At 34.8% G+C, this 72,089-nt stretch overlaps 3 protein-coding genes and 2 long non-coding RNA genes across 9 annotated transcripts; 3 read left to right on the plus strand and 2 right to left on the minus strand.

The window, feature by feature from the left end:
* Window positions 1–9,965: 9,965 nt before the first annotated feature.
* On the plus strand, window positions 9,966–15,646 carry LOC104213440 (type I inositol polyphosphate 5-phosphatase 2-like). The gene is made up of 11 exons (XM_009762941.2): window positions 9,966–10,210; window positions 10,285–10,390; window positions 10,484–10,570; window positions 11,502–11,589; window positions 11,696–11,800; window positions 12,555–13,347; window positions 13,811–14,001; window positions 14,112–14,220; window positions 14,435–14,583; window positions 14,866–15,063; window positions 15,151–15,646. Exons 1-11 carry the CDS (start codon window positions 10,181–10,183, stop codon window positions 15,152–15,154), a joined length of 1,860 nt encoding a protein of 619 aa, XP_009761243.1. The 5' UTR covers window positions 9,966–10,180; the 3' UTR covers window positions 15,155–15,646.
* A 1,158-nt stretch (window positions 15,647–16,804) lies between these two features.
* LOC138884155 (uncharacterized) lies at window positions 16,805–20,246 on the plus strand. 5 transcript variants are annotated; one of them, XR_011404317.1, is made up of 4 exons: window positions 16,805–17,108; window positions 18,385–18,647; window positions 18,748–18,846; window positions 19,906–20,246. It is a non-coding gene; the product is annotated as an uncharacterized lncRNA (long non-coding RNA). The 5 variants fall into 5 exon arrangements; XR_011404316.1 differs by having other exon boundaries at window positions 18,385–18,624; XR_011404318.1 differs by having other exon boundaries at window positions 18,385–18,624; window positions 18,748–18,841.
* On the minus strand, window positions 20,136–25,924 carry LOC104213439 (protein NRT1/ PTR FAMILY 7.3-like). Its single transcript, XM_009762940.2, has 5 exons — window positions 25,720–25,924; window positions 25,018–25,135; window positions 22,134–22,351; window positions 21,158–21,717; window positions 20,136–21,006 (listed from the first exon to the last, which is right to left on the minus strand). The coding sequence occupies exons 1-5, from the start codon at window positions 25,747–25,749 to the stop codon at window positions 20,136–20,138; spliced, it is 1,797 nt and encodes a 598-aa protein (XP_009761242.2). The 5' UTR covers window positions 25,750–25,924.
* A 6,991-nt stretch (window positions 25,925–32,915) lies between these two features.
* Window positions 32,916–38,971, minus strand: LOC104213438 (protein NRT1/ PTR FAMILY 7.3-like). Its single transcript, XM_009762939.2, has 5 exons — window positions 38,855–38,971; window positions 38,196–38,310; window positions 35,592–35,809; window positions 34,245–34,801; window positions 32,916–34,104 (listed from the first exon to the last, which is right to left on the minus strand). The coding sequence occupies exons 1-5, from the start codon at window positions 38,879–38,881 to the stop codon at window positions 33,234–33,236; spliced, it is 1,788 nt and encodes a 595-aa protein (XP_009761241.1). The 5' UTR covers window positions 38,882–38,971; the 3' UTR covers window positions 32,916–33,233.
* Window positions 38,972–62,178: 23,207 nt separating this feature from the next.
* LOC138884370 (uncharacterized) lies at window positions 62,179–65,433 on the plus strand. The gene is made up of 2 exons (XR_011404557.1): window positions 62,179–62,286; window positions 64,882–65,433. It is a non-coding gene; the product is annotated as an uncharacterized lncRNA (long non-coding RNA).
* The last annotated feature ends 6,656 nt before the right edge of the window (window positions 65,434–72,089 follow it).

Below are 72,089 nucleotides of genomic sequence, written 5' to 3' on the forward strand. Positions count from 1 at the left end.
GGTTGACATGGAGACTTAGGAGAACTGCATTTCTCGAGGCGACCCACAGCTAGTACAGTCTCTTTCAGTGTTTTGTATTTACTTTCCGTCCAATTTGTATTCCGGACGGTTATTGTGCTTTGTTCGATTCCTTAGTAATTGCTCATGTACTTGTGACACCGGGTTCTGGGATGCATTTGGGTTTCTTCAGAATTTAAAGGTTGTTAAATGTTTCTTGATTTAATCGGAGGAATTTACTATGTATGGTTTTAAGCGGATAAAAGAAGTGTTTTAGGAAATATTTAAACGAGAATTTAATTTAGTATTTGGTTGGCTTGCCTGACGGCGGTGTCTGGCGCCATCACGACCCTTAGTGGATTTTGGGTCGTGACAAAAACCTTTGATTTTGAGTTGAAATCATGAGAAAATATGTTAAAGATTAATGAAAACGAGTTAGAAATGACTTACAATCGATTTGGAAAAGTACTTGTCTTTGAAAAATCGCCCAAAGGTGTTTAGGTTTTGAAAGAGTTTGAAAAATAAAAGATTTTCGGCTAAGTTATGAATTTGCAGGTCGCAAATATCGCAATTGTGAACCCCTTCAGGTATCTGCTATCTTCGCAAATGCGAAGAATATGTCGCATTTCCGACCATGAAGCATTCCGGTCACCTTCGCATTTGCAAGGGACCTGTCGTATTTGCGAAAGAGGGGGCTTCGCAATTCCCACAAATGTTTCGTATTTGCTAAAGGGGCCTGCCCAGGCTTGGTTCGCATTTGCGAAGCCTGGGTCGCAATTACCAAGCTCGAGAACTTCGCAATTGCGAAGCCTGATCTTGCAATTGCGAGATCAGAGGCCTGGGAAAAAATACCAGATACTAGCACTTGATTCTAAGTCCAACTTCACTCCGTGGCGTATCCAAAACTCACCCGAGCCCTCGGGGCTCCAAACAAAACATGCACACCAACCTAAAAACATCATACGAACTTGCTCGTGCAATCAAATACTCAAAATAACATCAACAACTATGAATTAAACCCCAAATTCATGAAATCATTCAAGAACACCAAAATTTCAAATTTCTCAACTTTAAGTCCGTTTTATACCAGACCAATTCCAATCTTTACCAAATTTTACAGATTCAACCTTATTATTATTTCAAACTTGTATCGGGTTCCGGAACCAAAATACGGGCCCGATACCATCAATTTCAAACACCTTTCATTTCCAAAAACTCTTATAAATTTCTAGAGAATAATTTTCTTTTAAAATTCATTTCTCGGGCTTGGGACCTCGGAATTCAATTCCAGGCATATGCCCAAGTCCCATATTTTCCCACGGACCCTCCGGTACCGTCAAATCACGGGTCCGGGTCCGTTTACCCAAAATGTTGACCAAAGTCAACCTAAATTCATTTTAAATGCAAAATTCATCTTTTTTCACAGATTTTCACATAATAGCTTTCCGAATACATGCCCGGACTGCGCATGCAAATCGAGGTGAGACAAAAAAGAGGTTTTAAGGCCTCGAAACACGGAATTCATTTCTAAAACAAGTGATGACCTTTTGGGTCATCACATCTTTATATTTTCACTAATATTTAATCAATAATAAATCTGAATGGCTATTTTAGGTATAACTCGATCAATTTTCTTTAAGAATTGTTTTGGAAAAGTTCTAATTTTTTAATTCGAAATATGCTACTGAGTTTTCTAACCTAATCTAAGACAATATAGATGTTATACATCAATCACTGCCTAAATGAATTCTTTGAATTTGCTGTTTTTAGCTTCAATCTATTAAGAAACAGTAAGCTATAGAACCTTTGATGTATGAGCAACAAAAAACAAAAAATGTGCCAAAGAAATACAGTCAAAAACTTTAAATCTTTAATCATAAGGGGTCGCGCAGTCCGATATTATAATTCTGGGATTATAATTTCGCGAGTAATTTATTCCACGTGAGAGGTGGGATAAGGTGAGATGAAATAGAAAATCCTGGATTAAGTCTGGGATTAAATTTATACCATATTTGGTTGACGGTATAAATAAGATAAAATTATACCGCCAACCAAATACGATATAAATTTAATCCCACATCTTATCCCACATTATCCCTCGTACCAAAAGACCCTAAGAATATGTAGTGTACAAACAATTAGAAAGTTTTGCCAAATGCATGCATAATATACATATTAATCATTATACCTACTTATAAGCAAATAGTAGTAATTAGGTAACTAGCCCAAAAAATCTTAATAAACTTAATAATGGTAAGCTTAAGTAATACTAGGTAATTAGGTAACTAGCCCAAAAAAGTATCAATCATAATCTTGCAATTATCTCGTGTCTCATTAGATGAATCTCAATTATTGTTCAGTCTGAAGTATGTAAAAGATTTTTTTTCTACTTGTCTTGTTTTGTACTCAATCCTAGTGACGTGTAAGAGCAGCTTGATGAATTAAATTAGTGATTTAAAGTCAAATTTTAATATTAAGTTTATACAATAATATATATATATATATATATATATATATATATATATATATATATTTAAATAAATTTATTTATAGTGGTGTTGTTCAAGCAGTCTTGAAACCATCTTCACATAGACTAATATACTAATATTTTAAGAAACATTCAAGATTAACACTAAATTGTTTCAAATTATTATTGCCTAGTAATCTCAAATTTTTACTATTAAGTAGAATTCAAAAATAGTTCCGTACTTCCATAAATTTTAAATAAGTCAAATTTATTTTGAAAAAAGAAAAGATTGACTTAGTACATGTTTTTCACATTTTCATTGTCTAGTATATTTCAATTTTTAATCACGATATAGAATTTCAAAAGTTTCATATAAACAGTTCAAACTATAATAGGGGAAAGGCTGGCCAAAGAGAGAATTAATTAACATGAACAATATATGAGCCAGTTCAAACAATTAAATATATATCGAACTACTATAATAGCCGGAAAGAATTATCAATTAAAACATTTTGAAGTGAAAATAACACGGGTTAGTCAGTTTTAGGACTTGTAATTAAAAAAATAGCCAGTTTTTGTAAAGTCACTAAAAATAGCCACTATTTTTTTGCAACACGAAAAGTTCTAGCATAATATACTGGAGATTGGTGCACCTCTGTATGAACTTCCAGTATATTATGCTGGAACTCCGGCACACGGAAAGTTCTAGCATAATATACTAGAGATTGATGCACCCATATATGAACTTCCAGCATATTATGCTGGAACTCCAACACACGAAAGTTCCAGCAAAATATACTGGAGATTGGAGCACCTGTGTATGAACTTCCAGCATATTATGCTGGGCCAGGATATTATGCTGGAACTCCAGTATATTATGCTAGAAGTTCATATGTAAAAAAATTCGAACTCCAGTATACTATACTGGAATATTTTTCGGATTTTGAATAGTGTTTTCGTTCAAATTAATCTTTGCATGAAAAGTAGCTAAGCTAAATTTCGATTACTTTTAAAACTGTCACTATTTTTCAATTACCACATGTAAATTTGACTATTTTTGAATTTTAAGGATATACCAAGGCCAGCTCAAGCCTAAGCTTTTTGGTTCAGAACAATACCACAGTATAAAAGAAGATGAAATTAATAAATAGTTGACAAAAAATGTTACTATGGTTTTTATTATTCTTCTCATTTTTGTGTATAAGTTGAGTAAGTGTTACCTATAATATCTTGCAATTACCTTCCAAGGTCGGTGGCATGAGAAAGTTGAATAATGATTAGAGAGTATCGTTTCTATGCTAGTGATTATTTATAATAGAGGTTTATTTATAATTACTTTATAATTAACGATTTGATCGTACTAAATATCCTTTAAACTATCGATGTGAATAACTTAAAATTATTTTTAGAATATCCTTAGCATAGTTTTATTGTGGTTAATTAATAACCATATGTCGAGTTCGATTAATCTTGTTTCCAGTCGATAATATTGGGCAAGTTACACGTTTAACCGTTCATGAGCAAGCAGCCCTAGCTAGAACCGCTAATTAAAGCCGCATATGAAGACCAAGATGGAGAGAATTTGGTCAAAATTTTGACCTTGCATATACAGTATAATTTTCTGACGAAAAATATTTGGGATGACCTTATTGTATCCCCTTGCTTGGGGCATTTTTACAAATACCCACTTTTGGAGTTGTCATTAAAGTTATACCCGTATTATACAAAAATTTGTAAAATTTACACATGTAATTTCAGAATCAGATCTGGAGTTCTTCTATCTTTCTAATGCAATTTTCAGAAGATAGAATCTTAAGTAGTTCTATCGCTTCAGTGCAAGTTCAGAATTAGATATGAAGTTCTTATATATTTATATGATACAACTTCAGAAAAATCGGATCTTGAGTAGTTCTATCTCTTCAATGCAACTTCAGAAATCAGATCTTATGTTCTTCTATATTTTCAATGTAACTTCAGAAAATTCAGATCTTAAGTAGTTCTATCTCTTCAATGCAACTTCTGAAATTAGTTCTTAAGTTTTGAAACACAAATTCGTTCTTTGAATTTCAACAATCCAACAAATGATTCAACATTCAAATCTACTTCAAATGAGCTCAAATTTACAATATAACTTTCAAATTTCATAATAATAAACCTTGATCATCAAATTGTCAAAACAACAGTAAATCGAACGAGCCGATTTTGCAACTAAGACGAAGAAGAAGCAGCCGCCGCCGCCTAAGCACAACCACGATATAATGGCGTTTTGCAGCTAAGAAGAAGAAGTCGTTCCTGGATACATGAGACATGAGTATAGAGAAGAAGAAAGCAACAACGAAACTCCTGAATACATGGGGCATGAATATAGAGAAGAAGAAAACAACAACAAATAAGAAGAGAAAAGCGTATCTGATGTTACCTAAAAATTAAGTACTAATAAATTTTTGTAAAAAAAAGTAAATATAAGTTAAATGAAAATGACCAAATAACACGCCTTGTGAAACTTTTACCCCGGCTCCAAACCATGGGATAAACTATGCACAATCAACATGTATAATTTACATTATTTTTTATACAAAAAACTTGTTCGAGGTTGTCCTTTCAATGTGCATTCCTACATGCAGGATTACCAATCTTAGTTCTAAGGTTAATGTGTTGGGATTTGAAAGGTATATCTTTGATTAGGAGTGTACATCGAACTGGAAAACTGCACTAAACGGTTTAATTAATTCATAATAAGCTACTAGACGTTCATTGCATTTCATTTTCTTAATTTTGATTTTGCAATATTCCTTTTCTAATGAAATTCTATTTAAAATGACAAAATTAGTAAATTAATTTCTTTTATTCGTGCAAGCAATTTGTGTTATTCATGCACAAGTATTACATTTGGAAAGAAAAATATTTTCCGTGCATGATCGACAATCTAAACTATCAAATATTTTAGAACTTTTTTTTTCTTTTTCCATCAAAACTGAATTTTCTCACTTAAGATGAAATTTATTATTTATATAATTACATCACTTGTTCAAATCGACACTTAGACATTATTTTTAGTCATTAATACTCATAAATTTTATCAGGACACTATCTGATTTGTTAATATGTACTATTATTTTTAAAAATAGTTTTTATTCAATAAGCAAATATAAAAACTAAAAAATATTTGACTTTTATCATGACCACAAATTTCCTTCAAGGTTTAGACCTCTCAAGGGGTGACCACAGACACAAAGTCAGAAATGGCAACAAAAATTAGAGAAGGCAAAGTAGAATGGGCACAAGTCAAACACATTATTCTTTGCAAACTCGTGTTAAAATACAGAATTAATTGCCGTACTAATAAGTGCAAAAATTGTGCAATATGGTTGTCCAACAATGATTGTTCTGGCAATTTTGTTCTTCAGGTAGCTTGGGGGAGTCGTATTTGTGTGATCTATTGGTTACGGGTTCGAGCTATGAAAATAGCCACTAATACTTGCATTACGGTAGGTTGTCTATATCACATCTCTTGAGGTGCAACGCTTTTCGAAACCCTACGTGAATGCGACATGCTTTGTGCACCGAGTTGCCCTTTAACTAAAGGCGAGTTGAAATAGTAGGCCGTGATTTGGATGAATTAAATAGTTTTTGCTTAGATCATATATTTGTGTTAGACAATTAATTTTGTAGATTTTATAACTTTTAAAATTTTAAAAAATTAATGTATCAAATTATTTTTAAATTTTCTTTTAGTATCATTACTACTATAATATAAGGCTATACATTTAAATATTATATACATTAATAATGTGAAAATTTATATTATAATGTAATTGGTCATAGTAAATTCTCCCTTTATTTATTTTTCGGATTACCTTATTAGGCTTTATATAAAAGCTACCTATTTAACTCAATTTTATCTATAATTAATATAAATAATTTATACATTATTGTTGTACAAAAATTATGTGTATCTAGTCGAATACCATGACAAGTACATTACCTTTCTAGCCACTTTCTAGTTTCCATGATAGTAATCAAAAGTCAACTATCCAAATCAACCTTGTATATATGTGTTCTTTTCCAAAGAAAATCTTCTCTATTTACCTCCACATTTAGTGCTCTATATTTGGTCCCACTACCCATACATGCATATCCTTCAATCCCACTCCATTTTTGTAATAATAATTGTGTCTTGATCATTTTGTATGCATCTCTATTTTATTGATTATAGCCACGCCTCTTTATAACTGTATTATTATATAACAACCATTCACTATAAAAGTTAAGTTTCTTTAGAACTAATTTTTATGTTATATTATAATATATGTTTTCTATAACAACACTTTGTTATAACAACCAAAAAATTCTGGAACAGATGAGGCTGTTATAGAGAATTTTAACTGCATTTGCTATTTTCATCAATTTAGGTATCAAATAACTTTGTCCATCAATATTTAAACAAATAAAAAAATTAAATAATAATTCTTTTTAAATTGAAGTTGCATTTTAAAAGTTTACACCAACATTTACTAAAAAATAGGAATTAGCGACAAATAAATTCTGTAGCTAAATAACAAAATCCGTCGCTAATCCTACTTAACGATCGATTAGCAATAAATTATTTTAAAAAAATTATTAACTACGAGCGATTTAGCAACAAATTAATGACAACGAAGTTCGTAGCTAATTCCAGATTATCGACGAAGTTAGATATTGACCGTCTAGCATGGGCGACTTTGTAGGAGAGATTATAGGGCATGTGAACCCATGGCCTCTCTGCAAAATTAGATATTATATGTGTATATTTTTTAAAATTGGTATAATATTAACGGTTGACAGTCCATGCCTCAAGAAAGTTAATTGAATGGTGCACTTGGTTGAAGGTTGAGTTATTTACCAAAAGGAATAAGGATCAATTCCTACTTAATATATTTTTTCTTTTTTTAATAGTACACCCATATATTAGAAATTCTAAATCCGCTTCGGGCACTGGCCACACATTTAGAGTATTCTTTTTAACATCCATTTGTTACTCAATAAAACCTGTTTTTGTGATGTAAATCCCACTTACAATTTTTAATCATATTTATGTGACTAACATTAATGCACGTATGCTTAGTTTTGTATTACGTCCGACCTATTAGTCTACAGCTGTTTCAATCCTATAAACTTTATTATTCAAATTCAAATTTTTAATCACCAATTTGACTTACTATTGTTTATTTTAATCCTTTTGTATTTTTGTTTCAATAAGGTCATCACATATTTCTTAGCTGTGGGGTCTTTAAAATCATGTCCATGAAGTCATGATTAACTAACTATCTTAAATTCTATCAATAAGTCGGTAACGTTTCTTACAAGTTGCAAGTTTTAATCCGTGTTTAGCTTATTCTTAATCAGAAATTATCAAATTGATTCAAGGATTTGAATTTTTTTAATATATCTTCTTATTAAGGCAAGAAAGAAGGTCCCATGGATAACATTTAGTGACGAAGCCAGGAATTTATATAAGAGGATTCAAGAAAATATTAGAATGTCATTGTTCGGATTCAACTTATATTTAAAGCATAGTTTAAAACACTAGAATTTTTCGGGGAAAAAAAATTTAAAAATAGCCTGATTTACAACTGGTAATTAATTAGTGATAGTTTCAAAAGTAATCAAAATTTAGCCACTTTTTTCATGTAAAAATAAAATCAGAATAAAAATATCATCAAAATTCGGAAAATTCCAGCATAAATATATTGGAGCGTGAATTTTTTTACATATGAGATTCCAGCATAATGTGCTGAAGTTCCAACAGAATATGCTGGAACTTTATACGCAGGAGCTATATAGTCCAACATATTATGCTGGAACTTTCCGTGTTTCAGCTACGGTGCTTTTGTCTAGATTTTATCTCCGCATAAAATAGTGGCTATTTTTCAATGACTTTGTAATTACTGACTATTTTCAATTATCAGTCAGAAAACTGGCTAGCTCATACTTCTTATGTCAAGGAGAATCAACAATATATATTTCTTAAAAAAATTTACTTTTACCCTATTTGCGCAACAACTGAACCCTTCTCTAGCTCTGGCTCTGGGTGCGTCCGTGGAATATGTGGCATATCGGTCAATGAAGTCGGTAAAAATCATGAAAAATTAGATTCTAGTCTTAGTAGAGACAAAAACACTAAACAAACCTCTTCATATTTGCCAAAATCTTATTGGTGAAAGAATTATAATTTGTGCTGGCGGAAGGTAATATACAACAACAACAACAACGACCCAGTATAATCTCACAAATGGGGTCTGGGGAGGGTAATATGTACGCAGACCTTACCCCTACCCCGAAGGGTAGAGAGGCTGTTTCCAGGAGACCCTCGGCTCAAAAAGCAACAGGAGCCGATATATTAGTACCATAAAAATGCATAATAAAATAACATCAATAGCAATACAAGAGATATGAAATACAGAATACGAAATACGAAAATACGAAAAAGATGGCTGGTATAGTAAAACTAGCAGGTAAAGCCCTGCATCAATAGACGACCAATGACATTCTTAGTCTAACTCTTAACTGGCTAGTCTCACTCTATTGTGCTGTAGAAATACTTACAACTCTCCCCTAACCTACAACCTTAATACTCGACCTCCATAATTCCCTGTCAAGGGCCATGTCCTCAGTAATCCTAAGTCGCGCCATGTCCTGTCTGATCACCTCTCCCCGGAAGGTAATATGTACCTAGTGAAAGAATCGGGGTGCATGCAACTTCTCGACATCTAAAAAGGTATTCCGGTGTACTAAGATTTCGCTATATATGCGCGGGGTTCGGGGAAGGGCTGTACCACAAGGTTCTATTGTACGCATCCTTACCCTGCATTTTTGCAAGAGGCTGTTACCACGGCTCAAAACCATTGTCATAAATTTTTTTTTTTTAAAAAAGAACAACAACAACAACCTAGTAAAATCTCACAAGTGGGGTCTGGGGAGGGTAGTGAAGAGGCTGTGGAGGTGGGGAAGAAGGGTTGGCACTTGCCAGCTAGCCAAGATTGTTCACCTAACAGTGAATGTTGGCCTTAATTAATCAAGTGATTAATTACTTTTACTAGATCCTAATCTTTCTGAATATTCCATTAATATGTAATTCTTGAACTTAGTCACCTTTTGTCTTTTTAGTTTAAATCATGCAATAACCAGCTTTTGCATGTGGATTTTTTTAAAATAAATTATTAGTACAAATGTACAAATCTTTCCTAACTATTGGTGTCAATAGCTTATGTTAGCCCACTAGGCATGAATCCATCAGTTGAATTTAGTACTAAAAAGTTGTTAAACATTGAATATGACTTGTCCTATTTTTATATGCTTTTTCTTTGTTGTATACTTGAAACTTCAGCAATATCACATCTTTTGTTTTTTCATATAAGGACCAAATTTTGGGACCATTAAAAAAAAATTCCCTCTTTTTTTTTTTTTTTTTTTTTTTTTTTTTTTACAAGTTGAGAAAATGGATGTCTGTTAAGCTTGGCCATAACTTTTTTCTGTCTTTTCCATTTGTTTTTTTAAGAATCTTCTTTGTAGTTAGCAACTTGTTTGCTTAAGGGGGTTTTATAAGACCCTTAAATACATATGAAAATCCAAGAAAACTGGCAAAAAGTCTTAAAACTTTTGTGAAAATTACTAGCATTTATTGTTTCTTGAACTTCATTAAGTTCTAAAGTTTACAACTTCTTTTGTTTTGTACAAATGAAAACCAGGAGAGGAAAAAGATCAGAGGTATGTTTTATTATATACTATAGTCATTAATTTGTTATTTAAGGAGACTGAAGAGGGATTTGTTTTGGTTGTAGGCATTTTGGCCTTCAATTGTGATGAAAAAATGGTTAAATATTCAGCCTAAGCTTTATGATTTTAGTGAAGATGAAGTTGACACTGAAACTGAGAGTGAGGATGATGGTATATTGAATTTTTGTTTATAAATTTAAATTTTTTGTTTCTTGGTTTTTATTTCAAGTGTTTGATTAGTTTCTATTTTTGGAAATTTTCTAGCATGTTCACTTAAAGATGAAATGGTGCATGAAGATCATTTTTGTAGAACACCGGGGAAGCTTAATGAATGCCAGCCTCAAACTTCAGGTACTTCTTGAAATTCTGTTTCAGTGTTTCAGCCAGCTTGCCCACACCTTGACTGTTTCAAGTATTGGGTAACTTTTCCTGACAAGACTTAGGCAAATATGAAGAAATCACCTTGCGTTTACACATACGGAGTCTGTACCATCAAGTTTTTGATTTTGCTGAATTTCATGATCATGCCTAATTTTGACTAAAAAAATACTAGGTCATTTTTTCCCATTTGCTTAAGCCTTTCTGGGCAGGTTTACCCGACACCTCTGCTGATGGGAGGCAGTAGGTATCTGCTGATGGGAGGCAGTAGGTATCAGTAGAGCAGTCTTGCATGTCTGCCCCGACACAACTCTTATAAAAAGAGAAGAGTCTCCTACAATAACAACAACAAAAAAAAACCCTGTATGATACCACAGGTGGGGTGTGGGGATGGTAGTGTGTACACATACCTTACCCCTATCTTGGAGGTAGAGATTGTTTCCGATAGACCCCTGGCAAAGAGTCTTCTGCTTTTGAAATATAACCACTATTGAGGATGCTTCTTCTAATTTCAATCATGTGAAAATCACCAGAAGCTATATTGCGCAGATTCTCTAAAAGTGCTACTGCACTTGCGTCGGATCCTCCAAATATGCACTATTTTGGAGAATCCGACATATGTCCGACGATGTTTTTGTAGAGTCCGAGCACATAAACCAGGAGAGAATATTCTTTTCATATTGGTGAGGCTGTGTTCATATTGTGCTGCCTTAATCTTGACCCTTGAGCCATTGAAGCCTTATGCCTGGACATACACTTAATATAGTTATATTTGTCCCTTTGATATTTCAAGATATGCAAATTAAGAAAAGTTGGAATCATTTTAGGTTATACTACCCATATCAACTAACCTTTAATTTTTGTTCTGTAAACTATGCTGACTAGTTGCACTGAACTTACTCAGGGAAAACTTCAACCAAGTATTCATCAAGACACAAAAGAGGGAAATCAGAAACTCTGAGAGTTCAATACATTAATACAAAAGAAGTGAGGTTTGGCTTTAAATTCAGTTCAATTTGATTTGCTCTTTTGATACTAGAATCCAGTTATATGAATTTCCTTCCTTTGGATATTCGCATATGCTCCGATTTTCCTCAGAGTTACTATAGGAACTTGGAATGTTGCTGGTAGACTTCCTGATGAGGATCTTGAGATTGATGAGTGGCTTTGTATGAATGAACCAGCTGATATATATATTCTTGGGTAAGTGTTCTATATATTTGGCAATTTTCGATCAATTTGTATATAGCTCTTCCTCTTTGCATTTACCGATATGAAATCCATCCAGGGCCGGAACTATATGTTCCAAGGGGTTCAACTGAATCCCCTTAATCGAAAAATACTACAATTTATTTTGCATATATAAAAATTGTTGACTCCCCTTGACATAAAGGGAGCTTCTAGTGTAGGGACAAAGGTGGCTCAAAAATTGCTTTAGATCGCATGTTTAAATCATAGGTGCAGTATTTTTGCATTTTTCTGAATCCCCTCCCCTTGTTAGAATTCCTGGCTCTGCCACTGAATCCATCATATAAGGAAGTCATGGATTTGCAACATTGATCTTATAATCACGTGCAATTTTATTATGCTTATCCGTGATGATTTTTCCCGTCCCCTTTTTGCCTCTGCGCTTACCTTTTTGTCTAGCCGAGGCATCTTTTGGTGCTACATCAGCTAAAAAAACATAGTCAATGAAAGAATAACTAACATATCTTAAAGAGAGTAGATTTTTAACGTAGTTAAAGTCCATTTTCGTGTTTTCTTGAAACTAAACAAAGATAAAGCTTAGTCTCAAAGCTGCATATGCATATAAACAAAAGTTCATTTCTGCTTTCACCAGTTAAATTCATCTAGTCGTTTCGCATAAAATAGCTTTTATATGGCCTAAACATTTAGTCGCTAAGAGTTATGTTACACGATTGAATTTTATAGCATGATTTGTATCTTCCCTTTACAGCTTCCAAGAGGTAGTTCCTTTAAATGCTGGAAATGTACTGGGAGCAGAAAATAGAAGGCCAATTCCAAAATGGGAGGCGATCATTCGCAGAACATTAAACCGAACAACAGTAGAACCTGAAGCTAAGCTCAAAAGTTACAGTGCTCCACCGTCTCCAGTGTTAAGAACTTCTCCTGCAGCTGATATAATTGCTGATGTTGTAAATACTACTACTGCACTAGATATAATTGCAGAGGCGTCGATGGACACCACTTGCTTTGCTGGAGATAATATGATCAACCTAAGGAAGAACCTGCAAATAAAGAGAATATATGGCATTGATTGTGATAGTCGGTTGGATTGGCCTGAACGTTCGCTTGATGCAACGCCTCAAGTTCTGTCTTCAACTTTTAACTTGAGGCGAGTATCGAGCAGTTGTGCTCTTGCTTTTAAGAATCAGGATATTGGATTAGATGGTAGCAGGTTAAAAAGAGGACACCAAAGTTCCGGAAACTTAGGGTTGCTTTTTATGGATCAACAAGAGGAGCCTGAGGTACTTGATGCACTTTCTGATGGCTCTGATCAATTTTCTGAAGAGGAAAATGATTTTTTCGAAGGATTCACAGAGTTCGAAGATGAAAGTTCACTTCTAACACATGAGGTGAATTCACGTCCGAGGTATATTCGTATTGTTAGTAAACAGATGGTTGGGATATATGTATCCGTTTGGGTCCGTAGAAGGTTGAGAAGGCACATAAACAACTTGCAAGTCTCCTCCGTTGGAGTCGGTTTAATGGGATACATGGGCAACAAGGTATTGCTTTTTTCCTTCATGCTTATGATTTTCATTGAATCAAATATCAGCATTCACTAGTTGTAGAAAGTGAAATATTGAAGTTAAAAAGAACATTTGAAACAGAATTATTCGATACATGTGCTAGTGAAAGTAGCACGTATCGAATGGAATAGTTAAGGTATGCGCAAGCTGGATCCAACGCCATTGTTATAAAAAAAATACATTTGAACTTTAGAGGGCTTTATTTCCCCTTATCTTTGTCTCTACATTCTTTTGTATAATAAAAGTGGTGTCCGAGCCAGTTTGAGCGCATCTTGACTATTCCACCGAGTAACTGCTACTTCCCACTCGCACATGTACGGGACAAATTTGTCCACCAAAGTTTAGGTAGATGGGAAGAAATCACCTAGCATTTGCTCCATAAGCAAATTGAACCTATTGTCTATACATGAAACCGCTGACTAATTGATATGATATGCAGGGATCTGTTTCTGTGAGCATGTCTCTTTTCCAGTCAAGGCTATGCTTTGTTTGTTCACATTTAACTTCTGGTCAAAAGGATGGCGCTGATCAAAGGCGTAATGCTGATGTCTATGAGATTATGAGGCGCACACATTTCTCATCTGTATTCGACACAGATGCAGATCAACCACAAACAATTCCATCTCATGAGTATGTATTAGATTGGATAATTTGACGTATATGTTTGAGCTGTATGTTCTAATTTTAAATAAGTTATGCTGCATATATATAATACATACACCTTCCTTTACTGTAATCAGTCAGATATTCTGGTTAGGAGATTTGAATTATCGAATCAATATGTTGGATGCTGAGGTACGGAAGCTTGTCGCCAGAAAGCAATGGGATGAACTTCTCAACTACGACGAGGTGAGACTCATCAATAAGATTTTGGTTCAGCTCTTTTTTCGTTTATATAAGATCTCCCCCTACTGGAACTTCATCAAGTAAAGAATTTTTACGCTATCAGGTTAAGTTGACAAACAACAAGTCTCTACATATCAAACATGATACGATAACTTAGGAATACTGCGTCAATGTATATAACTTAAGCTCTAATATCATATATTTATCCCATTTGCAGCTAACCAAAGAACTCCGAGGTGGCCATGTTTTTGCCGGTTGGAAGGAAGGAGTGATTAACTTTGCACCAACATATAAATATGAAATCAACACCGATAGATATGTAGGAGAGACTCCAAGAGAAGGGGAGAAGAAGAGATCACCGGCTTGGTAAGTGAAATTCTCTTTAAATATACAAAGCATGATCTTTCAACGTATTTTGATAATGCACATTGAAATGATTAAAAGGGCAGCCCGGTGCAACATCCTGCGTTTACGCAGGGTCCGAGGAAGGGCCGCACTCCAGCAACCTGCCCTGATGCAAGCATCAGTGGCTGATTTCATAGTTCAAAGTTCGAAACCATGACCAATAGGTCACACGGAAACAACTTTAACGTTGCTCCAAGGGTCCTTTCTGTACACTGAAATGATTATTTTCTTAATATCGTGCAGGTGTGACCGTATACTATGGTTAGGGAAAGGTATAAAACAACTCTTTTACAAGAGAGCGGAAATAAGACTATCTGATCATCGTCCTGTAAGTTCAATGTTTTCAGTAGAAGTTGAAGTATTTGATCACCGAAAACTCCAGAGAGTCCTCAATGTTAACAGCGCCGCTGTACATCCTGAGATTCTACTAGATAGTGAGGAGTAAGACTTAAAGCTTCTTCAAATAAGTAGTCATCAAACATGACAGTAATTCAGTATTAATAACACAAAACTTTTTGGTGTTTTCAGTTAGGAATCAGAAATGAAGCATCGCGTTCATATGTACGTCAATGCAGAGACGAATCCAGGATCTAGAGTCGAGGATTCAGAATAGCTTGTATGACGTACAAGCCTGCAAATCTTTCCAAAATCATGTTATGTTAAAGGTGGATAAGACACGAGATCAACGTCGTTTCTGTAAGATACAACATACATATACTTGAGCAATGAAGATTTGGCACCAGTACAGTGTGTTTAATGTTTTGTAAGTAAAAAAATTTTTGACATAATTTTGAGTGAATTTTCCCTTGTATTCGGTCTTTGACATCTTAACTGTATTTTTATAACCTGGTTTTCCTTACTTTGAATTTAGTTTCTTTTTTCTTCTTTTGTTTCCTAAATTTCCCTGCCAGAAGGAGGGTATTTTTGTATGGTTTTGTAAATTATGAAATATTATTTCTTGATACACATTTCAAAGTTTTGTAATATAAATGCTAACCGAATACAAGTTTTAGTATTCCATTCACTAATTCATGAATTGGTGTTCTCATAGTGAAAAACTTTTATTCTAGTGTACAATTCAAAGCTTTATTAAGTTTTCAGTTCCAAGAAAGAAAAAAAAAAGAATAAAGAACATAAATTGTCTTAAGATACAAGTAAAAAGCAATGCATTTTTGTTAGATAGGATAGTTCTTGCTCTGGCAAATTAGAACCTAAGTATTACATTTGAAGTTTAACTTATCTATAGAAAGATCTCAGGTGCGAATCCACCGGTTGATCGATCTATCTGTATAAAGATATATGATCTTATATGATCTAGCATACCCATTTATGAAATAAAACATAAAATTTTATTTCCCCTGCCTCACTCCATATACGAATAAAATGCGAAAAGGGGAGTAGTAATAAGTCGTATAGAATCAATGGAATCATGATAAAGTAAAATCCCTTGATGACATATTTTATCACAATTAACATTTTTTTGGTTGATAGAGGGATCAAATGATATATAGTTCATTTGTTGGTAGCTCGGAGGATTAAAAGCATGACTCTTGCTTTCCAATTGGCCTTTTTACATTAATAATTGCTACTTCATGAATCTTATTGATCAACATAATCGTTTGTATTTGCTTCTCATGATGGCCGGTCAATTAACAAAGATATTGTATTTTCAGATACATCCTTATGGATTGAATTAGTCTTTTTGGTGAGTATGCTTAATTCTCTCATCTCTTGAACCTACTTGTCGCAGGCCCAATACCTCACCTCATAAAATGTCCTTTTAGAAGTTTTCTCGCACAAACAATATGTCAAACTTTGGCAAAATTTATAATTTCGGACGTGAATTGTGCAACTTCAATCACGTATGTCGATATATTCAAAATAGCTAAATTTATACTCCATCTGTTCCAGTTTATGTGAACCTATTTCCTTTTTGGTTCGTTCCAAAAAGAATGAACCTTTTCTATATTTGATAACAATTTAGCTTAAAGTTACAACTTTACCCTTAATGAGAAGCTTTTATAACCACACAAATACTCTGGACCCCATTTGGACTTGTTTAAGACCACAAATTCCAAAAATCTTTATTTTTTTCTTAAACTCGGTGCTCAGTAAAACAGGTTCCATAAATTGGAACGGAGGGAGTATAATTTATAAACTTCCACTACGTGAAGAATGAAAACGTCCGTTAAAGTCCGCGGGATAAGGTTTGTCAAATCAAATCGAAATATTCAGCTGTCGATGGACAAAGCCGGAACGTCGATCCAAACAAAGAATGACTAGGCCCCGGTTCCAGGGTTAGGGTATTTCTTATTATCACAAATAGACGCATCGAATCGCCTTGTTCCGGCGAAGAACGTCGGTAAAATGTTGTGTATTTTCCGATTTTAGCCGCCGGAAACAAGGTAGTCGGAATCAAATAATGACCGTTAAATTCACCGAGCAGATTGATGCAAATAATATGCTATAATGGACCTGTAACATGTGTAAGTCGTTTATTATCAACTTCTACTATCGTCTTCTCATTTGTTTTTTTTCCCTTTATTGAGAGTCAATTTGATTAACTGTTGTGCCAAGCGAAACTAGATAAATTTCATATTTCAAAATTAAAGTAGTATAAGTTAAATTTCTCCTTATCAATTTGGCGCGAAGCATCATTTTGTTAAATTTCACCTAGTTTGAATCAGGCAAAAAAAAAAAAAAATATTTTGCGGAAAAGGATACATTTGATGCTTAGTGTTCATATGTTATCTTATTGAGAGTCAATTTGATTAACTTTCAAGCCAAGGCGGACTAGATAAATTTCATATTTTCAAAATTTAAGTAGTAGTAACAAGTTGCATTTCTCCATGTTAATTTGGTGTAGAAACTGCATTTTATGAAGTTTTGTTAAATTTTGCCTAGTTTGAATCTAGGAAAGCAAAAAATAATAAAATAATTAAAAGCCAAATTTTTGGGGAAAAGGAATTTTTGATGCTTAATTTTCATATATTGTCATACATTACATGAAGCCCTTTTGAGTTTCGTACCTGTTCAGGTTGTATATCAGTGTATGCATACGGGGGCGGATCCAGTGAGTACCCTGTATATGTGTTAAAAAATCTGCTAAATAATTACAAATTATAGATTATGAACCCAATACATTAGATGGAATGTCGTAGAATTCCAAGTCCAAACGCATAAAGTTCATATCTGTATGTGTGTGCTGCTCTGCATCAGACTATGCTATTAAGATATCCAGTGAAATTCAGCACGTTTATAAAAGTTAAATTTTTTGGCGCACGAAGATCGCGATAATAGATTGTGAAGAACTTGATTAGAAATACTTAATAGATTGGGAAAGATAGTAACTTTATTATATGTTAGATTAAATGGCATGAAATGAGAGTGTGTATGAGAAAATAGATTTTACTCTGTAGTCTGTACAATTAGTGCTACACTTCTAAGAGAAATAGCGAAATGTGAGAACAATTTTGACTATCCTTCCATTGACAGCTATCTGAATCACATACAATTTCTTATGTTTAACTCTTGATTCAAAAAGAAAGGAGGAGAAATAGCTTTAAATTAATCAAATAGGGCAGCTATGAATGTTTTGATATTGCTTTGGGGAGTCAACTTTCTGGGGCTATTGATATTAGAAAAACCATTGTTTCAGTTCATTCAAGTGATGTGTAGAAAAGCATGAGTACACCAACTGCACTTGCTAGTAATCATTTACTTATTCATTAACTCTCTAGTTGAGTCTTATTTCTTTGTTAGTGGAAATAGGAGAGCAGGGTGATACAAAATTCAGTGCTTTCAATGATGGTGGAAGGTGGATAACTTTGGGGCATTTGTCTATCATGGATGGAAGTGCCTTGAATAACTGGATTTCGTGGTGCCTCCTAGTGTGTAGGTCCTCTTTGGTTATCCCCGAGAACAGAAAAAGAGGAACAACTAATATGGAGTTTTTCGGATGATACTGAGGAGGCTGTTTCACGAGCTCTCAAGCTCTTATTGGTACTTCTCTCAAGCTCTTATTGGTACTTCTCCTTTTTAATTGTGTCTGATGTTTGTAACCTGAGTTATTTTTGATTCACCTCAATACACGTGGATAATCTTTTTCTTTCCTGCATTTTGTAGAGTAAAAGCACGGTGAAGGATGGGCAGTGTTTTACTCTTGTCCAAAGTGGAGGACAACCAACCTGGCATAGAAATTCCACACCATACGCAGTTTGTAAGGTCCAATGTTAATTTATGCTGTAACTGTTTGTTTATATAGAAATCATGTTGAGCAATCTATGTTTGTCAGTTTTTCCATTGCTTTTTAGCTCCACGTATTCCTTCTGTGATGAAATATAGAAGTTCCTTAAGAGTAGAAAGTTTCCGATCATAGAGGTTTGTTCTTAGAATTGTTTTATCATTTAGGTTGGTGCATCAAAGAGTGTCTTCTACAATGTAGAAACAGTTTCCATGGTTCAAGTCTTGTTTGACTTCCTTCTCAGCTGCGAGATATTTTCTTATGCAGTTATATAGTTCTTGGGAATCATGAACCCTAAATGCTTCATTTGACAAATCAGTGGCAAAATAATTCACATTCTCTACTTTCCAAAATTGCTTGTAATTCTGCTGGTGTATTATCTTTCTAACTTGCATGTGGATGAAAGGTTGCAGTTAGATATCTTTGTGTTGCATTATCGTTCAGTTTTCACCATTTTTAGTCATCATCATCTCAGTTCCTTATCAGTTTTCTTGGTTTACTAGATCTTGGAAAAGAATACATCAACATCATAGATAAAGCGAAACAATATAAAGGCCTTTTTGGTGTAGTTTCTAATCATGTGTTTCATTTTCTCAGAACATGCATTCTCTTTGATGACCTGAATCCTCTTAGGATAGTCATATTTTGCAACTAGTAAATAATTTCATGTTCTATGTGGAACTTATTTTGTGATGAAATGGCTTCCGCTGAAAAAAAGAGCTCTTGAGATTTCTATATGTACAGCCATCTAACCTTACACAATTTCTTTATGCACTTTGTTGGCAAATAGGATTTACAGATATAGTATTTGTGGCCATCTTACCCAAACATACCATGCAAGTTTTTTTTATTGAGGTGGAGACTGGCTTTTCTAGCTCTGAATTTCATGTTAAATAATGAGACTTTTCAGACGCAAATCTTTGAGGGTACATCAATATTGTTCAACAGTTTCTTGGATACAGGAAAAGCCAATCCATTTACATATCAATCCAAAATGCTTGTCAATTGTAGAACTAATATAACAGAGCGAACAAATGCAGCAACAAGGAGAAAGGATGACTTAGACATTTAGAGGGGTTCAGCTCCCTGAAGAATTCTGCAGAGCTGAGTATTTTGGATTGACTGAGTTTGGAGCTTTGGAGAGGGAGGAAATCCAAATACGAAGCAGAAACTCTAAACAAAATGTTATGGTGACTGCATATCTTCCTTTTATTCATATGGCTTTGGCAAAACATCCCTAAGATATGATCCATGTCAGGTACGTTAGACTTCACACCTTGTCATCTTCCTCATATTCCTGAATCTTTTCGCTATGCTTAATATTCTTGTACCACTTAGCACATGCAATATAGGCAACCAAATCTATTAATGTTAAGCCAGCTAATAGAAAATAGAATCTGTCTAAATGACCTTTGTTAAGGTTTCCTGGTATCCATCCAGGCATTTTGTCTGTTGCCGATATTTTCATCACTACGCTTACAAGTAAGCTACTCACGTAGTTCCCCAACGATATCGATGTCATGCATAGTGCACTTCCGAAGCTTTTAAGTCCATCGGGTGCTTGTGCATTGAAAAATTCCAATTGGCCTACATACATGAATACTTCCGAAGCTCCTATAAAAGCATATTGAGGGACTTGCCAGAAGATGTTAAGAGAGCTCGAGCCTCCACAGTTTTTGCAGTCATTGCTCGCATACTTTAGCCTGTAGCACTCCACAATTCCTGCAGAAAGCATAGCCATCACTGCTATGACTAGTCCAATACCCATCCTTTGAAGTTCAGTTAGCCCAATATGATCACCCTTGCACTTCTTAAACCTACTGACTAGTGGATTAAGAACTCTGCGGTTTAGAAATATGACGCCTGCTACACTAAGGATGTCAAAGGTAGACATGCTTGCTGCTGGAATCCTGAAGTTTGCTATTGTAGTTTTCATGGCATCGCCTTGCTCAACAAAGAGCGAGGCCATTTGCGTGAAAACTACAGAGTAAATAATGGTACATAGCCAAATGGGCAGCAGTCTCAAAATGCATTTAACCTCCTCAACTTGTGAGATAGGGCAGAGATGCCACGGGTTGTGATCGCTCTGCTTCTGGTTGTCGAGTTCCCTTGATGTCACCACTGCTGCTCTGTCCAAGAATCTGCAACATGAAAACTCTAGTTTAGTGCATTATAGAATGGTAAATAGACTAGTCATCAATGATAATTGAATGACAAAGTCAGGTCATAAATTTGAGATTCTTGTAGACATAGCGGATTGAACTGCTAAGTGTATTTCTACATTCTACTTACTTGAAACCATGGGTGTGTAGCATTTTTCTACCACCAGTTGTGTTGTCATCGTCTTCCCCTTGGTAGAAGTCATCTTCGGTTTCTGGTGTCTCGACTCTACTCTTCTTTGTTGCTGCAACTAAAACTTGAGCAAACCTGGCAAGAGGGTTGCCACTAGACTTGAAGTGTCTGTACCTAGCAGTGCCTCCAAGAAAGAGCAATAATGCTGCAAAAGCAGATGCTGCAGATGCCCAAAAACCAAGAGCCCACATTCCTTCATCCTCAAAGTAGTCTAAAATAGTGTTGGAGAAAAGCGACCCGAGGTTCATGAATAGGTAGAAGTAGCTGAAGAAGGCAACTTTAGAGTGAGACTCCCCTGGATGCTGCTCGTCAAACTGATCAGCCCCAAAGGTAGCAATGTTTGGCTGATAACCTCCATATCCTAGTGCAATCATGTACACAGCGATGTAGAACAGACCAATGCCCATGGTTGAATGTTCTCCACATAGAGTCGTTCGATTCCCACAACCTTTAGGTTTGAGCAAGTAGAGTTGTGATGCTAGTGCTAGTAATGCCAATCCCTGTCAACAAAGTTCCAAACTTAGTAAGAGCAAGATAGATAACTTATTACAATCAGAGGTGAATTCTGAATTTAAACTCGATAGGTTCAACCTTTAAGGTTCTTAGCATGGGACCCTGTGTATTTTTGAAATCATGGGGTTCAGAATTTAATATTTGTTGAAATTTTAGTATTTCTCAAAATATGTATAGACATACACACAATTCTGGAAATACTGAGTTCAGTTGAACCAAGTAAACATAGGCTCCATCAGCCTGTGATTACAATCAACAATAACAATTAGCAGGAATCGCGCTTGTGCAGGATGATGGTAGCAGCCAATATTAAATCTTCTTGATTGTGAATTATTCTGCTAGTGTATTCTTAATTGTTTTTTCAATATGTACCGAAGTATGATAGGAGGTAATGGATACTTACAGTTACATAGATGACTTGAAAAATGGCACATGTTTTGAATCTTCCCCAGTAAGAGTCACTAAGAAAAGCACCAACAAGGGAGCATATATAAACTGTGCCAGTCCATTTGCTCACACTATTAGCAGCATCAGCATTGTTTTCTTTCAGCACTCTTGTCAAGAACAACACCAAATTCACTCCAACTCCAAAGAATGCTAGAGTTGCTAAAGCTTGATTCACTATATAATCAATATGGAAACCAAAATTTTATATCAATTAAACAAAAGAATAAGTAGAAGAAGTATTAGTGACATTGATAATTGGATTTTCTGGTTTGGATTAGTGGTTAATATATGCGATAAGTGTGCACTTAAGGAAATGATTGTCATTACTCATTAGTAGAAGCCTAATGCAATTTGGAAAATTGATTGTCGCTTTATCCTTTTTAAAAGTACGTACGTACGTACGTAGTTCAACTTTATTGGTTGCCTGAAATATCGTTTTGTGGAGACACCATTTATTATTTTCACAACAATTTCTGCTGTTTTCTTCTTGTTCTTTATCATAATGTCCATTTCTGGATTGAGTTGGAATATAAATTCTGAAACTGACCACACCTAAATAGTAGGCTAGTAGCCATTATATCATATCAATCACCCCATGATAGGACTTGCTTTCTTGGTTATTATCATGTGCTAGAAGGTTGGCTTGTCAAATGAACTTTTAGCAAGCAATCAATGTCTAAAGTTGGACTGATAGGTTACCTGTTAGATTTGACACTTCATTATTTCTTGAATGAACCCAAGAATTCCTAATTAAATGCAAAAGGACAATGTCTCGATGTTGAAGCAAATTCTCTATGCTATATTCGAAACTCTTGCACTTTTCTTTGAAAGTAAACACCCCATCGCTACCACACACCCATTAGCACCCATATTTGTAATTTTGTACTCACGGGTAAGACATTTACCCAATAAAATAGATGATACGGGCAACCTAACTCGGATACTATCAACAACAACTACTCAGTATAATCCCACCAAATGAGGTCTGAGGAGGGTAGGATGTACGCAGCCTTACCCCTACCCTAGAAGGATAGAGAGACTGTTTCTGAATGACCCTCCGCTAAAAAAGGTGAAGGAAGCCCTGATAGCAAGACAAATAGTTAGAAAGCTAAATCGGATATAGCAACAAAGAATATGGAAGGAGTACCGATAACAAGTAGTAGCAAGATGGTATATTTAGACAAATAAGTCTAAGGCAGCACACGAGAATATGACGAAGTCGTGCCAGCAATTTACGGAATTACCGAATGTACCTAACTCGGATACTATCATGGTCAATAAATATATATGCAATACTTTTTCGTAAGTCTCCACCTTTTAAGCATGGAGCATCATAATTTATCCTATTCACCTGTCCAAATTATTGACACTGTAAAAATCGTTTTCTTACTTTTTATCATCTTATGATCTAAACAAGTCGTATATACACCCCAATACATTGTATAAATATATAAGAAGGCAAAAAGTTAGGGATAAGTGAAAGTCCAGATCACAGAATTGTCCCACCCACCCACCAAGTAGCAGAGTTTTGTCAAGGATGACGTAGTAGCCCCACCACTTCATTTCCTAGGTATGTGCCAATTGCCAAAGATGTCTTTTCCCAATAGTGCATGCTTTTCTCGTCACTTCTTTATCCCTCCTCCTCTTCCACAGGAATTTTGCTATTATAGACAAAACCCTACCCCAATACGGAGGAGCCAAATACCTATGTACTTTTTTGGAATTTTTTGGTACAATCATATGATATTTGTTACCTATAAATTTTGCTAATTCATACGTCTTTTTATTTTTTATTTTCAATACTCAAATTCGTAGCCTTTAATTATAAATGAAAGAATCTTACACATCCCACTAGGTTCTTCATATGATAAAGACCTATGTACGTGTATATGTGAAAGCTATCAAATAGGCCCAGCAATAGCTCTCGAATTTTTTTGACACGGCTTTGTTATTCTGAAAAGTGTTAGGCTTTGGCCTTTTCACTCTCTTGTCATTTTCTAGCTTCCCAACACATGATATGTGGCTTCGTTTATTACCTCACCTTATTCCACCATTATCAACCTTTCTTTTTATTGTTTTTCCATTACAAAGAAAAAGAAAAAGAAAAAGAAGCTCTAGCCTTAGCCTCTAGGTCCGTAAAATCATATTGGAAGTGAATATTACTTGTTAGGATTTAGGAATATGACCTGAAAAGTTATCATAGGTCATACGAATTAATTAGATTAATTTGAAACGATGTAGTTTGTACCACAAGATTCTTACACTTTATTCCCATGACTGAATATCTTGAACCTAGAATAATATAACACGAATATCTCAATATTGGATAGTCCAATATCTACTTGGTGAAGGTAGAAATAACAACAGGTTGTTACTCTAAAGGGCTGCTATTTAGGAATTAGCCAATGTGTTCTGAATTTCAGTTTTTCAGTTCAAAATTTTTAGGAGACAAATGTTCTGAATTATTCCAAAATTAAGATTTTTATTTCAAATTTTCAGGATAAAATAAGTATTAACTAATCTTTAAATAATAACCCTAAGAATGGTTGTTCGTGTACTTCACTCGTGGTGAAGTTATTCAAACTATATATAGGCAGATTATGATACATGCACTTAATTGATGTAGATTCTAACAGTATATACCATGTATAAAAACTGTAGCTTATCATAAATAATAATAATAATAATAATAATAATAATACTCTTAATCTGGATATAGCTCAAAAGAGAGATAAGCAGATGCAGATATCACAAGTTTTATCGTTTCTTTTTCGGGAGATAAATTTACGACTTTTACAATATGATTAATTTCAGGAAGAAAAAAAGAAAAAAAAGCTTACGGAGAATCATAATTCCAGCCACCCATTTTCCACTTGCTTCTCTGATTGCTGGTTTTCCATCAAGATCAACAGTTCCATCCTTGGTGCATTCTATTTCTTCCCCTTTCATCATTTTCACCTAAAAGACAAAAGATAAATAATATAGTAAATTTAGTAAACTCCATTGAAGTGTTAGATCATTTATTTATATTTATTAAGTTTAAGTTCTACTTATTGACTGTAGAAGTATTTTTGTACCGTAAAGTCACCTAAAAAATAACTACGAGTAACTATTTATAAAAAGTGACATAATTAGCTAGTAACCTGAAAAATAAAGTAAGTTACCTACTATAATATAGTAAAACATAATAATGTAAATATTATTTATAATGTCAGTATACATAAGTTAAATTTATATGTATATACAGTTCCTTGCATGAGGAAACATTTGCATAAAGAAATGAATATGCACTTCATTTAACCTTATTTCTGTCTTCAAGAAAAGAACCACAGATTGGTAAGTGGTAGGCACTGAGAAATAGAAAGAACTAATGATCTTTTTTTTTTCTCTATGTGTGAAATAGGTGTGTGTAGCCATTTAATGAATAAACAATATCGGAGAAAACAAATTCTCGCGAATAAGATATAAGATTCAAACTTATAGTATATAACTAACAATCTTTATGAATATATGTCGAAAAAAAAAAGATGGTGGGTACTAACCTCTTTGGAGAGTTCCAAGCATGCCATCATTAGTGACTCAAAGGTAATTGCTTGAATTAAAGACTAGAAGAAAACGGTGGTAAAGGGGGAGAAATGAGTATTCTCAAAACCAATAAAGTAAAGAGGTTGCAAGTGAGTAAATGCAAGTGAGTGAAAGTATATATAGAAGTTTGAGAGAGTTAAGTGGATGGTAGAGACTACAACGATCACAAAATTAGAAGGAAAAAAGAAAGAAAGAATAGGCATAGAACCGAATTTTTAACATGATGTTTTGGACGTAAGCATAGGATTACTTTTTTTTTGTGTGTGTATTGTGATTTAAATGATTTAACACATCAAATTACCTAATATTGAGGGTCCCATTTAATATTTCAATATCCTTCATTTCAATGTCTTTCTAGTCTGTCAAATTGGTTCAGTTGATTTGACACATCAAATGGTAATTAGTGTGAAGCTCTGCTGTATGATTTGGAGACCTTGGACAAACTTTGACACTTTATTAACTTTACTTAGCTTTAACTAATATGGATTCAACCCGTGAAAGCAGTCACTAATATTTGTATTAAGGTAGACTGTCTAAGTTATAACCCTTGGGTTACGGCCCATCTCCAAAACCTGCGTGAACGCGGGATGCCTTGTGGCTTGTGCATCGGACTGTCCTTTACATGCTTAATTGATCATGAGAAATTATAAGACTTATAAGATTCCGAAAATGTGTTGAGTTTTTAGATGATATGATTACACAATTCAATATCATATTAGAGCAACGAAAGGTTATAGATTTAAGTCTTAAAAAAAGAATTTTCACATGTTTGGCTCATGAAATAATTAAATTAAATTTACACAATGAGCGAGTGTGTTAAAAATGTAATTAAGTAAATAAAAGTGTGTTCTCTTTAATAACTTTGACTTTTAAATGAGATAAACCCACACAACAAAATGATCGAATTTCATTAGATGACATTGGAATAACGTTGTTCTCAGTGGCATACGCAGGATTTTTCATAAGCGGTATCACTATTTTTAGTAATGGGCCTGTAACAGTCAAAAAAAAATTGTGGAGCCAAGGGAGTTCAAACCCAAGACCTCTCACATCAAATTTGAAGCTATCAACCACTAGACTATTGAGTTGTTTTGATGCAAGTGGTGTCACTTTTAATGATTTTATCTTGTATTTCTATTTTATTTATTATTTTTATATACATATGTAGTATAATTTTTCGACAAAGCGGTGTCCCATGATACCGCTAGGGTCCATGTGAATCTGTCCCTGGTTGTTCTGCAACATGAAACTCTGCTTTTCAATTAGGAGTACCATATTTTTACCAAATTGTATCAATTTTGCCAAATTTATTGATGCCATAGCTTGAGATGAAAATCCTTAGATTCTAATATGGTAAACCAATTCTATTCTTCCTTCTTCGTAAATTTAGCTTAATGTACCTATTTTAGGCAAACACTACACTATTCCATGTTAATTCTCAAGCCAATGCAAAGAATATATTTTTTCTTTTTCCCCCTTTTTCTATTTTTGTTACTATTCTTCTCCTGCTTTACAAATATTATTACACCCAAGCAAAGGAATAAATACTGATGCCTTCTGGATTTGGTTTTGATCTAGGATTTGGAAAAATATAATTAATTTTCAAAGAGTATTTGAAAACAGTATTGCTAAAGAAGTTGTATGCTTTTGTTACCTTTTGATAAAATACTTATAATAGCTTTTAAGAAAATTTACCTTTGGATTGTTTATCATTTCTCAGTAACCATTTCTTTTTCCAGTTTAACCATTTGGTATTTGAGTCTTGATGTACAGAGTTACTCGGTATTTGTGCTAATGGGAGGTAGCAAGTATCTTGTGAAATAGTCGAGGTGCAACCTGAATATATATATATATTGGACCATAGGTGCGATGATTTACTTCATGGGCGAGTCTCTGGCTGAAGTCCAGGATGGCCCAGCTGCCCCCGGGGGACTTTCGCCATCTAGGGTGCAATATTCGGACTGCTTCGCCTAGCCTTTAGCCCTATGTCTCTTATCCCTAGGAGGTCTTCCTACACGGCAAGACTTTCAGCTCCTAGAAAAAGATTCGAAAACTTTTCTAATTAAAAGAGGATAATATGCACACACTTATTAACGACAGAAATTAGATATATAGAATGATAGAATCTTGAGCAACCAACAATAAAATGGAACTAATGGTTCCACATAAAAGAAAATATATAGGCGAGTTTGCAAAACAATTTACTTGCTTTTTATTGTTTGTTGATTCCATGTTGGACGAATATAATGTTGCAACTTGCCAAACTTTATAGAATGAGGCTACGAATTTTTTTAATTTATAAATCCTATACACTATAGCCAGATTGGGTAATTTAGCAATTAGAGCAACAAAAGTGTACGTGTGTAAGATAAAAATGAAATTGGACAGCAGACATTCATTAGACACAAATTATGTCACAAAAGTAGTTAGTGAGCCAAATATACATGAAAAGAAGTGGAAATGACACCAAGTAGCCACTTTTAAGTATCATATTTAAAATATATCCACAGTTTACTATGTATTTAAAGATTAGCCAATTTACTCAAACTTCAGGACACGACGTCTTGAAGTTTAAACCATAAACTTCAGGATATCATATCCTAAAGTTCGGAAATTGTGTCATAAATTTCGAATCTTATGTCCTGAATTTCAAATTAGCAATTTAGAAATGCAAGACACTTACTCCTGAATTTCAACTTAGCAGCTCATATATTTAGGACACTAAGTCCTGAATTTCAAATTAACTACTCAAAAATTCAGGATACTTAGCCCTGAAGTTTGGTGAATTGGCTAATCATTAACAACAATACAACAATAACGACCCAGTATAATCCCACAAGTGGGGTCTGGGGAGGGTAATACGTACGCAGACCTTACCCTACCCCGAAGGGTAGAGAGACTGTTTCCAGGAGACCCTCGGCTCAAAAAAAGCAACAGGAGTCGATATATTAGTACCATAAAAAATGCATAATACAATAACAGCAATATAAGAGATATGAAATACAGAATACGAAATACGAAATAAATGGTTGGTATAGTAAAACTAGCAGGTAAAGCCCTGCATCAATAGACGACCAATTATATTCTTAGTCTAACTCCTAACTAGTTAGTCTCACTCTATTGTGCTGTAGAAATATTCACAACTTTCCCTTAACCTACAACCTTAATGCTCGACCTCCATAATTCCTTGTCAAGGGCCATGTCCTCAGTAATCCTAAGTCGCACCATGTCCTATCTAATCACCTCTCCCCAATACTTCTTAGGTCGCCTTCTACCTCTCCGCGTGCCCACTACAGTCAGTCGCTCACACCTCCTCACCGGTGCATCAGTGCTCCTCCTCTGAATGTGCCCGAACCATCTGAGTCTTACTTCCCGCATCTTGTCCTCCATGGGGGCCACGCCCACCTTCTCTCGAATATCTTCATTCCTAATCTTATCCATCCTTGTATGCCCGCACATCCACCTCAACATCCTCATCTCTGCTACTTTCATCTTCTGGGTGTGTGAGTTCTTTACCGGCCAACATTCAGTTCCATACAACATGGCAGGCCTAACCACTGCTCTATAAAACTTACCTTTTAGTAACGGTGGCACTTTCTTGTCACACAAGACTCCCGACGCTAACCTCCACTTCATCCACCCCACCCCTATACGGTGTGTGACATCCTCGTCAATCTCCCCGATCCCCTGAATAACCGATCCAAGGTACTTGAAACTACCCCTCTTGGGAATGACTTGAGAGTCAAGCCTCACTTCAACTCCCGCTTCCGTCGGCTCAACTCCAAATTTGCACTCGAGGTATTCCGTCTTCGTCCTGCTCAACTTGAAACCTTTAGACTCAAGAGCATGTCTCCAAATCTCTAGCCTCTCGTTGACGCCGCCTCGTGTCTCGTCAATTAGAATAATGTCATCAGCAAATAGCATGCACCATGGCACCTCCCCTTGAATATGATGAGTCAGTGCATCCATCACCAGGGCAAATAGGAATGGGCTGAGCGCAGACCCTTGGTGCAACCCCGTAATAACTGGAAAGTGTTCAGAGTCGCCTCCTACTGTCCTAACCCGAGTCTTAGCTCCATCATACATGTCTTTAATCACCCTAATATAGTTACTCGGGACCCCTTTATCCTCTAAGCAGCTCCATAAGACCTTCCTAGGAACCTTATCGTACGCTTTCTCCAGATCAATAAACACCATGTGGAGATCCTTCTTCTTATCTCTGTACTGTTCCACCATCCTCCTAATAAGGTGGATAGCTTCTGTGGTAGATCGTCCCGGCATGAACCCGAACTGGTTGTCTGAAATAGACACCGTCCTTCGCACTCTCATTTCTACCACTCTCTCCCAAACTTTCATGGTATGACTTAGTAATTTGATGCCCCTATAGTTGTTACAGCTCTGGACATCACCTTTGTTCTTATACAACGTTAGTATTAGCAATAAAAATTCAAAAATTTATTTACTCAATTCAGAATGAAAGAAAATAAAGGTTGTAAAATATACATTCTATGCACATAATATAAAAATAATTATTTATATAAATGTATTTTTATAATATACATTATATATTTTTGAAAATTATGCTCGATTATATTATATGTATTCCATGCACGACTTAACATAGCATAGTTTACCCTATACATATAGTCCCCCTGCTTTCCGATGACATAACTTTGTGTCGTTGGAAAGTTGGTAGAAACATAATAATATAGCTGAGCATAATTTTCAAGAATATATAATGTATATTATAAAAATACCTTTATTTAAATAATTATTTTTATATTACGTGCATGGAATATATATTTTACAACCTTTATTTTCTTTCATTCTGAATTGTGTAAATAATTTTTTGAATTTTTGTTGTTAATACTAAAATATTTTTAAAAAAAATAAAAAGAAGATAAATGTTTATAATTTAGAGGGTAAATAGGTATCTGGCAATCCAATATTTGAAAAATCTAGTTGAGTGACCTTCTGAGTGCAATAGGCATAGTTCAGTGATTTTGTTGTTACAAACGAAAGAAAAGTGACTTTAGGAGATAATTTGTGATAGTTGAGTGGCCATTTGAGTAATTGACTCTATACTCAATAGGCATGTAACATGTGTAAGTCGCTTTATTATCAACTACTATCGTCTTCTCACTTGATTGATATTTTTTTTCATTTATTAAGAGTCAATTTGATTAACTATTAAGCCAAGTCAAACTAAGGTAAATATGATTTTTCGAGGTTAAAAGTAGTACTATAAGTTAGGATAATCTTAGTAGTCCAGTTGTCTAACAGAATTTTCAATCTTGTTGGTGAGAGTTCATTCCCTACTTTGTAATCCCTTCTCCAATTTCTCCTTCACCTTCTATTAAAGAAAGATTTTTTTTTTTTTTTTAAAAGGTAGTATAAGTTGCATTCCTCCTTATCAATTTGGTGTGGAAATGGTTAAATTTTATCTACTTCGAATCTAGGAAAGGCCAAAACTTTTGGGACACAGGAATATATATTTCATGCTTATCGTTCCTATATTATTATACACAAATGAGGTCTTTTTGAGTTTTATACAAGAGACAGATTTAGGAGTTGAAATTTATAGGTTCTGCTTTACAATTCTACCACATCCTGTCTAATTTAGTAGTTTCTTTATATGTACTTATTTAGTGAGCTCTATAATGCATATGCAAAGTCTAAGACAAAGCTATTGCGTTCGAATGAACTAGTGCCTCCTTCATTGGCGCCGCTGCTGTTTCATACCTGTCCAAGTTGTATATCGGTTTTGCATTTGCTGCTATGCATTAGACTATGCTATTGATATATCCACTGAGGTTCTGCACATTTGTGGAAGTTTGAGTTTTTGGCACAAGAGCTTGATGATAGATTAGGACAGGTGTGAACTTTATTATCAAATTGAGTAACTTGATGTGTGAGGATTCTTATCGCTGACCCCAACTTAAGTACAATTGTTAGTTTAGAGAAATGTAAGAATAATGTAGGCTATCTCGCCATTTAAAGCTATCTGAATCACATGCTATTTCTAATGTTTTGACACTTGGTTCATAAAAATCAAGAGTGGGCACCATACTTGCATGCTGTATCTTTTCAATTTACAGTAGGAGAAAGAACTCCAAGTTAAACCAAAATGTCTGTCACTGTGAATGTTTTTAGTATTAAAATATGACTTATCAATTCGTGGGGCTGTTGGTATGAGAAATGCCAATGTATTGGTTCCTTGTGATGATGTGTAGAAAAACATGAGTACACCATTTAGCCACTGGTGGTATATATAATGGCAGTTGAAACTCATGCTAAAATAAGGCTATTATAATAATCATTTCTCTACCCTTTCGGGTAGGGGTAAGGTCTGCGTACACACTACCCTTTCCAGACCCCACTAGTGGGATTTCACTGGGTCGTCGTCGTCGTTGTTGTATAACAACCATTTCAAAATTACTAGTAGTAGTCATCTTGAAATTACCTCTTCATTAGCTTTCAGGATGTTTAGATCTTACTTCTTTTTTACTGTATAATGGAAAATGGAGATATGTAAAATAGTATAAAGGTTTTCTGGTGTAATTTCTAGTGATAGGGAGCATTGTCTCCGTGTGACTTATAGGTTATGGATCCGTACCGAGCAGCCACTAATGTTTGCATTAGGGTAGGCTATCTATATCACATCCCTTGGGGGTGCGGCCCTACCCCGGACCCTGCGTGAACTCGAGATGCCTTGTGCACTGGGCTGCCTTGTCTTTTTCTTTTCCAAGAACATACATTTCTCTTTTATGACCTGAATCCTCTTCGGATAGTTATATTTTGCAGTTGGTAAATGATTTCATGTTTTCTGTAGAACTTATTTTTCGAGGAAAATGCTTCCACTGAAGAGACACTCGTGAGGTTTCTATGTTTCCCACCCGATGTTCGGTACCCCTATTGGAGCCTGTTTAAACCCCCCCCCACCCAATATGGGACTTCACGGCACGAATGCTCCAGGCATTCAGAAACTCAAAAACTTACAGTTTTTTGTTGTTGTCCATCTTACTCAAACATATCGATGCAAGTTGTTTATTAAGGTGAAGAGTTAGCTTTGAATTGCATATGAAATTAATGAGGTCTTTTGGACATGGGAATTTTTTAAGGGTAAATCAGTATTGTTCAACAGTTTCTTGGATACAGGAAAAGCCAATCCATTTACATATCAATCCAAAATGTTCGTTAAATCAAGAACTAATATGACAGAACCAACAAATGCAGCAGCAACAATGAGAAAGGAAGGACCAAGAAATTAAGAGCAGCCCAACTCTCTGGACACTTCTGTAGAGCTGGGGATTTTGAGCCGATTGAGTTGGAACATTGGAGATGGAGGAAATCCAAATACCAAAAGCGGAAACTCTAAACAAAATCTTATGGTGACTGCATATCTTCCTCTTATTCATATGGCTTTGTCAGAAAATCCCTAAGGTATGATCCATATCAGGTATGCTGGACTTCACACCTTGTCATCTTCCTCGTGTTCCTGAATCTTTTCGCTATGCTTAATATTCTTGTACCACTTAGCACATGCAATATAAGCAACCAAATCTATTAATGTCAAACCAGCTAATAGAAAATAGAATCTGTCTAAGTGACCTTTGTTAAGGTTTCCTGGTATCCATCCCGGCATGTTGTCTGTTGCTGATATTTTCATCACTATGCTCACGAGGAAGCTACTCACGTAGTTTCCCAATGATATTGATGTCATGCATAGTGCACTTCCAAAGCTTTTAAGTCCATCGGGTGCTTGCGCATTGAAGAATTCTAATTGACCTACATACATGAATACTTCCGAAGCTCCTATAAAAGCATATTGAGGGACTTGCCAGAAGATGTTAAGAGAGCTTGAGCCTTCACAGTGTTTGCAGTCATTGCTCGCATACTTTAGCCTGTAGCACTCCACAATTCCTGCTGATAGCATAGCCATTACTGCTATGACTAGTCCAATACCCATCCTTTGAAGTTCAGTTAGCCCGGTATTATCACCCTTGCACTTCTTAAACCTACTGACCAGTGGATTAAGAACTCTGCGGTTTAGAAATATGACGCCTGCTACACTAAGGATGTCAAAGGTAGACATACTTGCTGCTGGAATCCTGAAGTTTGCTATTGTAGTTTTCATGGCATCGCCTTGCTCGACAAAGAGTGAGGCCATTTGCGTGAAAACTACAGAGTAAATAATGGTACATAGCCAAATGGGCAGCAGTCTCAAAATGCATTTAACTTCTTCAACTTGTGAAATAGGACAGAGGCGCCACGGGTTGTGATCGCTCAGCTTCTGGTCGTCAAGTTCCCTTGATGTCACCACAGCTGCTCTGTCCAAGAATCTGCAACATGAAAAATCTAGTTTAGTGCATTATAGAACGGCAAATAGACTAGTAATGATAAATGCATGACAGTCGGGTCATAAATTTGAGATTCTTGTAGACATAGTGGATTGAACTGCTAAGTGTGTATTTCTACTTACTTGAAACCATGGGTGTGTAGCATTTTTCTACCACCAGTTACGTCGTCGTCTTCCCCTTGGTAGAAGTCATCTTCATTTTCTGGTGTCTCCACTCTATTCTTCTTTGTTGCTGCAACTAAAACTTGAGCAAACCTGGCAAGAGGGTTGCCACTAGACTTGAAGTGTCTGTACCTAGCAGTGCCTCCAAGAAAGAGCAATAATGCTGCAAAAGCAGATGCTGCAGATGCCCAAAAGCCAAGAGCCCACATTCCTTCATCCTCAAAGTAGTCTAAAATAGTGTTGGAGAAGAGCGACCCAAGGTTCATGAACAGGTAGAAGTAGCTGAAGAAGGCAACTTTAGATTGAGACTCCCTCGGATGATGCTCGTCAAACTGATCAGCCCCAAAGGTAGCAATATTTGGCTGATAACCTCCATATCCTAGTGCAATCATGTACACAGATATGTAGAATAGACCAACCCCCATGGTTGAATGTTCTCCACATAGAGTTGTTCGATCCCCACAACCTTTTGGTTTGAGCAAGTAAAGTTGTGATGCTAGTGCTAGTAATGCCAATCCCTGTCAATGATGTTCCAAACTTAGTAAGAGCAAGATCAAGGACTATTACAGTCAGACGCAAATTCAAGATTTAAGCTTGATAGGTTCAACCTAGGTTCTTAATACTGAAGTCTATGTACTTTTGAAATTATGGGTTCAGTATATATTTTGTGTCGAAAATACTAAGTTTAGTTGAACCAGTTAAACATATGCTCCATCTGCCTTTGATTACAATCAGCACTAACAATTAGCAGGAATCACGCTTGTGCAAGATAATGGTAGCAACATTAGATCTTCTTGATTGTGAACTTATAAGCTAGTGTACTCTTAGGGGTTGTTTGGTACGCGGAATAAGGTGGGATAAATTTGTACCATCAACCAAACATGGTATAAATTTACTCTCTGACTTAATATAGGATATCCCACCTTATCCCAATCAAACTTGAGATTATTTTATCCTCCAGGAGTTATAATCCTGGTATTATAATCCCGGAATAATTTAGTCCACGTACCAAAGACCCATTAGTAGTTTCTCAATATCTACAGAAGTATGATGGAAGTAATGGATACTTATGACATTGATGACTTGAAAATTGAGCACAAGTTTTGGAATATGTTCAACCTTTAAGTTTCTTGGCAGTGAACTCTATGTACTTTTGAAATTATAGGTTCAATATATATTCTGTGTCGAAAATACTCAGTTCAGTTGAACCGGATAAACATAGGCTCCATCGGCCCGTTTTACAATCAATACTAACAATTAGCACGAATAGCGCTTGTGCAAGATATGATGGGAGTAATGGATACTTACAGTTACATAGATGACTTGAAAAATGGCACAAGTTTTGAATCTTCCCCAGTAAGAGTCACTAAGAAAAGCACCAACAAGGGAACAGATGTAGACTGTGCCAGTCCATTTGCTCACACTATTAGCAGCATCAGCATTGTTTTCTTTTAACACTCTTGTCAAGAACAACACCAAATTCACTCCAACTCCAAAAAATGCTAGAGTTGCTAAAGCTTGATTCACTACATATTCAATATGGAAACCAAATGTCAATTAAAGAAGAAAACAAAGAAGTGAAAGTATTAAACTGCTATTAAGAGACAAAGTAAGACAAATGCACCAAAATATAAAATGAAATTGGAGTGAAGTTTAGAGGGGATTGATGTTCAAATTTCAATAAAAATAAGAAATTATATTTATTTTGTTATTTTTATAAAATTAATGAATTATGTTATTTAACATACCTATACTGGTGAAAAATAATACCAGGGGGTCGTTTGATGTAAAACAAGGTTATAATTCCATTTTCAATATGAGATAGTAGATAATATAAGAATTTGATATAAAATTATTGTAATATTAACATAGACTCCCTCTTATGGATTCAACATCCTCGTTAGATTTTTTCCATTGCATGAGATTTGCCTAGATTCAACACTGAAGTTTTCCCCGCCTAACCGGGATTTGCCTAAACTCAGTTGAACTCTGATCTACCATCAGCAAGATTGATACAAAAGTGACTCTGATACCATCCGTAACAACCCAATCTGCTAGTGATATTGTCCGTTCTGAATTTAGGCCTTCACGGGTTTAAAACGTGTCACTAAAGTCTAAGACTTGTTGACTTATATACCCAGCATCTCTCTTATAATTTTACCGATGTAGTACCCTATCTATAATTTGGGGTGTTACAAATATAATCTCAAATTTTATATCGGAATGAAATAGTCAAAGGGAGCAAACCTAACTTGGACACTATCATTATCAATTTTTTTTTTTTTTTGGGTCACATCACAAGGCAAAAAGTTGGGGATAAGTGAAAGTCCAGATCACCATAATTAGCCCCTCCCCCACCATTCAAGAACCAAAATTTTGTCAAGGATGACGTGGCAGTCCCACCACATCGTATCGTTGGTTTATGTCAGGTAGTATGTCTTTTCCCAGAACTGCATGGTTTTCTTGTCACTTCCTTATCCTTCCTCCGTCTTCCACAGGATTTTGGCTATTACAGACAAGACCCTATCCGAGGAAGGAACCAAATGTCCCTCCTACTCCGGCTCCCTCTGAATGGGAGCCTCGGAGATAACAGTAAAATTATTTTCGTGTGATCTATAAGGTAAGAGTTCAAATCGTGAAAGCATCCATTAATACTTGCATTATATTAGATTGTCTATATTACATTATTTGGATACGGTCATTTCTGAAACTCTGCATGAATACGAGATGCTTTATATAAAACAAGCTACATATTAAATAATTAATTTAGAACTCATAAACTTTAAATCCTAGCTCTCACACCGTCGCTTAGATATGCCAAAAACCTAGGTATCTATGTATTTGAAAGCTGTCAAATAGTGCCTAGCAATAAGAGACTAGTTTTTTGACACACGTCTTGATTAGTTTTACTGCAAAATGTTAGGCTTTGGCCATTTCAATCATTTGTCATTTTCCCCTTCCAACATATATGATAGCTGGCTTCATTTATTACCTCACCTTATCAACCTTTCTTTTTCTTTGTTTTTTCTCACTCACAGAAAAAGCTCTACGTCGGTTAAAATTAGAGAAGTGAATATTAGTCGTAACTTATGTATCAATATTTTTCTTTTTTAATCAGTCTAAAAAGGAATGATAATTTTTTATATTTAAAATAAATTTAATTTTAAACTTTCCTTTTTAGTTTTTTATCGCCAATAAAAACATTTATAACTTGATTTATAAACAACAAATTTAAAAATTTTATTTTTAAAATTTTATGCGCAATCAAATAATAACACATAAAGGTTGTGTTTGGTATAACGGAAAATGTTTTCTTGGAAAATAAGTAGTAATCTTATTCATTTTCCGATGTTTGGTACGCAAATTAAGGAAAATGACTTCTCAAGAGTATTCATAAATAATTTAGATATAATAAACATGAAACCATAAACTTTCAAACCAACAACCTTCCGGACCCACAATTTTCATAAACTTTCCAACCGCTAAACTTTCAAAACTGCGGAATTTCGAACCCGTAAACTTTATAATTTTTAAACCTGTAAACTTCCAAACACATAAACCTCCGAACTCATAATGAACCGGAAAGACTATATTTTAGAAATGTTACGAGTGTTGAGTCTAACACAATCGGAAAAGTTATTTCCAGTGATAAGAATTGATTTGAATTATATAAATAGATATAATTTATATACTTAATTGATATAATTCTAACACTCAATACTCTCATAACTGTACATGCTGAACGTAGAATAATATAACTTGAGTAGCTCTAACAGTATATACCATGATTGAACTAATAAAAGAAATTAAGCAGATGCAGATATTACTAATAGTACTTTATGTCGTTTTCTTTTTTCAACGATAAATATTAAGAATTTTCTAATATGATTAATTTCAGGAATAAAAGCTTACGTAGAATCATAATTCCAGCCACCCATTTCCCACTTGTTTCTCTGATTGCTGGCTTTCCATTAAGATCAATAGTTCCATCCTTAGTGCAATCCATTTCTTCCCCTTTCAACTTCACCTGATGATCATAACAATAAAGTTCCAAAAAAATAAATTAAATAAATATATATAGATAGCTTAACAAGTTTTAGTTTTTTTTTAAAAAAAAAACTTTATATTATCAGGTCACCTAAAAGTGATATTAATAACTTGAGAAAAACAAGCATATTACATGTGCCTATATCATATTAAAACATAATATACAGATAGTGTAAAATTCTTCTCATCAAGAGTCAAGGATTGGTAAATGGTACGCACTAGGAATAAGAACAATTTTTTTTTTTTTTTTTGGGGTGATATATACAACTAACAATCTTGGTGAAAATTATTAAAAGAATGAACGGGAGCCATGGAACAACGACTAAGTTGTCTCCTTCATAGGTCCCGGGTTCGAGCTGTGGAAACGGTCACTAATGCTTGTATTAGTGTAGGCTGTCTATATTACACTCCTTAGAGTGCAGCCCTTTCCAGACCAAACATGAATGTGTGATACCTTATGTATCGAGCTGCCCTTTATTCGGAGAAAGAAAATAGAGATAGATGCCTAGATTGTAAGTACTAACCTCTTTTGAGAGTTCCAAGCATGCCATTGATATTGACTCTAAGATTTGCTTAAAAGATTTGGTATTAATGAGTATTATCAATGGTGGAGATAAAGAGAAGAACCCAAGAGAGAAAAGAGAGTTGAGAATAAATGCAACTGAGTGAAACTATATATAGAAGTTCGAGAGATGATAAGTGGAAGGTGGAGATTAAAGAATTTTTAATATTAGGAAGAAAAAAAAATAGGCACAAGACCAAATTTTTTTAACATGATGTTTTGGACGTAAGTATAGGTTACTTTTTGTTTGTGATTTAACACATCAAATTACCTAATATTGACGGTCCATTTCAATATTTTTTCTTTGCCTCTCAATTGGTTGAAAGTTGATATGATACATGAAACACTTAGTGTAATGCTCTGTTGAATGATTTGGAGACCTATGTTTTTAATGGTGGGAAATTTTTGATTTTGATCACTTTATTATAACCTTATTTGCTTTAACTAAGCATGAGAAATTATTAGTCTTTCCTTTTATCTTTCACAAATTTATGTGTTTTTAGCTAGTTTTTTCACACTTAAGATATTGACAATTTACGAAAACAACATCTCTACCTTTATAAGGTAGGAATAAGTTCTACCCCTTCTTAGACTCTACTCATGAGAATTCACTAAATATGTCATTATTGTTGTATGATAGTGATAATATATAACTATACGATCCTGAATAGCACGAGCCTATTGTGGAGGATCCTGAGATGCAGTGGCGAAGCTACATGGTCATACGGGTGGTCAATTGACTATCCTTCATCGAAAAGTTGCACTATATATATAGGTAAAATACAACGTTTTAGAGATATATAATACATATTGAACACCTTTTGTCGGATTCACTTCTTTCATATTTGAATACACTTGGGGATATTCCTAACTACGCCACTACCGAGATGTTTAATGAATCGTTAACTAGTTCCAAATCAAGCGTGTCCGTAAATTGCGTATTAGGGAGCTGGATGATCTTCAACAATTTATTAAAAGGTGTTTGGAGAATCATTTTGATGATTCATACAAAGAATTTAGAATATTATGTTTGGTGGCTTAGGAACATTTTAGAACAAGCTGAGGAGAACATTAATTGTTGGGGGACTTTTGCAACCAAACGTACGTAAGTATAATATATTATGTGTATCAAGTTTTGCAGCATCTTGCACTTGGGGTTCAACATTGTTAGAGAAGGATAAGATTCCAGATTATGTGCTAATTTCACTTGATGACATTGGAATAACGTTGTTCTTGTTGCGGAAGCCAAATGTATATAGTGTAAATAAGTCATATTCTAGTATACCAAAAATTATGACGGCCACCAAATAATAAATAAGACAATAAAACAACAATAAAAGGAACATCAGAATTTACGAGGTTCGGCTAATTTTGCTTACTCCTCGGACACAACCAATATTTTATTCCATTCTAGAAATACAAGTGAAATAATACTAAAGAGAGAAGATACAAATGCCTTAAGAAGATAAGAAGGCAAATGAGAGGTGTGTTTAAATCCTAAACATTAGGCCTTCTTTTATAGGAAAATATTCCCACCTACTTTTGTCCTCCTACCGATGTGGGACAATTTTGGCACTCAACAAATCTCCACCTTGGCAAAATTCCACATCTTCAATTTTCTCTTAATGACAAACTTTGGTTGTGTCTTCATCTTCAATCTTCAGTGTTCAACAATGTTGATCAAATTCAAACAATGTTGAAACTTGACCGCAGTTACCACTTTTGTCAGCATATCAGCAGGATTCTCTGTAGTATGAATTTTCTTCACCGTGACTCCATCTTCTTCTATGATTTCTCGTACGAAATGATATCGAACATCAATGTGTTTCGTCCTTGCATGATAAACTTGGTTCTTCGCTAATTGAATAGCACTTTGACTATCACAAAAAATTGTGATATTTTTTTGTTCAACACCAAGCTCCTTTAGCAACCCTTGAAGCCAAATTTTCCTTCACAGCCTCTGTAATAGCCATGTACTCTGCCTCTGTTGTAGACAAAGCAACTGTTGAATGCAAAGTAGACTTCCAACTAACTGGTGCTTTTGCAAAAGTAAACACATAACCAGTAGTTGATCTTCGTTTGTCCAGATCACCCGCAAAATCTGAGTCACAATATCCAACTACATACTGATTGCCTTCCTGCTCAAAAACTAACCCAACATCTACGGTATTATGAATATACCGTAGAATCCACTTCACAGCTTGCCAATGCTCCTTTCCTGGATTATGCATATATCCGCTAATAACTCCAACAGCTTGTGAAATGTCAGGTCTCGTATAGACCATTGCATACATCAAGCTACCAACAACATTTGCGTATGGTACCTTTGATATATACTCTCGTTCAGCTTCATCCTTTGGCGACATAGTATTACTTAGCTTAAAATGGGAGCAAGTGGAGTACTAACTGGCTTAGTCTTTTCATCTATGCCAAAACGTTGTAGTACTCTTTTCAAATATTCTTTCTGAGATAAACAGAGTTTCTTTGAACGTCTATCTCTTATTATCTCCATGCCAAGAATTTTCTTTGCCTCCACCCAAATCCTTCATCTCGAACTCCTTCTTCAGTTGAATTTTCAACTTATCAATTTCTTCCAAATTCTTGGAAGCTATCAACATATCATCAACATATAGGAGAAGATATACAAAGGAACCATCTTTAAGCTTGCGCAAATATACACAATGATCGTATTTGCTTCTCTTGTACCCTTGCCGCAACATAAACTCGTCAAATCGCTTGTACCATTATCTAGAAGATTGTTTCAATCCGTACAACGATTTTTCAAGTTTGCACACCATATTTTCTTTTCCAGCAACTTTGAATCCTTCTGGCTGAGTCATGTAGATTTCCTCCTCCAAGTTTCCATGTAAAAACGCAGTTTTTACATCCATCTGAACTAGTTCCAAATCCAATTGTGCTACCAAAGCCAACATAATTCTAATGGAGGAATGTTTTACAACTGGAGAAAACACTTCATTGTAATCAATTCCCTCCTTTTGAGCATATCCTTTGGCCACCAATCTTGCTTTGTAGCGAACATCTACTTGGTTAGGAAATCCTTCCTTCTTTGCAAATACCCATTTGCACCCAATTGCTTTCTTTCCCTTCGGGAGATTGGCCAATCTCCATGTATGATTCTGATGAAGGGACTGTATTTCATCATTCATGGCAATCCTCCACTTATCTTCTTCTGAACTTTGGACAGCGTCTTTATAAGTAGTAGGAACATCATCAGCTACAATTGAGGTTGCACAAGCAACCGTCTCTATGAGACGAACAGGTTTCGTTATTGTTCTTTTTGGCCTGCTGGTTGCTATTGATTCAAGTTGTTGTTGAGATTCCTGAGTTGGAATCTCCTCTACTGGCTCTCCTTCCAGAGGGTAATCTTCATTTGTTTCCTCCTCTGCTTCTTGTGTAGGAAAAATAAATTTTCCCTCAAACTCCACCTGCTTAGAAGCACCTTCATTTTGTTTGGTATCTTCTGTTACCTTATTTACCATAGCAAATTCATCAAAGGTAACATCTCTGCTGAATATTACTTTCTTTGTCATAGGACACCATAAGCGATATCCTTTGACTCCAGAAGTAATTCCCATAAAAATAGCCTTCTTTGCCCTTGGATCCAATTTTGACTCCGTCACATGATAATATGCAGTTGAGCCAAACACGTGCAAAGAGTTATAATCTACAGCAGGTTTTCCGTACCATTTTTCAAATGGTGTTTTGCCATCAATAGCAGCAGATGGTAGACGATTAATGAGGTGGCATGCATATGTAATTGCCTCAGCCCAAAATTCTTTGCCCAAGCCAGCATTGGACAACATACACCGTACCTTCTCCAGCAAGGTCCGGTTCATACGTTCTGCCACTCCATTCTGTTGTGGTGTATGTCTAACAGTGAAGTGTCGGACGATGCCATCATTTTCACAGACCTTATTGAAATGATCATTTTTGTATTCACCTCCATTGTCTGTGCGAATACACTTGATCCTCCTGCCTGTTTGATTCTCCACCATCGTCTTCCATTTGAGAAAAATTCCCAGCACTTCATCTTTGTTTTTCATTGTATACACCCACACTCTTCGAGAAAAATCATCAACAAAGGTTACAAAATAGTGCTTCCCACCCAATGAAGGTGTTTTGGAAGGACCCCAAACATCAGAGTGTACATAATCCAAAATGCCTTTAGTATTATGGATCGCTGTACCAAATTTAACCCTTGTCTGTTTCCCTTTGACACAATGCTCACAAAACTCCAAGTTGCAAGCCTTTACTCCTTTTAACAATCCTTGATCTGATAGAGTTTTCAAGGATTTTCCTCCAGCATGTCCCAAGCGCATGTGCCATAGCTTGGTTGCTTCTGCCTCTTTGTCGTCACTGGATGTTACTGTCGCTGTCCCAATAACTGTACTGCCACGATAGCGGTACATATTATTATTCTTCCGATTAGCCTTCATTACCACTAGTGCACCGGAGCATACTCTCATCACTCCATTTTCTGCAATGATTTTGAACCCTTTTGATTCTAGGGCTCCCACAGAGATGAGATTCTTCTTCAAATCCGGTACATATCGAACATCTATCAATGTTCTGATCATTCCATCATGGTTCCTTAATCGTATTGAACCAATGCCATATGAGGTAAGAGGGCTGTTATCCGCTGTGTGGATGACTCCATATTCTCCTTCTTGAAATTCCACGAACCAGTCCCTGTTGGGACACATATGATAGCTACAAGCCGAGTCCATCAACCATATGTCTGATGATGTTGATGACTCTGTTGTAACTAATGAGAAGTCTGAATCATCACAATCAGCTACATTTGAATCCATAATGGCCTTTCCATTGTTATGTTTGGCCTTATTCTTCAACTTCGGACAGTCTTTCTTCCAGTGCCCCTTTTCTCGACAAAAGGCACATTCATCTTTGCTGGGTCTGGATCTTGACTTGGATCTTCCCTTCTTTGTCCTCGTTTGATTTTGAGGACGACCCCTCACAAATAGTGCTTCTCCTTCTCCGCCCTTCTGTTTTTCTCGCTTTCTTTGTTCATAGCTGTACAAAGCCGAACAAACTTCTCTGAGAGAAACTTCGTCATTTCCATGGAGTAGAGTAGTTTCAAGGTGCTCGTACTCATCAGGAAGTGACGCCAACAACATCAAGGCCAAGTCACCATCATCATAAGTTGTATCCATATTTTGCAAATCTGTGACCAACTTATTGAAACTGGTGATATGTTCATTCATCGTGGTACCAGGAACATAGGTGAAGTGAAACAGTCTCTTCTTCATGTACAATTTATTTTGACTGTTTTTCTTCAAAAATTTATCCTCCAGTGCTTTCCATAATTTACTTGCAGAAGTTTCCTTTGTGTATGGATATTTCTGCTCTCTAGCAAGGTAGGATCGAATGGTACCGCAAGCAACACGGTTGATAATTCTCCAATCTTCTTCTCCAATAACATCTGGTTTCTTTTCTTCAATGGCCAGATCTAGCCCTTGTTGAAAAAGGACATCTAGAACCTCGCCTTGCCACATCCCAAAATGTCCGGACCCGTCAAAAATTTCTACCGCAAATTTCGCATTTGACACAATTCTTGTCATAAGCGAAGATGCCAATGATGACGTATTGTTGACACTTGATGTAGATTCTTCTTGTTTATTGTCTCCCATCTTTGACACAAATATTATTTAATAGCTGACGACACAAATCAAGATTATTTCCTTTCTGGTGTGGAAGATCAGACTAAGCTGCAACCACAGAGCATACTCAGACAGAACCTTGACTCAGTTACCAAGATAAATCTTTTCTGATGTGGAAGATCAGACTATGCTGCAACCACAGAGCATACTTAGACAGTACCTTGGCTCTGATACCAATTGTTGCGGAAGCCAAATGTATATAGTGTGAATAAGTCACAACTACTATACCAAAAATTATGACAGCCACCAAATAATAAATAAGACAATAAAGCAACAATAAAAGGAACACCAGAATTTACGAGGTTCGGCTAATTTTGCCTACTCCTCGGACACAACCAATATTTTATTTCACTCCAAAAATACAAGTGAAATAATACTAAAGAGAGAAGATACAAATGCCTTAAGAAGATAAGAAGGCAAATGAGAGGTGTGTTTAAATCCTAAACATTAAGCCTTCTTTTATAGGGAAAAATTCCCACCTACTTTTGTCCTCCTACCGATGTGGGACAATTTTGGCACTCAACAGTTCTATCCAAATGGAGACATGAATCTCTAAAAAAAAGTAGCTCGGTGCGCTAAGCTCCCGCTATGCGCGGGGTCCGGAAAAGGATCGGACTACAAGAGACATAAATCTCTTATTCTTATTAAGGATTATCTATTTTTTTTCAGAAAAATTATTTTTTCCAAGGTTATTATGCCCAGCTTATTGATATAAAAATCTCTTACGCATTATAATATGCTGAACCAATTTTTTAATAATCGTGGTGTCCGTGCCAACTTGCGCATATTTCGATCTCTCCCACTAGTATATGTACCGAATAACTCTGAGCAGTAAAGAAAGCATAACTACTTTTATTCTTCCTTCTTAGTAAGTATAGCCCAATTTTAGGCAAACTGCAGTAAAGTCTTCAGTCGAGAATCTATTAGTAATAATCTTTCTACTTTCGTAAGGTAGCAATAAAGTTTACGTATATACTATTTGTGAGATTTCGCTAGGTTTGTTGCTGTGGTTGTTGTTATTGCGGTAAAATTTTCCACTAGGTTTGTCACCTGAAGGTGTCAAAAAAATCTTCCCACAAATTCCAATATGCCAAAAACAATTTCCCACGTCTCAGTTCAGATAATGTGAGCTAGTAGTGTTGTTTTAGCCACACAATGTCTTGAATCACTATCTTTAGACGGATCAATTTTGCAAACATATCTTAATTTTTCCTTTTTTGTCCCAAAATAATTGCGACAATATTCGGGCTAGATGGTGTGCATCTCGATTAATTATTTTATTAAGTACATGCTATCTCTTACCAATTTAGATAGCAAATTACTTTACCTACTAAAGATTAGGTACGTAGATGAGAAAAATCATCTAATATTTTAAATTTTGTTGGTTTTATTATATCTATTAGCGTTTTTCCCACTAGGTAATGACATGCATTTATATATATGGATTTTGGTAAAATTTTGTGGCAAATTAGTTTCATTTAGTGTTTCTTCGATAGGCACAAGGAAAGAGACAAAAAACGAGATATTGTGTCCTGAGAATGAAGTCGCCTTTGTCAGGGTTAGTCTTACCTTTTAATATGGGAAATGAAGCCGCCTTTGTCGGGGTTTGTTTTACCGTTTAATATGGGATTTCCTACGCGAATCCATATTTTGTTAGGCTGCAATACAAGTACTAGACACCGGCTGAGAAACCAAAAAGAAAAGAAAACAAAATATTGTTTAAGAGTTAGGTATATTATTAGTTCAGAAAAAGAAATGTTTAATTAGGAATTTCTTTTTAGTGTGATAACTTTTTGACTTTTAACAGCTGGAGCCTGGATTCAGTGTCAAAATTCTGTAATTGGCTTTTCCCATCTCGAGTAGTTAACAAGAAAGAATGTTTAAGAAGAGTTGTGGAAAAGCTGTCATTAAAACTTGGTTCACAATTAGTGATTAGTTAAATTATAGCTTAATTATCATCATTGATAGTTTGGTAAAAGGTTAACGCGATATAAAAAGCACATCTTCTAAGGGAATTTTATAAATTTAAGTTATATACAATAAAACGACCAATATATATTTTTCGTATTTCCTTTCTAAAAAAATCATGTACGAGTTTAAGTTTTGTTTACTGATAATTTATGAATTTTTTTTATTATAGCATTAGCATGTACGTAGCCCTTCATAGCTAATTACTTTAAATAGAATACAATAACCTGTTACTACTTACTAGTTAAACGCATTCATTACTTAAATTTTTTTTATATTGTTAGTGTATATAATTTGAAAGAATTACACACATACTTGTTAACGATAGAATATTAATTAGATACATAAAGATAGAATCTTGAGCACCTAATTAAATGGTACTAATATTACTTCCACATGTAATTGACACAAATTAAGTCACAAAAAGTAGATAGCCAAATATAAATGATAGAAAGGGAATGGCGTAGCCCGATTAGTATTAGTTAGTAATACCAATTTAGTAAGTAATCATGAGAGAAACAAAGGGATAATTATACCAAGTTGATATAGAAGAATCCGAGCAAGAATGCCACTAATGCAGGATGTTTTGTGCATTGAACTGCCCTATAGATTATGGGTTTGAGTCATGGAAGCAACTACTATGGATAGGTTGTATCTATTTGCACTGAACTATTTTTATGTCGAAGAATATGAGCTGAACTTTTAGTATCGATTCGATCCGAGCTCTCTTGTTGAAAAATTCTCATTGCATTCATGTGCAGTTAAAGGAGTAAAATGGTTAAAATAAAACTCGAGACAAAATGATGTATCACAAGATTCTTGATATATACTCCATCCGTTTCAATTTATCAATTTACTCTTAATTTGTTTCATTATGAATGCCGCTTTTTATATTTTGTAGGAGTATATTTTTTTTCAATATTCTCAATTTACACTTAACAACACTCCCTTATAAACAAGAAAAATATCATGTCCTTTTTAGTTGAAAAATAGCTGTGAGCCATTATTCTATTGGAAATTGTCATTGTCTCTCCAGAAGAATTGTTTATAAATATTCAATGATGTTTTTGTGCATATGGCTAAGTGAACTTTCTTCTTCCTTTCTTAATCTTTCTTTTTAGTCTCTTTCTCCTTAATGCAGACCAGTTAATCTGTTGTTGATGCTATTTGTTTTATTTACTTTTTAACAAAAGCAACTATTCGAGATGGACCACTATATACAAATTACTAGCTATGAAAAAGACAAGAAAAATAAAAGAAAATGAAGCTGGAAAATATAAGAAGCGACAAAAAACACCATTGACATACATGCACCATTTTTGGGCATTATAGAAAGAAAAAAATCAAATAAAAACCAATCAAACATATATTGGTTCGGACGAAAAATTTATCTGCACTTGATGTTTATCCCAAACTACAATAGTTTATATGATTAAGTGAAAATTGATGTTAAAAACAACTATGTCAAAAAAATTCGTGAAACCTATGTTTAACTATGTCAAAAAAATACATGCATAGACATATGTTACCTATTCATTAAATTTGATTTAAACATCGGGCATGAACAAAAAATTTCATTGATAATCGACAGATGTATGTGCCTATCATTTTTAACCAACTTTTGATTGCGTGTTTTGTAATACCTACCTATGGAAACTATATATATAGGGACATGAATGAACACAAATTCTAGATTACTTTAATCACATTGACCACCACAACACATGTTATCTTTAACCACGAAATTATTAGTGAAAATTAAAAATTCGTTACTAATAATTCACTTCGGTGGCAAAAATTATATTTCGTACTTAAATGCAGGAGTCACATAGTTGTAGTGACAAAATACAAATTTCGCAGCAAAATTTTTATCCACTAAGGTATCCCACCAAAAGTAAATTAGCGCCAATTATTTAGTATATTAACCATGAAATTAAAGTTATTGATGACAAATTAGTGTAGCACATTATATTACCAATTCAGTTGAATCATTACTTTTAATACGAAATATGAATATATACGTAGAAAATTACTAAAAATATTAAATTTTGTATCTCATAGTTCAAAAGCGTGATCGATTAATTAATAATCACTAAATTTTCTATTTGCTAGTAGGATTTTTTGATTCATCATTAATTCGTCGTCAAACTGATCTAGCGACGAAAATATATAATCCGTCCGACGTTAATTCCTATTTTTTAAAGCATCAACAAAAAAGCTAAAAGAAAGATTGATCAATTTTTGACCTTGTTTTTCCTCCCCAAGAATTGATGAGCCAAGCAATTTAGGTATAGCTGACAATTGGACAACTCTAATTGGAATTAAGAATAATAATTCTTGTTGCTCAAAAACCCTACTTTTACCAAACTGAATGACTCTGAAATGCAATTGCACGTATGTTTCCCAACTTTGCACTAACTTATCTACAGTGAATTTTAGGTGTCATGTTTGAAATTTCTTACGTATAAATAGTTATTGGATACGTAATTTACCTATTCAAAAAAGTTAGCTTTCAATTTTTCTCTTTAAAGAAATAGATACATGGCTTGTGAAATGCACCATGTCTCCAACTAGTATTTCCCTTTTTTTAATTATTTTTTTAGATTTTTTTTTTTTTGAATGAAATATAACGTCTTTGGTCCCTCGCTTTATTGGACTAAGTTTTTGGTCCCCGAGTTATTTATAAATTATAATTTTCTCCTCATGATAGCTCAAGAGATACATTTAAGTATTTAGAGTTGATTAGAGTATTCACTTTGATCTATTATTTGTGACGGTCGCAGGGGTACCATGTTATTCAATAAATCTATCACTGCTCATAAAGATTGATATGAGAACCTATGCTAATATCTAATTATTTTTTGAAAATATTCGCAGGTATATATATATGGAGTTTTTGACGAATTTTTCGGATGCCGGTGACCTATCTGTGCGTCCCCATTTTTGTGTATCTGTCTATTCCGTCTTTATGTACCTTTCCACATATGGAAAGGGATAGCTGGAACAAGCTTTCCAAGACAAATCTCAGTTGGTACTCGTACTTATTTAGCCAAACCAGGAAATTTAAATACTTTTAATAGCACTAGCTTTGTATGTAGTGATTCTTCTAGTTAATATTATATATAATCTCTTTCGACCAAAAAAAAAAAGGAAGAAAGAAACAAGAATTGCAGTATTATAGTATTCCCTATTTTGAATTTGAATATGTCAGAAAAAATTGTCGGGGGCTGGATGGATGAATTGGAGACTCGCTTTCGATATTTTGTGTGATAAAAAAATGCCAGCGAAACTTAAAGGTAAGTTCTACAGAGTGGGGGTCAGACCGACTATGTTGTATGGGGCTGAGTGTTGGCCAGTCAAGATCGCTCGTGTCCATAGCAAAGATGAGGATGTTGAGAAAGATGTGAGGGTACACCAGGTTAGATAGGATTAGGAATGAGGTTATTCGCGATAAGGTGGGTGTGGCCCCTATTGAGGACAAGATGCAGGAAGCGCAGTTTAGGTGGTTTGGTCATGTGAGGAGGAGGAGCACAGGGCCTATGGAGAGGTAGAGGTAGGCCAAAGAAAAAGTGGAGAGGTGATTAGGCAAGACTTGGTACAGCTTCAGCTGACCGAGGACATGACCCTTGTCAGGAAGGTGTGTAGGTCGAGGATTAGGGTAGTAGGGTAGGTAGTCTAGAGTGTTCATAATAGTAGTATTGATACGCAGTCTCGCTTTCTGTTGATAGTAGATTTTTATGACTAACCGTTGTTTTCTTTTATTGTTGATAACCTTACTATCTTGTTGTTTTTATTCTGCTTTTATATGGCTTTTTGGTGTTATTCCTTCTTTTGTATATTTTCATTTATGTGGTGTTATGCTTTCATGAGCCGAGGGTCTATTGGAACCAGCATCTCTATCCTCACAAGGTAGGTATACGCACTGGCAGAGCCAGAATTATCCCTAAGGGGAGTCAAAATATAAATAAGTAAGCAGATGAAAAAGTTAAGGGGCGTCAACACATAATATATATACATAAAAATAAAATATTTAACCTCTCTACGCGGTATAATTTTCCGACGAAGGGGTGTCAATTGACTCCCCTTGCCAATGAATGGCTATGCCACTGGGGGTAAGATCTGCATACACACTACCACCCTCAGATTCCACGGTGTGAGATAATACTTAGTATATTGTTGTTGTTGTTATAAACTCTTTAATTTTTGAGACTTCTTTAAAATAGTATAGGGACCAAATGTTCATATTGTTTTGATAATTAAAATTTATATATCAGGAAAAAAATTAAATATTTTTTAAATCTCTATTGAGGAAATTCTAAACCTGCAATCTCATGATTAAAGGTGAATGATGTTTGTCACTTGAACTACCCTCACTTGTCGTATAGGTCAACAATCAAACTCATGAGAACAACCAATATAATAAAATACTAATAATAATACTGATAAATAGGAGATGGAACATATAAGGTGTTCTAAATTAGGATCATACTCTCCCACAAAAAAGAGAAAAATCGCACGATTACCTACTAACCTTTTATACCCTAATCCTTAAAACCCTAAACCCGCAATCTCAAAAATGAAAGTAAAGAATATTTACCACTTGAGCAACCCTTACTTGTCGCATTAGTACATGTCAAGGATCAAATTGGAAACAACCAAAATAATGGACTACCAAAGCGCAATTATTCTTTTCTAAGACAATAAATAAATTCGATTTAGTGAAAGAGCACATTTATTAATAGAATGTTTGGATTCACCAGTCAGATTCCACTAATTTTGCATTAAACATCAGCATCAGTTTGTTGCATTCAAAAGAATATTCTCATAATTAAGGTGAACTAACTTGATAACGTCATTTAATTAAGGCAGACAGTGACACCTTCTAATCCATATATTTTAGCACACATTAGTAGACTCATTGGCTGCTTCTTCATTGTGCAACATTTTTTCGAGAGAATAAACAATTGTAGTTTTTTTGGCGTTAAATCAGTCCAAAATACTCTTAATATAGTATAATATTGTCCATTTTGGATTAAGCTCGTATAATTTTTAGTAAAAAGTCTCACATTATTAAGAGTATTCAACGCTTTATAAATAGATTATTTTTTTTCGCTTTCCATATCGGACTTGTCGTCACAACTAATAGTTTTTGGCCCTTCTACTTCTTGGAAAAGTTGTGTTTCCTAAAGATGCCTGGCCAAGTGTCTAGAAGACTAAAAAGGTGTTTTTTTTTAATTTAAAAAGAAATTACTTGTAAGTTTTGGAGAGGTAATTAAGGTGTTTTGGCCAAGTGTTTGGGGAAAAAGTGATTTCGTTCGAGTAGTAATAAAAGTTATTTTTTGGCTACAAAGGGGTATGGTAGATGGATAAAATTCCTTCATCCTTGATCAAAGATTTCAAGTTCGAGCCTTAAAAATAAAAATCTGATATAAAGTACTTCTTCCTTGAATGAACCCTACACGGCGTGAACCTAAATCAATCGGATAAATGTGATTTGATTACCTCATGGTTAAATAAAAAAAAGTGCAAAAGTTGGTTTTCTACTATTTGGAAGAAGCAAAAGTTTAATGGTATAGTGTTTGCTTTCTTCTCCCGGGGAAAAAATGTTTTCTTGAAGATGATGTAGATCAGTTAGGTCATTTCTCCTAAATTAACCATAAGGATATATATATTACTATAATAAGAACTCTCTACAACAGCAATCTTATATAATAGTCATTCATTATAAAAGACAAATTTTTCTCGGAACTGATTGTTATATTATGTTATAATATATGTTTTTTATAACAATACTTCACTATAGCATAAAAAAAAAATCGAAACAAACGACACTGTTATAGAGTTTGATGCTAATATATAGCTTTTACTTTAGTTAATTTGTTTTGTTTGATGTTGCTATCACATTGTTTACAAATCCACTTACAAAGGGAATTACCCATTAATATTTTCCTTTCTTTGTTTGGACATACTTGGGTTTAAAAGTTGATGGAAAAATGATTATTAACTACTATCCTCTTTTTCTTTTCTTACACCCTGGTAGATCATGTCATGCAGGCTAAAATTTATGAGACTATGATTTATATTAAAGCATTTCACCTTTATTTAAATGATATGAAGGTGACATGCAATCTTATAAAGTATATATAATTGATGAGTTGCTTGTGAAGCAACAAAAATAGGGAGTCTAATCCGTTCAAATTCATCTTATTTATGGAAATTTGGGGCCACATGTTTTTTTTTCAAGAATATAACGGCAATAGGTCCTTATAATATGAGATGACTCAAACATTTTTAATTAATTGCTCTTCTTGCCTTCTAGTTTATGCGAATCTTTTCATTTTTTGGAGAGTCAACTTGACTAGTTGTAACAACTTGGCCGGTCGTTTTGAGTGTTGTAGCCTCGTTTCCCCATTTACTGCTTATTATATGCTCAATTATTGTTATGTGATTTGTTGGGGGTAGTTGGTTTGGTTCCGGGGATGTTTCGGAATGAATTTGGATACTTAGTCTCAAGATTGGAAGCCTAAGTTGAAAGAGTTAATCAGATATTGACTTATGTGTAAAATGGCTCCAGAAGGAAATTTTGATGGTTCGGATAGTTCCGTATGGTAATTTTGGACTTAGAAGTGTGTCCGGATATAGATTTGGAGGTCCATAGGTGATTTTGGCTTAAAATGGCGAAACTTGGAAAAATTAGAAACTTGGAGGTTGAGAGGTTTGACCGAGAGTTGACTTTATTATTACCAGGATCAGATTTTTGTTCCGAAAATTGAAATAGGTCCGTTGTGTCATTTATGACCTGTGTGCAAAATTTGAGGTCAATCAGAATTGATTTGGTAGGTTTCGGCATCGATTGTAGAAGTTGGAATTCATTAGTCTTGAAATATGGTGTGATTCGTATTTTTGATGTTATTTGATGTAATTTGAGGCCTCAACTAAGTTCATATCATGTTTGGGACTTGTTGGTATGTTTGGTTGAGATCCCGGGGGCTTCAGGTGGATTTAGGATGGTTAACGGATCGAATTTGGCTTAAGTGTTATGCTGAGATGCTTCAGGTCTGGTGTCATCGTACCTACAGAGGGAATGGCCGCAGATGCGGAGCCGCAGAAGCGGCTAAGTTTGGGCAGTTGCAAAGAGGAAGAAGGCTATTGGGGTCGCAGGTGCGGAAGAATTTCTGCAGATGTGGATGCGTAAATCCGCATCTCCCCACAATCGACCGAAGAAGCGGAATTGGGCAGGAGGCTTTGGAGTCGCAAAAGTGAGGGGTGGTTCGCATATGCGGTCCCAAAGGTGCGAAGTTGTGACCGCAGGTGCGCGAGGTCGGATAGTAATTGGGCTTCGCAGAAGCATTGTTTTCTCCGCAAAAGTGGGATCGCAAGTGTGAGCCCAGGCTTCACATGTGCGCAATGTTTGGGCAGTGTATAAGATTGAAGGGTTCCGAGATTTTTATTCATTTTTGGACTTTGGGAGCTCGTATTAAGATGATTTTTGAAGGGGATTTCACGAGATTTCTTGAGGTAAGCCAATTTTGGTCACGTTTATCTAATATTGGTTACCCATTAAATTTTCCCATAAATTTGGTATTTTTGAAGTGAAAATCAAAGATATTTGACCCATGTATTGGAGAGTAAAAATTAGAGGTTTGAGTGACGATTTGGTGTCAGAATTTAGTAAATTTTGTATGGTTGGACTCTTGGTTGAACGGTTGTTCGGATTATTTTGTAACTTTTGTTGGATTCCGAGATGTGGGCTCGGGGTTGACTTTTTGAGTTGACTTTTTGACTTTTGATTAAGAACTTAGCATTTTCATAAGGAATTGATTTCTATAGCTTGTATTGATTGTATCGAGTTGTTTGTGGCTAGATTCAAGGTGCTCGGAGGCCAATTCACAAGGCAAGGCCTTATTGGAGTAGAGATTTGCATGGTTTGAGGTAAGTAACACTTCTAAACTTGGTTCTGAGGGTATGAATCCTTGAATTACGTGTTGTGTGGTTGGTGTTGAGGTGACAGCATGCTAGGCGTATAGGTGTGCACCGTAGAAATTGTCATCCGGTTGATTCATTGGTACTGTGTAGTCATCAGACCTTGTAGCCATTCATGTGATCTCTATGTGTTAGAGTAATTGAGCTGTAGATTCATGTTAGAAATCATGTAAGGCTATATGTTTATACTGTTGAGACCTACTGTGGTCATTTCTACTGTTGAATTATTTGCTTAGATGACAATTTTGTACTCAGTCACATCCATCATTTGCATATCATATCTCAGTCTATGTTACTATTTATTATTGTGCTATATATCATTGTTTGGGCTAATTGGCATGAGATTTGTCAGCCCGAGAGACTGGAGAGATTGATGATTGAGTTGGGGCCGGAGAGCCGTGTTGTGAGTAAGATTTGTGGGTCGGGTTGCACGTGCACAGTAGGCCTTATGGCTTATATGTTGATCGGGCTACACACTGCAGCAGGCCTTTTAGGCTTTGTCATTATGAGATCGGGCTGCACGCCGCATCAGGCCAGATTAGCTTATTATTAGCGCTTGGTCAGGATCCGCCCTTCCGGAGTCTAACATACTAGCAGTGAGCGCAGGTACCATACAATGCTGAGTGACTGAGTGTGATGAGCGAGAGTTGAGACAGTCAGATGGGGTACCCTGAGAGTGTGAGTACATGAGATTTTCATTATGTTTAATCACATGTGACATGCACCTTGACATGTAGATATAGAGACGGAACATTCCTCATATTAGTCTTACTTGGCATATTTTATCTGTACTGAGCTCAACTGTTAAACTTGAAAGCGTGTCTATATTTCTGTATTGTGTACCAATAGATTCTGAGTTTCTCTGAGATATAGCTGTCATATTTTTGTGTCATTCTCTGTGCTGTTAAATTCTGCATTTGGACTGTATTGGTTGAGCTCGTTACTGCTTTCAGCCCAAAGGTTAGTCTTGTTACTTATTGAGTTGGTTGTACTCACTAGGAGTGTACATATGTCGGGTTGGTTCGGATTTTATAATTACTAAACCAAACCAATTGTCTCGGGTTATTAAATCTAAAGACTAAACCAAACCAATAAAACTCAAAATTTTCACTCTCGGTTTTTCTCGGGTTTTCGGATTATTCGGGGTTTTTCGGGGTTTTTTTTCCGGTAAAATCTTCGTAGAACAAAAATATAAATTGTGCTCAAAATATTTCTTTAATCCTAGTAAGATACAACTATATAAAGTATTTTTCAAGAAAATAATACAAAATATGAGATGTGTCATGGCATTATCCTAAAATATTCAACAATAAAGATAATAAAATTATATAATATAAATATTGCTAATTAGAAAGTCATAATAAAAATAAACATAATCTAAAAGTGCTAAGCCATACTAAAATAAGTAGACTAATAAGGGAGTATTAATTACATGACTAAACACTAAAGAAAAACTAAAAATAGATTATGCATTTTATCTAAATTATTGCAAAACAAAAAATAGATATCCAATACATTCTCGTTCGTAGTATTGAATTGAATCTCTTTTGTTAGTAATAATAGCACGGCATAGCCAGTTTTCGGACTGGTCATTCAAAAATAGCCAGCGTTTACGAAGTCAATGAAAAATAGCCACTATTTTGCTGCAGCAGAGACCGGTCCAGCATAATATACTAGAGTTCGGTGTACCTGTGTATGAATTCCAGCATATTATGTTGGAGCGGTATACTTTGCTGACTCCAGTATAATATACTGGAGACTAGAACACCGGTGCTCCAAACTCTAGTATATTATACTGGACAATTATACTTGCTGGAACTCCAGTATATTATGCTGGAGGTCTAGTGTACTTATGCTGGAACTCCATCATATTATACTGGAGTTCCAGCATACTTATCCTGGAACTCCAGTATAATATGCTGGACTTCAAGCATACTTATGCTGGAACTCCAGTATAATATACTGGTGTATTTTTGAGGTTTTGAATAGTGTTTTCGCTCAGATTTATCTTTACATGAAAAGTGGCTAAATTTCGATTACTTTTGAAATTGGGCTATTTTGAACGACCAGTTACAAATCTGGCTATTTTTGAATTTCTCCCCTTTTGTTAGCATTACTATTGATTTGATTTTGGTTTGGGCTTTTGTTAGCATTATTTAATTTTCTAATATTAATGGCTACAAAACTTATTGGAACATTCAAAAGTTCTAAGTCCAACCTTGAAATGATACCTTAAAAGATAAAATTATGAAATTTTTTAAGAAATATTTATAAATTACATCACAATAAGTATATTTATATATTAAATATATCAAAAATTTCTATATATGTAATGTCGGGTTGGTTTGGTTTCGGTTTGACTTTCTTTACTTAAAACCAAACCAAATCAATTATGGTCGGATTTTTTTTTTCCAACACCAAACCAAATCAACCAAACCATAGTCGGGTTTTTTTTTCTCGGTTTGACTCGGATTATCGGGTTGGTGCGATTTGTTGGTTTTCTTTGTACACCCCTAGTACTCACACTACACTCTGCACTTTGTGTACAGATACATGTATTTTCGGGCATGGTTGGTTGTTGATTTTGGAGTTTTTACCAGTTCGGAGATTATCGAGGTAGTTGTCTTGGCATTCCCAGACCTTGACTCTCCTCCTTTATCTTTCAGTCTTATTTATACTGTTCTACCCTCCTAGACAATGTTTCAGACCATGTTATTGTATAGATGCTCATGTACTCAGTGACACCCGGATTTTAGGGGATATTGTATTGAGTCGTGGTATTTTCTTATTAGTATTTATGAAATTTCTGCGTTGAACTTATATTACTATGTTTTTTTAAATTTAAAAATGCATGGTTTTATTGTGAATGTCGGCTTGCTTAGTATTGCGATATGCGCTATCGCGGCATGTGAGTTTTGAGTCGTGACACTAGTCTTTAAAGTAAAATTGGAATAGATTAACTTAATATTTTAAAGTTAAAAATTAAATGTTCAAAAACTATACGAAAAGTACCATAAGTTGTAAGTCTTCTCATATCAATAGAAACAATACATTTCAAAATATTGGTCAAAGTTTACATAGTTTGAATCTCGAAAAACAAAAAAGGTTCACATAACATAAGGAGTATATTATTTAGTTGTATATGATTATGTAAATCCACAATTTAAATTACATGAGTCCAACTTTTAAAGTTTTTAGCATTCAACCCATTATAATTCTAAGTTTTAAGTTCATATCTACTATTTATTTTTGTACATAAATTTATATTTTACATCGATACTACTGATTCAGATAACCCCCAATATTATAATGTTGGATTCGCCCTTACTGATCAAAACTCTAATAGTGGATTGTGTGCTATATTTGTGCATGCTTGGTTTGATCAGCAAATCCCCTTTTTGATACAGATTTTGTGTATTGGAGTCCATGTATTTATTGATATATATATATATATATATATATATATTAATAATATGAATGGTGTAGGTTAACTTATATCTTTAGATTCTTATCTTATCAGCACTATGGCAAAATAACCAATCTGCTTATGTCTCAGAATCTATCTGTCGAAGATCAGTGATTTCATGGCAGTATAAAAAGGTTTTTCTTGTTTATCTTCTTTTTTTTTTTGTTAATAGTGATAGTGGTAATAACTTTTCCAACCACAGAGAAAATTCTTTTTTCTTTTAAATACTGATATTAATTCAAACTCAATCCAAAAAGTTAACTTATGAGATGAGAATATCAATAACACATTCTCTCGATCACCCCATGCGAGTACCTAGGGTTGAACGTCTGGAGTGTATCATAATAGGGGAGCCAAACTTCAAATTCTGACTCCGTCTCTACTTTGAACTGAGGATGATTGTTAAAGATCGTATAAGGAAACAATAGCTTATAATTTCCATAACCATGGGCGGATGTAGTCTTTCGGCTACGGGTTCAACCAAACTCGTAACTTTCGAAACGAAATATGAATTTATATGTAAAAACTTACTAAAATTTTAAAAAAATATTAGATTTGAACCCAAAATTTTAACAATATAATGAGTTTAATATTAAAAATCTTAAAACTTAAATTCATTAAATTTAAATCCTGGATCTACTCTATCCGCCAATGTGGATTATTCTAATATCCCTTGCTAGTTCAACTTCTTTAATATGTAAAATGAGTTTTACATATTAAAACTCATTTTAATATGTATTCAATATGATCCTGGAAAACGTTTCCAGTAGAGAGTATAAGTTTTTTGCGTGATAAACATGCAAGAGTTAAAATACTATCACTATCTCCACTTTAAAGTAGTGTTCTAATTAGTGACAAACAAAAATTAGGTCTAGTGGCATAGAGGGCACGATCTGGCTATTAGTTTAACATCAAAAAGTGGCTATCAGTAATAGGACCGTAAAAGATAAAGTGTGTAGTTGAAAAATCGCTCTTAATTAGAGGTACTTATGAAGCAAATAACAACATACTTCGTGTAACCTCACAAGTGGAATTTGTGAAAAGTAGTGCGTACAGAGACGTTACTCCAGCCTTGTGAAGGTAAAGAAACTATTTTTGATAGATCTTCGGCTAAAAAAAAGCTGGCTGAGAAGGGAAAATTATGTCTTTTCCCTAATAAGTATTTTCAAAATTGCAACCTTTGTCCATTTGTTTAACGAAATCATACAAAACTAGCACGATATTTCAAATTGCTATTGCGATTAGGAATAATTTGGCACTTTATACTTTACCTTTTCTAGAAAATGAAACGATATTTCAGTCTATCACGCATCCTGTTTCAATTTATGTAAACCTATTTAACTGGACACGGAGTTTAAGAAAAGAGAGAAGATTTTTAAAATTATGGTATAAAATGAGGCATATATATTTTGTGTGGCTATAAATCATTGCATAAAGGTAAATGTTTCCAAATAGGGAAAGAGGTCATTCTTTTTGGCACGGACTAAAAAGGAAATAGGTTCACATAAATTGAAACAGAGGGAGTATAATATAACCAATGATTTTTTAAGTTCTTGGTTGTCACCAGAGGCAATTAAATGCAATGTAGATTTAATTGGTTCAACCTAATCCAGTTTTTTTTTAAACAAATAATATACGTAAAAATTGTAAAAATAACAACAAAAATGAAAATTTATATGATAATTGCATAGTTGCAATGATTCAGCTAAGATATAAAAACTGAATCCAACAAATTTAAATTCTAGATTCGTCTCTAATTATCACAAAACTCAATAAAGAACACATTATTAAAGAAGTTTATCTTGATCCATAGTGTTATTGATAAGAAGTTGAACAAGCTAGGATCAATCTACATTTGGAAAAAAATGAGTAGTAGTGGGCATCTTTTCCTTGGGTTGTGAAACCACCATGTAAAGTATTCAAGTGACTCTTTGTAGTTTTTTCACATTCAATAATGAGAATTTTCTTTTAGTTACTTCCTTTTAGGGTTACAACCTACAAGTATCAAGGGGTCAAGTCTATAACTCTATATTTAACATTGGAGGTACAAACAAACAATGATTGTAGTGGAGTGATAAGTACTCTTTCATCCTCAACTAGAGGTTTCAGGTTCGGACTTTGGGTATAAAGCCGCCTTTGTGAGGGAGCACTTTCCTCCCAATATATGACTTCCTGGCGTGAGCCCGAATTTAATCAGGCTCCAATGCAAGTATCAGAATTGGAGATGCACCATATACCATTATAATATGGAGATTATGCTTTTAGAAAAGAGGACACACTTATCTTTTATAAAACATCATCTCCTAATCTTATACCAATAGAGATCTAGTAACCAACATTCTTGACTCTTAAATCTTTGTTGCCCCTTCTCATGAAATCTTACACAATTGGCCTGCGAATATTTGTAATTTTTTATTGGATTCCAAGTTGTAGCTTTTCCTGATTTTATCAAATATGAAGGCAGTTCTTCCCATGCTTCAAAAGACAACTTTGTGCCAGAGTAAACGTGGCCAATGGGCATTCAAGAATGAAAAAAAGGAATTACTCACACGAAATGTTTATATCAATCCACTAAATATATGACACATGTTTTTAATATACATTTTTATCAGTAATCATCAATGTTAAATCCAGAAATTTTCAAGGCAAAGTGCACCATCCTTCTTAAGGATGCTATTTAAAGATTAGGCAGCACTTATTTTGTCCTAAAATTTTGAACTATAAATCTTAATTTTAGGACTATTCAGAACATTTTTGTCCTAAAAAATTAAACTAAAAAACTAAAATTGAAAACATATTGGCGAATTCCTAAATAGCAGCACTTTAAAGTGGCTATTTGATGTCATTTCTACGAAATTTCCCTAGTCATATTCAAGATTTCAAATATAAGCAATTTATATATATATATATATATATATCCGTTGACTATTTTTAATTTAAGTGGCAGGGAAGATGGCTATTTAGGTTAATTCTTCTTTTGCCTTTTTGTGAGGGGTGGATTTGGTATTGAAGCCAAAATGGGCTTTTGAAAAGTGCTCCTCAAGTTGTGGAAATGACACTAGGTAATCATTCTAAAGGGCTACTATTTAGGAATTAGCCAGTGCTTCCTGAATTTTAGTTTTTCAGTTCAAATTTTCAGGATAAAAGTGTACTGAAGTTAAGATTTTTAGTTTAAAATTTCAGGACAAAATAAGTATTGGCTAATCTCTAAATAGTATCCCTGAAAATGGCTATATGTGCACTTGCCCAACTCAAGTTTAATTTACTTAAGTCCATGGACCTCCCATGCAGACCAATTTTTCATGGGCCTTAACGAGAAATACCTTTAAAATGCAGGTTCTTCTTTGGTATCCTTTTATTTTATTTTATTTTGTAGAGTTAATTTACATCTTATTTTTAGGAGTAATTTACATTTACCCCTCTAATTCATGTATATATCATATAGATATTCTTCTCTAGTTTAACATTTAGAAAATAGACATATCTAATTTCAGTTACACTATAGAGACCTCCTTATAAAAATTTTAAAGATGAAATAATAGTATCAATAAAGTTCTACTTTTTCCATCACATTTTGTTTTATACCATTTGGGCGGACACAAAGCTTAAGAATATTTATTTAACTTGTCTATTAAACTAATAGTAGCAGAATGAAATATTAACATAATTATTGATTAAGCATTTAATCTAATTTGATAGAGAAAACATTCCAAATTCAAATAGTTAAAGAATGTAGATTCTTGAAAGTTAAAAAAATTTGAATAAATTAATATCTACGTAATAATAAAATGAATTTTCATATAAATTTCAACAGAGGAGAAATCATATTACAATATGCTCATGCAATGGTTAGAACTCATGTTCAAGTATATATCAATTCAAATTTTTTATTTATTTTTTATTTTGTATTTGCAGAGTCGTATTTTTTATGCCACGTACAAGAGGCGTAATATATATAATATTTATTCTTTTTTTTTTTTTGATAGAGAGTGCTTTCATTTTAATGTGCCACACGCGACAGAGATATTTGTCGGGTCTCCATTATAATATGATTAAACTAAAAATGACATTTATCTAAAACCACAAGGACCTAAGTGCTATTTTAATAAATTACAAATTACGAAAAATAGGGTTTTTTTTTTGTTTGACCAAGCTAGCCGAAAATCAAGTATTAGGAATTGGTCAACTTTGTAAACTTTCCCCATCCAAATAAAAAAGACCACACATATGCAATCCAAAACACATAGGCCATATCAATAGATATCAAAGGCTCTTAAGGTAAACTTTTTCTCTCTGTATTTTGTGTTTTGCTCTGTATTTGCATCATTTCTATTTGATTTGGCAAAAGGAAATATCGATTCTATGACACATTACAAATGTTCTTTTAGTTATACGAGCTTTTTAATACAAGATCCATTAAATATAACAAATGAGATTGGTACATAAAAGAGAAATATCTTTTTAGTTATATGAGCTTTTCCACATAAGATCAATATTAACACAGAAAAGGGAAGATCTCATCTATTCTTTTTTTTTTTTTAATTTTTTTCTTCAAGAAAAGGTAATTTCTTTTTTCTTATGGAGATTTAGATCTCTTATTGCTAATAAGATACTAGTTACAACATCTACCATATCTTGGGTTCGTCAGCACCCAATTCATGTTGGCATTGTGTTGGTTAGGTGCACGTCATGAATTCGAACACTATGTACTATTTAAGTGGAGAAACATTGATTGATAGGCCCGTTATCCACTGGAGCGTCATTGGATCTGGCCCTCGGGGATTTCTCAGTTTAAAAAGAGAAAAAAAAAATCTTTTGATAACCCCAGTGGAATTTTTTTTCTCAACTTGCTCATAAAAGAAATTAAAGTGCAGAAAAGAAGATCATATATCAATCAACAATTCTCAAAACCAAGCTAATGAGAGTCGGTAATATGAATTCTCTATATCCATTCCATTATATTTGAGCTAGTTTTTGAAGTTGAGTCAGACTGAAGTGCCATATCTTACATAGTATAGGAGCTAGGTCCGTTCTCGTTTGGCCCACGTATTATTGTGCACACTCCAGTTGGCGGTCTTTGGGGTGGGGGGTGGGGGGGGGAGTGGGGAGACTTAGAGTGGGTTAGGACTTAGGGTACTATATATTGGTTGGGTAATGGGCTGGTCGTCTCTTTATATAGACTTGGGCAATCCTCCCCTCATCAACTAGTTTTTAGGATTGAGTTAGGCCTAAGTACCATATCTTAAACGAGTCAATTACGTTAAATAAATGTTTTTGAAAACAAATTTGAGGTTCTCTTGAGCCGACTTTACTGCAGGAAATGCAATTTTAGTAAAGGCCGGTAATGCTGAAGTACCCCCGCTTCGTGTATGTAATGAAACTTTGAAACAAGTCCGTGAAAAGGCTGAGAAATAAAATATCCAAAATTTCCCAGAACTCACACTTATTCTTCAATGAGTGTAGTGTAACAATTAAAATTAAGTCTTTAATCCAAACAGAATGCATAAAGAAGGTTTCCCAAAGCTTTTGATACTCTTCTTATGAATCTTGTTCCCCTCCAGGCTCCAGCTGCAGAAATATGGAAATAGTGTCGCAGGTAGCACTCATTGAAATAAGTTACACATAAAGCATCTATTGCACATTATAACACCCCTTCTCGTCAGATTGTCTTGAGTTAAACATGCTTCATTTAGCTTATGTACTATGCTAATTATAAATCGCATTCGTACAAGAAGTCCTCAATCCATCAGCTTCTGTCTTGGGGCAAAAATGATGTTCTTGGCTAATGTTGTAGTAGTATTTCAAATTTTTACGACTCAATCCCAACTAGGTTTGCTATATGAATCCTCTGTATCCATTCTGTTGTTGTTCAGAAGATTAATTTTTTGATGTTGATTGTCAACTTATCGCAACCTTCTTTCTTTATTTGGGCTTCGAACCGACTATGTTTTGTGAAACTTACAGGAGTGGAGTTTATATTGTGAAATTATAACAAAATTTATCATAGCTGACAATTGGTCATACCTTTTTTTGAGAATTCAGAATAAAGAGCCCTTCATTTTGCGTACTACTAAGTCAATCAGAATCCAGTAACTCCAGTCATTATATGCCTTCGCTAATACAGTATAATTTACTTATTATGTGCCTTTAATAATTCTATTGAATGTTTACTGTTAAGGTGAACCATCATGTTGTCGACATCAATGCTTTATGGTCGTTTCCTTTCACATATAGTTACTGTTTCAAGCAGGAATTTTTGGCCATTTCTTGAAAATATTTTCTCCAATGGCTGACCATTCTTGAAAGTATTATGGTGAATAATTCGTGTAAGTGCTATAGCGGGGCAATGGTTCTCCTTGAGCCGAGGGTCTAGACTCTAGCGGAAGCAGCCTCTCTACCTGCACAAGGTAGGGGTAAGGTCCACGTACGTACGTACTACCCTCCCTACACCCCACTTGTGGGATCACACTTGGTATGTTGTTGTTGTTGTTGTTGCTGTAGCAGGACAATAGAACATTAAGAGACGAGTATTATTGCTTTGGGGCATCAACTAACTACTAGCTTTTGAGAAAGTACTTCTGATGGTTATCATTCATCACGTCTCTTTAAACTTGGCCTCTCTACCCCAGGGTAGGGGTAAGGTCTGCGTATACACTACCCTCCCCGAAACTATAGTGGATTGTTGTATGCCTCTTTAAACTTGAAAGAACCAAATTTAAGCTTATAGCGTTAAACTGGATAGCAGCCTCTCTACCTTCCTTCCTCTCCAGACTCCACTTATGGGATTACACAGGTTTTTTTGTTGTTGTTGTTGTCGTAGCTTTAAAGTGGATGTTACGTTTAGAAAATGTATGAACCAACTAGTTGTTTCAGATTTCAGGTGGAAGGATTTACAGTTTTATGGCAAATAGATCACTTGGAGAGGAGGCTCCTTTCGAGGTGGCACGTGAATTGCTCATCGCTTTATCTAACTTGTTACCAGATATAGTTCTCGTGGACAATTCTTGCAGCTCAAACGGAACTATAGTGGCTTCAAGGGACGGAACTGAGGATTTCAGGTCGGAATTAATGTCCATTTCTCGTACTCAATCTTCAGAGGTTGCTGTTCTGTGTAATGGTTATATGTGAAGTTTGCAGCTAGCATATAGTTATAGTTGCTCGCTAATAAGTCATCGCTCTCTGTATCATAAAGCTCGCCTTATGAGGTGAACCATACGTAAAGCGCAGCCCGATGCACTAAGCTCCCGTCAAGGGCGGATTTAGGAGGGGGAAGGATGTTCACCCGAACCCCCTTCACCGAAAATTACACTGTATATGTAAGGTAAAATCTATATTTTATCTCTATATATTATGTTTTGAATTCTCTTGACATAGCCCACAATAATTGCTCAATGGTCAAGGGGGTTTAAAATCTTTGTGAGGTCACTAGTTTAATTCCCACTGGGCACAACCTCTTTCAATTTTATAATTTTTTCCTTATTTGAACCCCCTTAACGGAAATCCCGCCTCTCGAAGAAATACCGAATTACAAGGGTCTATTGTACATAATCTTACCCTGAATCTAAGATTGCGAAACCAGGTCGAGATGGTTCGAGCTGGCTACTGCTAAAATCAGACTAAGAGTAGATAGTTTTGACATGAAACAATTTCAACTAAATATTTCATAAATTATTAGTATATCTTGATGTATTGTAGTGTTTGGTTGGCCCTTAATATTTGTTTGGGATATGATAATCATATGAGTGGAGAAGAGTGAAAGCAGTCAGTTAGATGTTGCACAGATTTTGAAGTAGGAGCACATCATGTTGTAAATAATTGGTTAGACAAAATTTATAAAGGAAAAGTGCTCTAAGGTTATTATGATCAGAATAAGATGATATTAGAAAATCAATACTTGGCACATTGTAAACTAATGGCTCATAAGTGTGCAAAAGTTCATATGTTGTTACAATATTTACCAAAATGGGTAACATTCACATGTATAAGACAGACCACAAGGTAAATTTCACACATGCAAAAGTGATACAAGCGAAAATTAATATTAATGGGTTTAATTGAACCCACTCTCCCATTCTAAATCGGCTCATATATATATATATATATATATATATATATAGGTAATTAAATGACTTTGTGCACACCTTAAATATGTGTCTCCATCCAAATAATTTTTATGTTGTGACCAAAAAACAAATTAAAGATGAGGAAAATTTGGTTACACATGAATCCACTTTGGTCTCTATTTATAGCTTGTTTGGATGGTTGTTACGTATCGTTTCATAATGTATCGTATCGTACTGTATTGTATTGTACTGTATCGTTTGATAAATACAATGTTTGGATAGATTGTGTCGTTTGACATCGTTTCATGATATCACGCACCAGCAATATAAAGAATAAACTTGCAATATTATAAAGAAAAATTATGATACAAGGTAAAATTACTATATAAAAAGATTGCGTAAATGATAAAATAAAATTTAATAATAATAAAGGGTGAGATTGAGAGTAAAAGACAAGGTAACGACGCGACCACACCAAATCGGTCGTTACATAAAGTGGCACATTTCGTTGTTATGTAACGACGGATTTAACGATACGATACAATAAAATTTAAGTAACAATCAAAACAAACATTATATTTAAAGTAACAATATGATACGATACAATGGGTAACAACCATCCAAACAAGCTGTTAAGAAAAATCGACAAAAAATTGAAAAAGCTGAAAAAATTTAATCCAAGTTATTCCTTTAATTATTAAAAGTTAATGGATTTATCATTCAAAGGGAAGTAGACTACTCAAGAATTTTCTATTTTATTTGTTGGAATTGAATTTGAATAAAAAATTAATAGAAGACGGAATCACTGAAATCTTGTTTCGAGCTGCCGCAAGGCATAAAAGTCATATTGTCAACTAGGAAAATTGGCACAATCAAGCATCTCAAACATTGATAAGGGAAGAATCAGACTTTTATTAGGATGATATTCCTTTCATCAGAATGGCAAGCCTTGGTTTAATTCTTTTTAGAGAAAAAATCGACTCAAATCAAAGGATGAAGACTCCTAATTACTGGTTAGCTGGCTGTGCGGCACTCAAAAATATAATAATTCTGTCAAAGAATAAGCCAAGTAGTCATTATGGTTGCCGTTTAATCTTTTGCTAACGCCTCATTTTTTTTTTCTTTTTCTTTTTTGGGATAAAATTAAATATAAGACGGAGAGGACAAGACTAACACAACATCAACCATAGGGGTGCCAATGGATATTTAAAATCGACTAAATCGACTGAATCGTATCACACCGAATCGATTTTTAGATTTTTTTAATAAAATCATAGGTTTTTATATAAATCTTTAACCGTACCGATAATTAGGGTTGATTTTTTATTTTATGAAAAAAATACCAAACCGTACCGAATAAATTTATATGAAATAAATATATTTATATATTAAGTTTAAAAATAATAAAGTATAAACTTTCCTTTGGGCCTTAGAATTACGAAAATGATTACAAGCCAACAAGTAATTGAACTCAAAATCCTAATTCCCAAACCTATTATACTACTTCTATTGGAATTAAATTATTCTAGCATATTCACTAGCAAGACACAATGTATTCTAGCGATTATGAGTAGCAAACTACAATATATTGAATATGTTTCCTTTTGTATAATTCAAATTTATATTTTTAAATATTTAATCTTCTGTAGACTTTATTCTTGAGTCCCAACTTGCTTAATATCTTTTCACTCGTGTGATTTATATTTTTGTTTCTTTGCTTAGTTTCTTTTGCACTGTTGTAGAATAGTTGATGGGTCCATACTCTCACCATCTCTCATATTTTGTTAATTCATCACCCTGTAAATAGAAAAATATCCAAAGAGTTTTGCTCTGTCCTATAAAAGTACGTATGTTATTGCATTCTGCTTCTACTAGTAACTTTTGAATGACATTTAAAAAAATATCAAAAATTAACCGAACCATACCAACACTGAAGAGAAACTGACATGATTGGTGCGGTTTCTATAAGTCTAATTTTGGTTATACATAATAGAATAACCGAAAAAGTGGTATGGTACAAATTTTATAAAATAACAGCCCGAACCGAACCATTAACACCCCTAATCGACAGTACGAACCGGCTTCACAATTTCGGGGTACTTAAAACTTTAAAGATCGAATAAAATTTAAATTCTCGATTCGCCTATATATCGTATTGTAACATTCAGGGGCTGATGCAATATAGAGTTATCGGGTTCAACAGAACCCAATACTTTTGGCGCAGAGTATAAATTTATGTGTAAAAAATACTAAATTATAATAAATAATAAATATGAACTCATAACTTTAAAAATATAATGTATTCAATGCTAAAAAATTTAAATATTGAACCCATAGAATTAAAATCTTAGATCCGCTTTTGGTAGCACTGAACAACAAAGATCGTTTGTAACCCCTACATCATGTTGTAGCCATGGCGTACATAGGATCTTATGTAAGCGGTGTCATAATATTAGAAGAAATGGATATATATATATATATATATATATATAATGACAAACGATGCCATTTTCTATACGTATTCCTAACATTTTTATTTTTCTTATAAATATTTAGAGAATATTTTTGACCAAGTGGTAATCCGTGACACGGCATGATATAAGGTGTATGCGCCCCTGGTTATAGCATTGAACAACAGTGAAGTGGATGAGAACCATAAGGTTTCAATTCAATTCTACTGGAGGCAAAAAAACACTAAGTGATTTCTTAATTACCATCTATCCTAGTTTTGGTGGATATTCCCTGATACATGTTTTTAGGGGCGGAACTAATGTTCTGGCTACGAGTTCGGCGAACCCAGTAGCTTTGGTTCAAACCATGTATTTGTCTTGAAAAATTTATTGATTATCTATAATTTAACAGTTTAGAACTCAGTAACTCAAACGATTAGAATTCCGAATCCATGAGTTTGCCAAATATCCCGTGGAATCAATCGAGGCGCACACAAACTGACTTGGACATTATAGTTATAAGAAGAAATGGCTCCAATACTTAAAACTATAAAGATCGAATCAAATTTAAATCCTCAATTTGCGGCTATGTCTTGTTGCATTAAACAACAAAGATCGTTGTCATGTATCCCATTGAGCTAGTACATTGGTTTGGATTTGAGGTTGTGGGTTTCAAATAAAACTTTAATTACTTTCATCAATTCCAAACAGGAATTTACTTTGCATTATTCTTCAAGCATTAATATATATATATATATATATATATATATATATATATATATATATATATATATATATATATATATATATATACACATTTAATAAATAAAAAAATTGGTGAAGCGGCAGATGACACCATATGAAAAATATAATATATGTGTCCAACCATAATGTCATTATCTGCCATCTAATTTATGAAAACTGCTCTGAATGTGATGTACTCTCTATAAAACCAACTGAATCATATTTATATTTTGCATGCAAAAAATTTCTTCGGTTTGCCTAAATAGTGAAATGGAGTATGATTTAGGATCCTTTTTTTTTTACACAGTTTTGGCAATTGGGATTTTGCCATTTATTGTTTGCTAAAGAGAGCAAATGACTGGTTTTATACTAGCAAATTTAGTTCAAACAAGTACTACTTCATTGTATGGGTCTAAATTTGGATGACTACGGCCGTTGATGAATACGACAAACAACGAGATCCTCGTAGCTCAACGTTCTGCTGAGGACGACAGACAAGCAAACAAAGACTACACGACTTTTACAGTAGTGTAGGTGCATGAGGGGGCATTAGGAATATTCCTTCAAATATTCCCTATGATTTGTTTTTTAGGGTTTAGAAGGGGTTTGTCCCTTATATATATATATATATAGTGGAAAAACAACCTTGTAAGGGGCTCTCTTTTTTCTGCTTTTTCAGCTGAGAACATTCACTGTAATACTTGCCTACATAAACGATTAGTATCTTTATTATTTGATCACTCATCCTCACAAGATCAAGAAGTATTATCCTCTGTGTTCACCTTGTATACCTTTTGTTCTAGAGATTATTATACTTAGCTAAGATGTACCCCTTCATTTTCTTTGATTGATTTGTTCAAAAAGGTTTCAATATTTTTTGAGTCAAACAATTTGGCGCCGTCTGTGAGGATTTCTATAGCTGAGATTTTAGTTTGTCTAGATCCTTGAAAGGGATAATCAACTCTTCTTAACCTCGGAAAGACCAACAATGACAGGAAAGGGGGAAGTAAGACTAAAGGCAATAGTAGTAGCCGACAGGGAAGACAATGAAAATGTAACGCCAAGCATTACACCTGAGGGAGATGCCTCAACCCCCCCCCGGCACGAAAGCGTGACTGACTCGCACGAGAGGGAAACCTCAACATCCGCAGCAGAAGAAGCACCATCGGTTGTGAAAAGGCTATTAGAAGAGTGGTTGACAAACACCTTAAGTAGCATACTTGACAAACCCGTTCAAAGGGATACCGGAGGCACAATACCCGCAGAAACCGCAATTGTCGACGATGAGCCAGAAACTCCACGCACAGGTAACACTCATACTGTCATTGATGCAGTAACGATGCACTTACGTCCATCTTAAAGAAAATGGAAGAGATGAAAAATGAGAACAAAACGCTCTGCGATCAGATAAAGGAGCATCAGGAAAGGGTCCATAAAATACCGGGCGCTCCGAAGCTGCTACCAAAACGTGACGTAGGCCGATTCGTCGAACAACCATACAGTGGAGGGACGGCTCCCCACTTTATTCCGAAAACCTTCAAAATTCCGCCATACTTGAAAATATATGATGGCACCACGGGCCGGAAGATCACATAATCCACTACATCACTGCAGTAAAAGGCAACGATCTGTCAAAAGAACAGTTGCCATCGGTGCTGCTGAAAAAGTTTGGCGAAACTCTGATCGGGGGAGCGTTGACATGGTATTCCCAACTACCAGCACGATCAATATCAACGTTCGAAGAAATGGCAAATAAATTCACCACTGCTCACGCGGGAGCGAAAAAGGCAGAGGCCAGGGTAAATGATATCTTCGCCATAAGGCAGACGACAGATGAAGGGCTTCGGGATTTCCTAGCCCATTTCAACAGGGTAAGAATGAGCCTACCAAATGTATCAGAAGGGATGGCGGTAGCAGCCTTCCAAAATGAGTTAAATAGAAACGGGTCAAAAGCAACCAAGAAGTTGCTAAGTAGACTCATGAAATACCCTCCCTCCACATGGGAAGAAATCCATAATGCTATTGTGCCGAAATAAGGGCAGACGAAGATGACCTAAATGGTCTGATCCAACGGCTAACATCGGTCCAAACCGAAACGAGGAGAGATCGCCGCAATGATGGTCGAAGGGACCAACTATCTCGTTTCAATCGTGAAAGGCATCAGCCCTACATTCGAACATCTATCCCACCTCCTCTGCGACATGCAGATGCCACGCCTCGACATACCGCGACACATCAAAATGAAAGAGGTATGCCTCCACTGTTATCTGCTCATAACTTTTGTGTTTCTCCTTCAGAAATAGTGTATGCACTACAAAAGCTTGGCACAAAGGTGCAGTGGCCGCAAAAGATGAAGTCAGACCCGAGCACCCGGATATCAAACGTTCTATGTGAATTCCACCAGGAAAGAGGGCACAAGACCGAAGACTGCATAGGTCTGCGACATGAAGTGGTAAGAATGCTTAATTAGGGATATCTGAAAGAACTGCTGAGCGATCGAGGATGGGTTAACCTCACTCGTGGATGCGATCAACCTCAAGGACCCCCAAAACCACCTTCACCACCTCGTACCATACAAATGATCATTGGCGGCGGCGATGATATAGTAATCAACCATGTGAAATTCACCACCACACACAAACTCAAGCAGACAGTCGCTGACGAACGGTACGACGACCTTGAAGATAGTATCATCTTTGATAAGTTAGATACTAACAATTTGTCTTTTCCTCACTATGATGCTTTGGTTATAACTTTATGTATCGCGGATACCGATGTAAAAAGAATAATGGTGGATGATGGAAGTGGCACGTGTATTATTCAT

This window comes from Nicotiana sylvestris, chromosome 12 (genome assembly GCF_000393655.2).
Source record: "Nicotiana sylvestris chromosome 12, ASM39365v2, whole genome shotgun sequence".
NCBI lineage: Eukaryota > Viridiplantae > Streptophyta > Magnoliopsida > Solanales > Solanaceae > Nicotiana > Nicotiana sylvestris.

Coding starts and splice junctions, on each gene's coding strand:
- LOC104213440 (XM_009762941.2), top strand. CDS start 10,181: ATGAAAACCAGGAGAGGAAAAAGATCAGAG. Junction 11,801..12,554: donor GCTGATATATATATTCTTGG/GTAAGTGTTCTA, acceptor TTCCCTTTACAG/CTTCCAAGAGGTAGTTCCTT. Junction 14,002..14,111: donor CAAACAATTCCATCTCATGA/GTATGTATTAGA, acceptor TACTGTAATCAG/TCAGATATTCTGGTTAGGAG.
- LOC104213439 (XM_009762940.2), bottom strand. CDS start 25,749: ATGATGGCATGCTTGGAACTCTCCAAAGAG. Junction 25,136..25,719: donor GCTTGGAACTCTCCAAAGAG/GTTAGTACCCAC, acceptor TTTGTCTTTTAG/GTGAAAATGATGAAAGGGGA. Junction 21,007..21,157: donor CTACACACCCATGGTTTCAA/GTAAGTAGAATG, acceptor TTCATGTTGCAG/ATTCTTGGACAGAGCAGCAG.
- LOC104213438 (XM_009762939.2), bottom strand. CDS start 38,881: ATGGCATGCTTGGAACTCTCAAAAGAG. Junction 38,311..38,854: donor GCTTGGAACTCTCAAAAGAG/GTTAGTACTTAC, acceptor TATGATCATCAG/GTGAAGTTGAAAGGGGAAGA. Junction 34,802..35,591: donor TTCAAGTCATCTATGTAACT/GTAAGTATCCAT, acceptor CATCATTGACAG/GGATTGGCATTACTAGCACT.